The 71,466-nt window shown below is 46.6% G+C and overlaps 1 protein-coding gene, 1 long non-coding RNA gene and 1 other non-coding gene across 5 annotated transcripts; 2 read left to right on the top strand and 1 right to left on the bottom strand.

The window, feature by feature from the left end:
* Positions 1 to 36,738: 36,738 nt before the first annotated feature.
* On the bottom strand, positions 36,739 to 50,273 carry LOC121164895. Its single transcript, XR_005885176.1, has 2 exons — positions 48,949 to 50,273; positions 36,739 to 36,955 (listed from the first exon to the last, which is right to left on the bottom strand). It is a non-coding gene; the product is annotated as an uncharacterized LOC121164895 (long non-coding RNA).
* Positions 50,274 to 50,850: 577 nt separating this feature from the next.
* On the top strand, positions 50,851 to 52,564 carry PCBP1 (poly(rC) binding protein 1). 3 transcript variants are annotated; one of them, XM_040993271.1, is made up of 2 exons: positions 50,851 to 51,655; positions 51,812 to 52,564. In XM_040993271.1, exons 1-2 carry the CDS (start codon positions 51,152 to 51,154, stop codon positions 52,220 to 52,222), a joined length of 915 nt encoding a protein of 304 aa, XP_040849205.1. In that variant the 5' UTR covers positions 50,851 to 51,151; the 3' UTR covers positions 52,223 to 52,564. The 3 variants fall into 3 exon arrangements, with proteins under 3 accessions (XP_040849205.1, XP_040849204.1, XP_040849203.1); XM_040993270.1 differs by having other exon boundaries at positions 50,851 to 51,682; positions 51,746 to 52,564; XM_040993269.1 differs by having other exon boundaries at positions 50,851 to 52,564.
* Positions 52,565 to 55,999: 3,435 nt separating this feature from the next.
* Positions 56,000 to 56,102, top strand: LOC121165459. The gene has a single exon (XR_005885249.1). It is a non-coding gene; the product is annotated as a U6 spliceosomal RNA (small nuclear RNA).
* Positions 56,103 to 71,466: the final 15,364 nt, after the last annotated feature.

Genomic DNA, 71,466 nt, shown 5'->3' with positions numbered 1-71,466 from the left:
GAAGCAGTCTTGGCACCAGTATCCAGGGGCCAGCACTGTGGACTCCTGGAATCCACCAAGGTCAACTGGCTGCTGAGAGCAGCGTTCTAAAGGAGCTGACCGATTGGGAGAGGCCGTGGCTAGTGGGCCTCACATTATGACCCCTGTACTCCTGACATTCCCATAACCCTTCCCTCGGTGCCCATGAGGTCAGGACATAGTCATTGAGCCATCACATTGGACCTGGAAAACAGATTTTAAAAGCCATTCAAAACATATAGAGAAATCTGGGCCTGGCAGCGTGGCCTAGCAGCTAAAGTCCTCACCCTGAACGCGCCAGGATTCCATATGGATGCTGGTTCTACTTCCCATCCAGCTCCCTGCTTGTGACCTGGGAAAGCAGTTGAGGACGGCCCAATGCCTTGGGACCCTGCACCTGTGTGGGAGACCTGGAGGAGGTTCCTGGCTCCTGGCTTCAGATCAGCACAGCACCAGCCATTGTGCTCATCATCAGATGGAAGATCTTCCTCCTATCTCTCCCCCTCTCTGTATATCTGACTTTGTAATAAAAATAAATAAACCTTTTAAAAAAACATATAGAGAAATCTGAGAAAATTCAGCAACAAAACTGCCATTCAAAAAAAACAAAGAACCTGAATAGACATTTCTCCAGAGCAGATATATAAATGGACAACAAGCTTAGGAAAATATGCTTGTAATTATCAAAATCACAGGCAAGAATAAGCAAAGGCAGGACTATATGCAATAAATATTTCTGTATAACAGAAGATATAACCAATACAATGGCTAGGTAACTTATAGAATAGAATGGAAAAAATGCAAATAAAGTATCTAAAACAGGTTAGTCTGTTAGCATATTTAAATGTTTAAATTAATTTATAATATTTAATATTTAAATCTATAGTTAAACATATATATCCAGAATATATAAGAGTATTTCTATAATTCAGCAACTATTATATAATACATATATGAACATATGGAATACTATATTCTCCATTGTGTATACCACAATGTTTACCACATCATCCATTCTTCTGTTGCAAGATGACTAAAGTAATACGGTATGTGAGCGGCAGGCACTGTGGCACAGGAGGCTAAGCTGCCTATTGGGAAGCCAAATTCAATAAGTAAGTGCTACTTCATGTCTCCGCTGTTCTGCTTCCACTCCGCATCCTGGGAGGCAGCTGATGAGAGCTCAAGTGTCTGGGTCCCTGCCACACATGTACGAGACCCAGATGAAATTCCAGACTACTGGCTTCAGCCTGGCTCAGCCCCAACTGCTGTATTTGGGGAGTGAACCAGCAGATGGAGGTATGCCTGTTTTGTCAGTCTCTCACTCCCTCTTGTTCTTCAAGTAGATAAAAATAATTTTTAGTGAACTTTAAAATATTGTAAGAAGATACAGATAACAATATGTTTCTTACCATAAACAAACAAAAAAAGCCACATACATACATGTATTTCAGAAGTGATGAGTATGTTTACCATTTCAGCTGTGGAGAAAGCATCCCAGGTGCATGCACATGTCCAAACCCATGAAGATGTGTATGCTAACTGTGTTAAATGTATGCTCAGCTTTGTATATCAATTGCATCTCAATTACAATGTTAAAAGGAGGAAAGCAGGGCCCAGTGCAATGACTCAATTGGCTGATCCCCTTGCAAGCGCCAGGATCCCATTTAGGCAATAGTTTGTATCCCCGCTGCCCCACTTCCCATCCAGCTCCCTGCTTGTGGCCTGGTAAAGCACTAGAGGACGGCCCAAAGCCTAAGAACACTGTGCCCATGGGGGAAGAAGCTCCTGGATACTGTCTTTAGATCAGCTCAGCTCCAACCATTGCAGTCATTTGGGGAGTAAACCAGCAGAAAGAGGATCTTTCTCTGTCTCTCCTTCTCTCTGTAAACCTGCCTTTCCAACAGAAACAGAAACAAATGAATCTTAAAATTAAAAAAAAAAAAAAGAGGAAAAGCAATGGGGAAGTGTCCTAAGATGCCCATTTCCATCTGTCTCCTGTTCCTGAGCCGTTTCAATTTTTAACTCTTCAGAGAAGAAAAAAAAAAAAAGAGAGACGTTAGGCAAAGGTCTATAAAAACAGCAGGCACCACAATCAGAAGAGAGTAATGCCCCCTTTTTCCTTTCGAAATAACTTTAGTGGCAGGTCAAGTCAGGAATTCTGCCAGACTAGGCTGGGCTCAGCCACAACTTTCCCTTTTGCCACCGTGGAAGAAGCTTGGAGCAGGGCCTGGGAGAGCTAAGGTGTCGTATCTCCTCCAAAGCCAGTATCTGATGAGATACCACAGCCACAGAGTCGAGACTGGCAGGGTCATTTTTAATTAGTCACAACTTGCAACAGAAGAAACAGAAGTCTTACCTCATACCAGTAGGTACAAAACAGGGCTGCATGCTGGAAGGCCTCTTGGCAGACACTGGCTTAAAGAGGCCTCAAGGCTTCTCCCCGCTCAAGCCCCCAGGTAAACCAGCAATGTGAGGCTGCAGGGGAAAAGTCATAAGCCATGCCAATGTCTTTTTAATCTTTCCACCCTTTTAGGCTGTTTTTTTAATTATTGTTAACAGAAAGTGACTCTCTGTTACTTCACAACTACAGTATGAGTTTTTAAGTGATTAGAAAAATCAAGGCCTGGCACAATGGCTCAGCAGCTAAATCCTCACCTTGCACGTGCCAGGATCCCATACAGGTATCAGTTCGTGTCCTAGCTACTCCACTTCCCTTCCAGGTCTCTGCTTGTGGCCTGGGAAAGCAGTGGAGGAATGGCCAAGGCCTTGGGATCCTGCACCTGCATGGCAGACACAGAGCAATCTCCTGGCTCTTAGTTCCAGATCAGTTCAGTTCTGGCTGTTTCAGCCACTTGGAGAGTGAACCAGTGGATGGAAGATCTTTCTCTCTCTCCTTCCTTGAGTAAATCTATCTTTCCAATAAAATTAAATAAATACCTTTTAAAAATAAAACTGATTAAGAAAATGAAAAGGGGAAGATGAAGGAGACATTTGAAATATGACATGAAAATCATACTAATGGGCTCAGCACAACAGCCTAGTGACTAAAGTCCTTGCTTTGTTTGTGCTGAGATCCCATATGGGTACTGGTTCAAGTCCTGGCTGCTCCACTTTCCTTCCAGTTCCCTTCTTGTGGTCTGGGAAAGCAGCTGAGGACAGCCCAAGGCTTTGAGACCCTGCACCCACATGGGAGACCCGCAAGACTTTCCAATAAGTAAATCACACACAATTATATATATCTTTTTAGGGGAAAAAGTAAAATTACTGAAGTCCAACAGAAAAAGAAGTAATAGTTCTAGTAATAATGTAAAGTAGTAGAACTAAAACAGCTCTGGGCTCTCTCCTGCAGATGCTAACCCATCAAGGCAGTCAGTTAGTAGGCTACACCCCAATTGATCTTCCGTGTTAAAACAGAGAGCTTCGGCCTGGTGCATGGCATAGTGGTTTAAGTCCTCGCCTTGCATGCACCAGGATCCAATATGTGTACCGGTTCTAGTCCCAGCAACCCTGCTTCCCATACAGCTCTCTGCTTGTGCCCTGGGAAAGCAGTCAAGGACTGCTTGGGACCCTGTACCCATGTGGGAGACCCAGAAGAGCTCCAGGCTCCTGGCTTCGGATTGGCTCAGCTCCAGTCATTGCGGCCGCTTGGGGCGTGAACCATCAGACGGAAGATCTTCCTCTCTGTCTCTTCTCCTCTCTGTATATCTGCCTTTCCAATAAAAAAGTAATAAATCTTAAAAACAAAACAAAACAGAACAAAACAAAACCAGAGAGCTCACTGGAGCCTGGGCCTTTCGGTCTGCTTTAGAAGGAAAGAGGATCCTAGTGTATAGTATATGAAGGGGTTGGTTCTGTCCTGAGGAGTCAGAGTACCACAAGGTTGGACCAGGTTGGCAACACATCCTGTAGTTGTTCCTCAACAGATGGCATCCCTTGCTCAACCCATGCCATGCCCATAATCCCTTCTTCACTAACCTTCTTACTCCTCCTGTCTCCTCCTCTTTCCCATCTTCCATCTTCTGTAGACAGCAGAGTAGCTTCAGCAGGTGTGGCTGAAGTCTACAAGTGCTGTACCATCTCCCCTGCATCTTGCCTTCTCCCCATTCCTACCTCCTTGACATTCTGAACCAGAAGAGGTATAACAAACAGGCAGAGTACTAAAATCTGACTCCTCAGCCTGTCTTGGTGTATTCCCCAAACTTATTCCTAAAGGGTAGCAGTTGCCCAGTACTGAGCAACTGTAATAGTAATGGAATATAAAAGATTCACCACTTCTACTTTGTACCACATAATTGTCTCATACATGTAAATGTCCTATATCTCAATTTGTCAGTGTGGCTGGATAAAATGTGTTTGTTATTCTTCAAATACCAGTTTGTGGCTACTTATTTTGAGAAACACACAGAGAAGTTGCTACTGCAGTATGTGTATGTGCATGCACATGTATGTGTGGTGGAGTAGGAATTCATTAACATTGTAATGATAGAAAAGAACCCATCTCCTTTGGAAAACTATAGGGATGATTTAATGTGCCTGACACTGTTGCCATCAAGTTGTGATGACTCCTTATGGTCCTATCCATGGAGTAAGTGGGGAGGAGCTATAAGCATGAGTTAAGTTTAGGGAAACAGGGCTCCTTCATGGACCTTTCTAAGGAGTCAGTACTCCATCAACCCTAAGCAACTTTTAAGACAGATGTTATTGGCTGATTCCCCACCTTGCTCAGTGAGGGGTGGGAGCAGACATGGAAGGCAAATACAACCTGTGATGTTCAGTGCTGACATGAAAGGTATAGAGCTACATGCCTGTTGAGATATAGAGATGCTGGGGTCCATGCAGTGGGTGTGGAGGACATGAAGGTGTGTGGAAAACTGTTTTGTTGCATGGCAGGGCCCTGCAGATGTCTCTACAAACCACCTGAAGGCAGTTCCACCTTCCTTTGCATGGACACTGGACCACCCTGCTGAAGAATTCTGTAATCCATTCAGGCACTGTTGCCTGCTGCAGAGTTGGTTTTTTACTATCAGTGTGAGCTTGGAGGTTAATGTCGCTGATAAGTGCAAAAGGGCCTTTTTTTTATCCATGCTGTCTCTGTCTCTGCTGCCCCCATTTGACCATCCTTGATCTTTAGGTTCCCCTTTTTTTGTGATTCATTTTCCTTCCAGTTTAACTGACTCAAGATTAACTTGTGGAATGAGGATTGTAGTAGGAATGTGTTACTGACTGATACACACCATCTATTGAGAACTTTCTATTCAGAGTTTTTAAGAGAAACAAATGGCAGAATTATTCTTGGATACACCCACTTGACCATGATGTCAAAGGTCTGTGCCAGAGCTCTTGAGGGTTTCTGTATAAATAAAGGAAACAACTTTCTTCCATTTCTCCATTATGATCACGAAATCATAGTGGTTCATTTTTTTCCTCTTTACACCTAATCCACGCACCCTTCTCGAGTTCCCAACTTGGCTGGAGCTGGACTCTGGCAGAGACTGATACTGTAATGATAATAACCATATTCAAGGCTAGGACACTTGGTCAGACATGTTCAAATGTTAATGGACATGGTTGGTAGCATTAAAATATGGACCATACCAGCAGGCGTTTGGCCTAGCTGTTAACATGTTGGTTAAGACGCTTGCATTCCATTTCAGAGCTGGGTTTCACCCCCAGCTCTGGCTATGACTCTAGTTTCCTGCTAATACAGACCCTGGGAAGCAGTGCTGATGGCTTGAGAAGCTATGTTTTTTCCACCCTCTTCAAAGATCTAGATTGAGCTCTTAGGTGCCAGCCTTGGCCCATTGCAGTCTCAGCTATTGTAGGCATTTAGGAAGTGAACTGGCACCCAAGAGCTCTTTCCTTCTTTAAAAAAAAAAAAAAGTATATACCAGTTGTATAGCATTCCTTATGAAAGCCAGGTTCTTGGTGACAGTTTGATGGTATAGCTAGAAATAAAAAACTAAAAAACATACAAAAGTTAAAAAAAAAATGCCTTGGGGGCTGACATTGTGTTGTAGTGGGTTAAGCAACTACTGCAATAATCTATCAACCCAATCCCAGCTGCATTTGATCCAAGTCCCTGTTGACACACCAGGCAATGGCCCAAGTACCTTAGACTGCCACCCAGGTTGAAGACCCTGTGGCTTCTTATTTTCAGCCTCCTTCCCTCTGCCCTCTACCACTCTGACTTCCAAAAAAATCTTGAGAGAACATTACAGCATGAGTACTTCGCAGTCCAGGGTATGGTGACTAAATGTCCCCAGGTCCTCCTCCCTCTGGTGAAATGATGCCTAAAATCCCTAATTAGAGCTGTCTTCCTTTCACTTCAATTTGACCAGGCTGGGCGTTCTGCATGAAGCTAAAGGGAGCCAGGGTGGAGCTGGGATTGAGCTGTTGTCATTGTTCTTCTCCAGCACAAATGAAGACTCTCAGGGCAGTGTGATGGTGTAGCTACAGGAGTGGATATAAGAAATGATGAAAACACAACTTTCTAATACTTCCTGTGACCAAGTCTGTTGACCATTTAGACTTTCTGGTTCCCTAGCGCTGCTGACCCTATCTGAATTCAGTCTTTGTAAGTTAGTAGGCTGCTTCCTTAATACCGCCACTACTCCCTACAATCCAAATACTAGGAAGGAGGGCTCCAGACAGGCTCAAGAACTGTTAGCAAGTGATTAACTCAAAACCTCTCCCCCTCTCGTGGACCACCGCTGACTCCCCGTGGATGCCTCTAGAGGTGACACAATAAGCTTTAAACTTGGTGCTTTAATGCCATCTGTGACACCCTCACAAGTTTTCCTTTCAAGGATATACTCCCTGCCCCAGATCCAATTGGCACCTAACATTTCACAATTAGTCTTTAAAGTTACTCAATAGCTCTCCAGAAAAATACAAACACCCCTTAACTCTGGGTAGGAGAAAGAACTGGTGCCAAGTTCTACAAGAACAAACTTGTGGCAATCCTGGAATTCCTCCATTAGGGGTAATCCAGGATGGGGAGATATGAGGGTTAAGAAGTTAGAGGGTCAGGGGTATGTATTCTAAAGCTATGCTCTCATAGTGGATACATGGTTTTTACTTACACTAAATATTTATTTTGAATGTCTTTGGTCAAGGAGGTGACAAAGATTTGAAAAAGACTCCACCCATGGAGCCAGTATTGTGCTGCAATGGCTTAGGTTGCCTACAATGCCTGCATCCCATTAAATTAGAGCCCAAGTTCAAGCCCTGGCTACTTTGCTTCTAATCCAACTTCCTACTACTAAAATGCCTGGAAAGATAGCAGAAGATGGCCTAAGTGCTTGGGCCTCTTTCACCAACAAAGGAGACCTGAACAGAATTCCTGGCTCCTAGCCTTGGTCTGGCTCAGCACCATCCACTGCAGCCATTTGTAAAACGAATTAGCAGAAGATTTTTCTCTTTTTCACCCTGCCTTTCAAATAAATTGGAAAAAAAAAAAAAAAAGACACTCCCACCCTCTACCACAACAGTAGAAACAAGCTGAGTGGGAAGGCCCTGGAAAGCAAGATAGGAGTACTGGAGGTGCTAAGGAGGACATCAGGTTCAACTTCCTCCCTTCAGCCACTTTCATTGTCAGAAGCAGGTAAATACACCAAGATTGTGCTAGGAACACCCACAGTGGTGGGTGTTAGCTGCAGAATTCTCAGCAGAACCCTTTCCCCAGAGGAGGACAAGGAAGGGAGCGCAGGCCCACCAGCCAAATGGCAGAATAAAGGCACCGTCAACTGTGGGCTGTTATCCAGTCACATGATGTGACCTCCCTGCTTGTCACATGACCACTTTTTTCCCCTCCTCCTCGGCTCTCTTCCTCTCCTCCCCTACTCTCCATTTGCTCTGTTTTGATGTGGTTAAAACAGATGCAAACTCTGGTCTTTTCTATTTTAATACTCAGTCATTACATAATCTACACCGTAAGTGCTGACTTGAAAAACTATTGGCAACAGTAGAAAATCCCCGGAGTTTCAAACAGGAAAAGGATTATTACGGCACAAAAGCCTCTAGCCGCTTTACTGACTGGTAAACTGCCTGTAACCGTCACTTGCCAATGGAAGTCACATGGGCCCTGGGAAACACTGCCCCCACCTCAGGGAAACCAGGCTGGGGGAAGGGATGAAATGCCTGAGACGAAGCCCACTGGTGAGTGGGGAGCTGAGCCTTGAAGGCTGCTCCAACCAAAAGCACTCACAGAGTGAGCTTCCAGTTACCCCCAAGGGCCACCTTTTCTTGTTTCTCAGTAGGCAGTGAAGTCCCCAGCAGCCAGGATCTTTTCAGCAACTTCTGGCCTCCCTAAGGCTTCTGATGCATTCCTACAGGAGCCTGAGGGAGGTGATTTTATAAAGACACCAGAGCTTCTATGAATATACTGCGCCACAGTCCATTCATTCTTCATTAAAATGATCCAACAGAAACTAAACTACCTCAAGGAGCCTCTGTGTTGGGAGTAGAGATGGTACAGGAGATCTAGAGGGAACAGGGACTTCCCCTGACTTTTGCCACTTCTATCATAATCCTAACCATAACAAGGAAGCATCGGTCCAAATGGGATAACAATGCAGGAGACTCACTGGAATGGATGCTGGGGATGAAGCAGTGGGCCAAACCACTGCTCTGCAGACCTGCATGGTCAGGAAAGGAGACAGACACTGATCAAAATACGACAGATACTCCCACGGCAACTATGAGGCATTCAATGGAGTAGCAGAGTCTGAGAGTTCTCGGGATTGCAGAGTGGACCTCTCTTTCCTTCTCCCCTCCCTTTGCCATCTGCTTTGCATCCCTAAGTTAAGATGTATTGTTTGTCATCATTGTTGTTTGCTATGCAGAGGATAATGGCAGCTTCTTTACATATATAGTCTCATTTGAATTTTATTAACAAACTTGGAATTCAGCAAAACTTTAAAGATTTACTTATTTATGTATTTATTTATTTATTGGAAAGTCAGATATACAAACGGGAGGAAACACAGAGAGGAAGATCTTCTGTCCGTTGATTCATTCCCCAAGTGGCCTCAACAGCTGGAGCTGAGCCAATCTGAAGTCAGGAGCCTGGAACCTCTTCTGGGTCGCCCATGGAGATGCAGCGTCCCAAGGCTTTGAACTGTCCTTGACCGCTTTCCCAGGCCACAAGCAGGGAGCTGGATGGGATGTGGGGCCACTGGGACATAAACCAGCACCCATATGGAATCCCGGCACGTGCAAGGCGAGGACTTTAGCTGCTAGGCTACCACGCTGGGCCCCAGGATTTAGCAATTTAAAAGATCTACTGAGAAAAACTGATCAGTACTTTAAAACAAGACCTACATACATTCTTTATTGCATGGCTCAGTTAAAACATTTGTGACAGCAGGTAAAAAAAAATCCTAATCAAAGTTCAGATGGAAAATGTTAAAAAAAAAAACAAAACTTGGACCCATATAAACAAAACGTAAACCCATATAAACAGCCACTTTTTGGAACTGGTATGCATTTGGGCAGCTGGGAGGCCCAGCAAGGGCCAGGGCTGCCCCAGACCGGGTCTTTTGGAACTGGCAGGCATGTGGGAAGTTGGGTGACTTAACCCTGGAAGTGAGGAAGCCTGGGCAATGTGGCCAGGGCACTGATGGCGCTGGGCGAGGCCCTCGGGTTACCCAGTGTCATGCTTTGGGAACTTAGGGGTGTTGATTTGCCAGGGACCTGGGGTACAGTACAGAGTGTGCATGCAGATCTTGAGAGTTCACGTCCAGGTGAGGAATAAATTCTGAAGGACTTCCATTGACAAGGCCACTGTACTTGCAGGTAAGTTAGGGGGCTGAGACTGAGCAGTTTGGATGCAGTAATGGGAGCACCTTCAAGGGTCAGACCAAAGCACCAGCACATGTGGGGTCCTGAGCTGGGCTACTAAACATCAACCACCACCAAATAACACTCACTGGCACAAACTAAAGCTAGGGCTGGGGACCTACCTGACAGGGCCACATCACAGTATCCACCAGTGAGTGCAGGGGTAGATGGTCCCAACCCTGTGAAACTGCAATTTCTGCTTATTTACTTAAGAGCTGGGGGTGGCAACAGGCTGGGTGGGCTAGGTATGACCATGGAACCCTCTAACACTCATGGGTACTGGGGTTGGGTACAAGCCAGGCTGTAGCACCTGCAGGCACACCTAAGAATGAGGTGAGGGGTGGGCCAGACTATAACATCCACCATCTCATACAAAGGCCAGACCGGAGGAGCCAGACTATGCCTTGTAAGGACCTGGCATCTGCTGGCATGCATGAGATCTAGCAACCACTGGCACATAGATCTGTGGCTGGGAAGAGGCCTGGTTAGGGAGCTAAGGGGATTCCCCAGCTGTAATGTGGTTCCTCCTGGTGAATGTGAGGGCCAGAGTGGGGACAGCGATCTGTGATATAAATGGCTGCAGTCTCTCTTGGCATGGGTGTGGACTCAATCTTGCGTGTGCTAGGCTGGGCTTGATTCTGGCACCCATTGATGCTTGTGAGAGCTAGGGTGGGTGTAGAACAGGCTAGACTAGGTCTCAGACCCTGCTCAACCACAAAAGAGCTGTTTCAGGGTGTGGACCAGGTATGGCTAGGCTGTAACACCCTACAGCAAGGAATGGGTGTTGGCCAACTGGGCAAGACCACTGTCCCTGCCAAGACAAGAGGTAGACTAAGTCAGCTTGGGCCAAGGACCCACCAGTGCGTGCAAGATCTGCCACTGGGAAGAGGCCTGATAGAGGAGCTTAGGGAACTCCTTTGCCAGGATGCAGTCTCTGCAGATGAGCACAGGAATCAAGACAAGGAGCAGTCCAGACCAGGCCAGGTTATAGTACCCACCAGGATACAAGTAGCTCAGATATGGGGGGCCAGTTCATTACACCCATTGGCAAATCTGAGAACCAGTTCACAGTGCAGGATGGGATGGGTCAGGCTGTAGCACCAGCCAGTTCACATTAGGGCCAGCACTGGGGGCAGCTGAGTCAGGCTGGGTGGCAGCACCTGCCAGCCCAAGCTGGAAATGGAGGTAGACCGGGTTTGGCCAGGCTACAGCACCTGCCAGTGAATGCCAAAGTGAGGCAGGCCATGCCAGACTGGGCCGCAGCACCCAACAGCACACATGTGATCTGGGAGGCAGGGGACTGTGAGCCCAGTAGAGAAGATGGCTTCCCTGCTGGGCCACTGTTCCTGCTGGTGAATGTGAGAGCTAGGACTGGGGGCAGACCAAGCCCAACAGGGCTACAACTCCTGCTGGCCTATATGTGAGCTGGGTTGGGGGAGAGTCTGGCTGGGCTAACTATATCCACCGGAGTAGGCATGAGCCACAGTAAGGGCAGGCTGGTTTAGCTTTGCCACAACACCAGCTGGCAAGTGCTAGGAATGGGGGAGGAGGGAGTCCTGTTGAGCTAGACCGCAAAACTACCTGGAGAGTGTGAGATCCAGGGCAGGGAATGGGTTCAGTGGGAAATTGTGGGCACTTTTCTGGTGGGCTACAGCTCCCACTGGTGAGCACAAGAACCAGGACTAGGGAGCGGGCCTAGTTAGACAGGAGGTGGCACTCACCATCATGAGTGTGGAGGGTGGATTCAATTGAGTTGAGTTAGGCTTCAATGCCTAATGATATGTATGAGAGCAGAATGGGATGTGGGACAGATCAAACCAGTCTACTGCACATGCTGGTAGGCACAAGAAACAGAGCTGGGGAATGGCCCAGTGGGAGTTACTGGGAATACCTCTGACTGGGCTGCAGCTCTTGATGGTGCAATGTGGGCCAAGTGGGGTTGGACTAGGCTCTAGCACCCACTGATTTGCTAAGAAACTGGGCTGGAGATAGATCTGCAATTGTAACTATCAGTGTGTGTGTGGGCTGAGGTGAGTGACAGAATGAGCCAGACTCCATACCGGCAGGCACACATAGGAGACAAATCTGGGATTACCTCAGACAAGATTTCTTTGAGGATTCCCTCAGCTGAACTGCTAGACTCAGAACTTCAACTGTTGGGAGAGTGACAGGACTTGTGATCTGACAATGGAGTGCATGTGTCTGAACAGGGCCTTCTCAGTTACTGAAGGTGGTGCAGCAAAAAGCATACCTAGATGCACATAGAGGATTAGGCAGTCCATTGGAGCCTATGGAGGATAGCTGACACCATATCAGAGTAAGCACAGCAGAACAAATCGGTCAGCTACCCCAGAGAAGCTTGACAGTAAATTTTTTGGCAAATAGAGACTCTGAGGTGGACTGTGTCAGCTAATGGACCTTGAAAAGATTTCCTCATCCTTGGATCTGTGAGATAAATACCATGTCAGAACTATTGAAACCACTTGAAACGAACCTCCAGAACATGCTCCACACCAGAGATTCTGGAATCGTAACAGGTGGCCACTTCCCATCCCAGGGTAATGAGGTGGTTGGGACGCTGGGTGTGGCTTCTTCCCTTGTCTCCCTTCTCTCCCTAGATACAGGAAGAAGGAAGGTGCAGAAATAGTGATCTTACCCGCTTTCCCCTAGTCCGCAACCCTTCCCATCCTCATCAGCTGTGTAAACACCACTATAAACTGTGGGCAACCACCCCTGTATCCCTATGTTCTAAACTGTCCAAAAGGGTGGGAGAAAAGGTATAGTTTTTTTTTAAAGATTCATTTATTTATTTGAAAGGCATATTTACTGGGACAGAAAGATAGAGTTCTTCCATCGTTGGCTCACTCTCCAAATGGCTGCAGGACCACAGCTGAGCCAGTCTGAAGCCAGGAGTAGGTGCTTTTTTTCAAGTCTCCCACATGAATCCAGAGGGCTAAGTATCTGGACCATTTTCCATTGCTTTCCCAGGTACATTAACAGGGAGCTGGATAGGAAGTAGAGCAGCCAGGACTCAAACTAGCCTCCATATAGAACGCTGCCACTGCAGGCAAAGGCTTAATCTACATGGCACAGCACTAGCCTCAGAAGTTTCTCATTTATATGTACCAAACTCTATTATTGGTGCTTCTCTCTCTCTACTTTCAGGAGGCACCCCAATTCCTGGATCCTTCCTGGAAGGTGCTTTCCCCTTCCTTCTTCTTTTCCCATTTACCTGTTCATTTCCACAAATAAAAAGTCTACAACTAAAGGAAATTAAAAACTTATTACAAACTACTCAGAAACCACTGAAACAGGCTAGCACTGCAGTGTGTTTGAGGTTAAGCCTTACTTGTGATGTCAGCATCTAACTGATTCAGAGAGCTGGCTCAAGTAACAGCTGGGAACTGTCACTCATGTGGAAGATGTGATGGAGTGCCTGGCTTCAGCTGGGCCCAGTCCTGGCTGTTGCAGACATTCAGAGAAAACCAATGGATGCAATCTCTCTCCGGGCACCTTACTTCTTCTCCATCACTCTATCTTTCAAATAATCAAATTGTTAAAAAAAGAGGGCAGGGCAGCATTGTGGCATATTGGGTAAAGCATCCCCATCCACAATGCACCCTCATGTCAGTTTGTGTCCTGGTTGCTCTACTCTCCATCCAGCTCCCTGACAATGGCCTGGGAAAAACAGAGAAAGATGGCCCAAGAGTCTGGACCTCTGCCACCCACATGCAAGACACAAATGAAGCTCCGGGCTTCAGCTTAACCTAACTCTGGCAATTGCAGCCATCTGGGAAGTGAATCTACATATGGAAGAACTCTTTGAGTTTCTCCCTCTAACTCTTTCAAATAAATAAATAGATCTTAAAAACAAACACTGCAACAAGAAAAGTATACACTAAGATCTGGGCCATGCAGCCTCTCCCACTTAGGCAACTGTTTTCTGAGTTGTTCACATCTGGTTTTATAGCAAAAGTGGTTGTGAAAATGGATCAAGTTAAGAAAGAAAAAAGAATTGCGAAGATTTTTTTTTTCTGAACTATTTGGAGGTTTCTTTTTTAAATGTTTGGAGTCATGGACTAACAACATTGAAAGAATCCTGAACCACTGAAAATTCAAAAACATCTTCATGAACAATGATCTGAGTATTTCCAGACTCTTTCAAACCATGTGGGCCTCAGGGCATTATTTGCTGTCACTGTGAACAGAATGACTGAACACAGCCCAGGAAAAATAAATTTCAGATCCCCTAGGACTAGAAAAGCTCAAGAGTCCACTGACTCCTGGAGTTTTATGCAAGTGAAACCTTTTAAAAAGTTTCCATTCAACTTCTCACAGAAGATTAGCTTTGGCCCAATTTGATCCTGAACAGTCAAAAAAAAAATTACTGAGCAAATGTAATTTTTCCTGCAAGAGAATGGTGAGCTTTACCCCTCAAGCATACTTTCTCCTGTACCTGCAAAGTGTCAGCCCTTCAGGCCCGCAGTGAAGATCACCCTACAGAGCTCACACCCTGCCCCATAGAAAACTCCACATTATTTAGGCAGGCAATGAAAAATCCAAGTCTAAAAAATGGTTGGAGCCAAGTTCCCTCTAGTTGAAACTTGACACTCCTTTAGGAACTTGCATTCTGGGCAACCCATATTACACCATAAAATCAGTCTTCAAGTACCTGGCAGTATTAGAAGGAGAAGCAGACTTTGTGTCTCAATGCTGTTTCAAAGTCATTGTTTCTACAACCTTACAACAACTCTTTCCTTTGCTGAGGCTCCTGCCAAACAACTCTACTTGTCACTGATCTGTCATCTTCACCTTACTCCTGGTATTCACAGGCTTTGGCATCTTGGTCAAGGTCTGCCTTTTCTCCTCAAGACAGCCTCTACCTGTTCATGACCTCCTGTAGTTCTACCTCACCTCTCTTACCTTTACAACCTCTATGCTTACCTTCACTGAGAATTCCAACCTGACAAACCCTCCTCCCTATGATTTTGCAGTCTATCAGTCTTTTCCTGGATTTACTTCTCTAGCCAGCCAGACAGTCCCTTATTAATCCCCTACACCCTCTTCCTGTTCCTTGTCTTCCATTTGCCTCACAAAACCTAGGATCCAAATGGAACACAAATATCTCTCTCTGTAACTCCCAAGTTCTTTTTTTTTTTTAGAGCTATTTATTTTTGCAACCTTCCTTATATCTTACATCCTCTTCTCACTAACTTTTCTCCTTAGCAGTCAAGCTTCTGGAAGACTGGCTGCCCTAACCAGGAAAACACTCTTGCATCCTTTTCACCAGCTCCAGTTACTGTGAATCCCCACAACATTAGTCTGCATCAGCCATACCATATCATTTTACCTGTAATTAAAATTACTTAAATAGTAAGCCTAGGTTCTCCAAGGCAGGCTCAGTTCTAGGTATCCAGAACTCTCTGCAGTTAATATTTGAAAAAATGAATCAATCCAATCAACCTATTAAATCAGGTCCTCTGAGCTTGGCGCAGTAGCCTAGCGGCTAAATCCTCACTTTGCATGCACTGAGATCCTATTTGTGGCCGGTTCATATCCCAGCTGCTCCACTTTCCTTCCAGCACCCTGATTATAATCTCAGAGGGTGCTTTTGGGTCATCCAAAAGGATGACCCAAAGCCTTGGGACCCTGCACCCGCATGGGAGACCTGCAAGAAGCTCCTGGACCCAGCAGTTGTGGGCACTTGGAGAGTGAACCAGTGGATGGAAGATCTTTCTGCTTCACCTTCTCTCTGTAAAATCTGACTTTCCAATAAAAATAGATAATTTTGAAATGTTTAAATCAGGTCCTCTGAACACCCTCCAGAGACATTTTGCTAATTTAATATTAATTTTCCTTACATATTGAATATAATAAAGCTACATTTATTTATCATATCCTGCAATTGAGGCTTTCATTCATTTAAATGTGGCTTGAAAAGTCATGACACTGTGACGTTCCGAGTTTAATCTGGAAGGACTAAGCTATCTCTGGGGCAGGACTGATGCAGTCTGAAGGGGACAGACATGGTAGTCTTGGGGAAAAAATGCACTTCCCCATCTCTAGGAAAGTGACAATGGGAATAGGAAGATCCTGACCGAGGACTTAGGATTTCATCTCAATACATCTTCAAATTCTACCACCCCTTCAAACTCCTCAATAAGGTATTTTGAGCAAAAATAATATATATTTTTTAAATTCCCTCTTCCTTCACTTAAAAAAAACCTCCAAGGAAACAGGCGTGCTTCTGGCACTGAGACATTCTGCTCCTGTCTGCTCTCTCCTTCATACGAGCGGCATGTCAGCTTTTCACCAGCGGCAGGCCTTTGCCCTGGCTTCTCAGTTCTAAAACAAGGAAGACATTCTAGAAAATCTCAAAAACAAAAAAATTATTGAAATTGAGATTTTATTTTGAAAAACAGGTTTGATGCTCACAAAAGCCCAGTGGCAAATCTTTTTCTGACAAGAATATAGTCCATGTCCTCCAAACTCTCCATATAATTGTTAGCGCTCTGATAAGAAACCAGCAATCCTTCAAGGCACAGTGTTGAGTCTGCTGTCAGAGGCTTCCTCAGCACTGGCATTCCTACCTCACCATCACCACCACTCAGTCCCTCCGAAGAAACAAGTCTGTAATCCACAACCAGGATTACAGAATTACAGGCTTGGAGGAAGTGTGCTAAGGGTAAAAAGGTGGCCAGGAGTGCATGCCAGGAAACACAGGGCAGGGTCAGGTGACAGGCTCAGTCCCTCTGGAGCCAGAACCAGCACCTCCCAAGTTTGTTTTACACTAGTAGAGGGTATAATTTCTAGCAAGGCTAAAAACTGCCAGTGTCACGTGGGCAAGGGGCAGGGCCGGGCTGGATAAGGAACAGCCAGAGATGAGCCGAAGAATCTCCTGATTCACACCCAGGCAATAAGGAGCAAAGAGAAAAAGAGTCTTATACAGAAGGCACATTGCACAGATGGGGAAGATCCAAGTCACTAGTGAGCAGCCTCCTACCTCTGTGAGTCTCCTCATTGCCTCCAGTGACTCTCAGCAACCTGATCTTTCAGGAGGAGAGATCATGTGACTGGGACACAAGTGACACCAGCCCAGGGTAGGGGAGGTCCTGGTGGGGGTTATTGTGGGTCGCTCCAACTAGGCTGCAGCTCCCACTGGTTTATGTGAGGGCCAAATATGTGCGGGGCAGAACCAGGCTGGACTGCAACACCCATTGGTTCCAGTGGAAGTCGGGAGTGAAAACAGAACCAACCCAGCAATTACAACCACCAGCTGATTGGAGCGATGGACGGTGCCTGGCCCTGTACTTGTTAGCACATACAAGAAGTTTCTTTGGAGATCTTCCTAATCTAAATGCTGGACTCAGAACCCTAACGAAGAAAAGAGAGAAGACAGAACAGGTCAACCAACCATCTCAGCTATGATGGACTATGTCAATCAGTGGATTTTTCAAAGACCTCATAGTGCTTGGAGTGGCGAGATTGACAGCGATTCATAACTGTTGCAACATCAAAACCACTCGAGCAAGAACCTCAGAGCATGCCCTACACCCGGGACTTGGGGAGGGTGGGAAATTGGGTTGGCCTTCTCCCTTAATACCCCCCTTTTAAACATGAAGGTAACAATATGGAAAACATACTAGTATTATCCACTTTCCTGTAGCCCTTGAACCTTCTTACTCTAACTAAGTATGTAAAGAATATAAAAATAAATTATATTTAAAAAAATAAATTAAAAAAAAAAAAAAAAAAAAAACAAGTGACACCAGTGTGCCAGTTTTGGAAACATCCCTTCTCTGTGAAGTCATCAGCTCACGGAGCAGAAATCTCCCAGAGTGCCGTCATTCTGCCTCCTTCCCACTATGAAATCCAAGACTTGTCTCAAAACAGCTGGGCAAAGCTTTAGTGTGAAGTCACAGGAAGACCACCCTACAGAGCTCACTGTGTCTCAGGAAAGAGTCTGCAGTTCTTTAATTAAACATTAACCCACCCATTTGACCACCACTTTCTGACTGCCCATACACTCCAAGTACTAGACAACAAAGATGCCTCATAGATTCCAGTCTAACAACCACAGGGAAATGTGACACTGTTGTTTCAGATCTGTGACAGGAGATAACTGTATTTTCTATTTATGCTATCCAAACAGGTTAAGTAATTTAATCTCATAATAATTTTTCAGTTTGAAAATTCAAGCTTGGGCCAGGTGCGGTGGCGCAGTGGTTAAGGACCTCGCCTTGCACGCCCGGGATCCCATATGGGCGCCGGTTCTAATCCCGGCGGCCCCGCTTCCCTTCCAGCTCCCTGCCTGTGGCCCGGGAAGGCAGTCGAGGATGGCCCAAAGTCTTGGGACCCTGCACCCGCGTGGGAGACCTGGAGGAGGTTCCTGGTTCCTGGCTTTGGATCAGCGCAGCACCAGCCATTGCAGCCACTTGGGGATTGAATCATCAGACGGAAGATCTTCAGCTCTGTCTCTCTTCCTCTCTGTATAACTGAGTTTCCAATTTAAAAAAAAAAAAATCTTAAAAAAAAAGTGGAGCAATTGGAACATAAACAGGCACCTATATGGGATGCAGGGGCCACAAGTAGAGGCTTAACTCACTCTACCATGGTGCCAGCCCTTGTATTTATTCTTTCATAGATTTGGGTCATTTCCTTTTTTAGTACTTGATTTTGTCCCCACTGGGTTTTTTTTAAAGATTTTTTTTTTCACAAAGTAGATATACAGAGAGGAGGAGAGACATAGAAGATCTTCCATCCAATGATTCACTCCTCAAGCAGACGCAGTGGCCGGAGCTAAGCTGATTCAAAGCCAGGAACCTGGAGCCCCTTCTGGGTCTCCCACACGGGTGCAGGGTCCCAGGCCACCAGCAGGGAGCTGGATAGGAAGTGGGTCCACGAGGATTAGAACTGGTGACCATAAGGGATCCTGGCACATTCAAGGTGAGAAATTTAGCTGCTTGACCATCATGCTGGGCCCCGTTTTTTGTTTTTAAGATTTATTTTATTTTTATTGCAAAGTAAGATACACAGAGAGGAGAAGAGACAGAGAGGAAGATAAAAGCTTTTTTTAAAAAAGATTTATTTTTATTTATTTATTTTTTTTATTGGAAAGGCGGATATACAGAGAGGAGAGACAAAGAGGAAGATCTTCCATCCGATGATTCACTCCCTAAGTGAGCGCAACGGCCGATGCTATGCCAATCCGAAGCCAGGAGCCTCTTCCAGGTCTCCCACGCAGGTGCAGGGTCCTAAAGCCTTGGGCCATCCTCGACTGCTTTCCTAGGCCACAGGCAGGGAGCTGGAAGGGAAGCAGGGCTGCCGGGATAGAACCGGCGCCCATATGGGATCCCGGGTGTGCAAGGCGAGGCCCTTAAGCACTTGTGCCACCGCGCCGGGCCCGATAAAAGCTTTTTACATAAGAAATATAATCAGGGTCCGGTGCAGTGGCCTAGCAGCTGGGGTCCTCGCCTGGAACACACCAGGATCCCATATGGGCGCCGGTTGGTATCCTAGCAGCCCTGATTTCTTTCCAGCTCCCTGCTTGTAGCCTGGGAGGGAAGCTGAGGACAACACAAGACCTTGGGACTCTGTACCCAAGTAGGAGACCTGGAACAGGCTCCTGGCTCCTGGCTTCAGATCAGCGCAGCACCAACCACTGTAGCCACTTGGGGAGTGAGTCAGTGGATGGAAGATCTTTCTGTCTCTCCTGCTCTCTGTGTATCTGACTTTCCAATAAAAATAAATATATCTTTAAAAAGAGAGAGAGATGTGTGTTCAAAGTTCTTTCTAACTAGTTTGTCACCTTTTATTATTTATCTGCATCCATAAAGAGATTCTTCCACCCTCTGCTTCACTTTCTCAATGGCCCAAGAACCAGAGTTGGACCCAAGCTGACGCCAGGAGCCCCACGCAGGCCTCCAATGTGGGAAGAAGGGCCCAAGACCTTGGTTCTTCTTCCACCGTCCCAGGTACAAGAAGCTGGGTCAGAAGCAGAGTGGCTAGGACTCAAAGCAGCACTCCAGTAAGGGACGCCAGTATCCAACATCATGAGCCGGAGCCTAACCTGTGGCACCGCCACACCAGCATCGTGTTATTTTCCCTATTATGATTTTTGCCTTCCTAACAATAAAGCTAACTAACTTGAAGTATATTTATTCTTCTGGTTTTAAAACTGTGTTTTTCTATATGGTAGCAACATGGTTTTTTTTTTTTTCCGTGAGGAGCCAGTTGTCCTGAGCACTTGTTCTAATGTTATTCCTCCCTGGACAAACCCAGGACTGTTTCTGGACTTTCTAACCTATTCTGAGCTCTGCTCCTCAACAAGAACTTTTTTCCCCCATTAAACTAGTTTTCAATACCTACAACAAGTTTTATGAAGGCTGCTGTCTGCATTCATATTTTCCCCTTGCATGGATAATCCTTCTATATCTCTTCCATAAATCCTTCAATATAAAACACTATGAAATAAGTAGTAGTAAATGCTATTTAAAAGAAGAAATGACTGAGGGTCGACCAGGCTAGGCAGGGCTACAACACATGTTGGCCTACATGTGAAAGTGTTAGGGGGAGAGCCAGGCTGGGTAGCCTATCGTATCCATTGATACAGGCATGAGTCAGAATAATGGCAGGCAACTTGGGCTTTTGCCTCGGCATCAGCTGGCATGTGCTGGGACTGGGGGTAAGCCCTGTCAAGCTAGACCGCAAAACCACCAAGAGAGTGTGAGATCCAAGGTAAGAAATGGGTCCAGTGGCGGGGTTGTGGACACTTCTCTGATGGGCTGCAACTCCCACTGGTGAGTATGAGAACCAGAACTGGGGCGGGCCTGGCTGGACAGGCAGTGACACCCACTGGCATGAGTATGTGCTTGAGGGTGGAGTCAGATGGGTTAAGTTATGCTTCAATGCCCAATGAAATATACGAGCTCTCAATGGGATGTGGGGCAGACCAAGCGAGTCCACTGCACATGCTGGCAGGAACAGGAACCAGAACTGGGGGACCGGTCCAGTGGGAGCTATTAGGGGTCACTCTGATTGGGATGCAGCTTTCCCTGTGGTACACGAGGGCCGAGCGTGTGTTGGACAGGGCTAGGTTAGGCCGCAGAACCCACTGGTGTGCTGAGGATGGAGGGCAGAACAAATCGATCAACTACTCTAATGAAACTTGACAGCAAATTTTTGAGCCAATGGAGACTCAGAGGCAGACCGTGACAGCCAATCAACCTCGGAAAGATTTCTTCTTTAGTGGAGCAGGCAGTATCAGCAGTATCTCAGAACTATCAAAAACACATGGACAGAACACTCAGAAAATGCTCCATAATGGGGAACTTGGGATGACAAAGGGTGGCAGTTCCCCAGTCCCCAGGGTGATGCAGCGGTTGGGAAGCAGGGCATGGTTTCTCCTCTTGTATCCCTCTCTCCTCCATATATAGGAAGAAAGAAAATGTGTAAACAAGGGTCTCACTCACTATCTCCTGATCCCTGACCCTTTCCACCATGATCAACTATATAAACATAATCACTAATAAAATTAAAAAAAAAAACATACAATGAGATTTCACCTCACTCTATCAGAATGACTATTATCCAAAAGACAGACAGCATCAAATACTGGTAAGGATGTGGAGAAAGAAAAACCCCTATACACTCTTGGTGGAAAAATAAATTAATGCAGCCACCTTGCAAAAACAGTATTGCAATTTCTTCCTTTCTTTTTTCCATTGTAGTTATTTTTTCTTATTGAATTTCAGGAATTATTTGTATAGTCTAGATAATTTATTTCATACATTGCATATATTTCTCCCAGTCTATTACTAACTTTTATTTTTTTTAAGATTTACTTATTTATTTGAAACAGTACACCCACACAGGTAATCTTTATCTGTGGATTCATGCCTCAAATGGTTGTAAAGGCCAAGGCTGGGACCAGCTGAAACCAGGAGTTTCACCCTGGTCTCCTACATAGATGACAAGAGCCCAAGTATGTGGGACAACTTCCATTGCTTTTCCCAGATCATTAGCAGGAAATTGGATCAGGGAAATGGAGCAGCAGGGTTTGTCCCGTGACACAGAAGGCTAAGCTTCTGCGTATGGCACCAGCATCCCATAGAGGCACCGATTCTAGTTCCAGCTGCTCCACCCCACATCCAACTCCTTCTTTGCAGCCTGGGAACGCAGTGGAGTATTGCTCAAGTCCTTGGGCCCCTGCACCCGCATGGAGAACTAGAAAAAGCTCCTGGCTCCTGGCATGAGATCAGCTTAGCTCCAACCACCATGGCCATTTGGGGAGTGAACCAGCAGTTGGATGATTCATTCTCTCTCTCTCTCTCTCTCTCTAATTCCACCTTTCAAATAAAACTAAATCTTAAAAATAAATAACTAAATAAAGAGCTGGAACATGAACTGGTACAAAATAGAAATAGAGCTCCACATGCCCCAACAATCCCACTTCCTAGTATATACCCAAAGACATGAACTCACTATATTAAAGAGATACCTGCTCTACCATGTTTATGTGATTCACAATGGCCAAAATAGGGAATTAACAAAGGTAGCCATCATCAGATGAACAGATACACATTAGACGACAGATACTATACACTCTTTCCTCTATGTGGGAGCTAAAATGAAGGGAGAAGAATAAATACATATTTAGATTTAAAATAAATCTAAATACAAAATTTGATTATTAGAGGCTGGGAGGGGTGCAAGGATCTAATGAGTTTGAATTTTAAAATATTTTTTAAAAATTCAAATGCTTTTAAAACAGAAAAAAAAAAGAACTCAGAGATTCTGTAAGTGATCCTTTGTGTGGCTGAAGAACGGATGAAGCTGTTTATTCAGCTGAGCTCCTGGGTAGAATTTGCACACACAGAAGTGAAACTAGAGTTCAGCTAATGAGTGTTCAACTGTTTTGCAAACACAAAGTGAGAAGTTCTTTGAGTTCTTAATGGTAACATGGCAGGTTAGGGTTTGCAGAAGAGAAAAAGATAAAATTTTAAGACAGCAGGGCCATGTACATGGGTGCTATGAACAGTGATGAATCTCTAGCAGGGGAGAGTGAAAGAATTTTAAAGGAGGATGCAGGATTAAAATACAAGTTCTGGAAGTCTGCATTGTGATATAGAAGGTAAAGAGACTGCCTGCAATGCCAATGTGACACCAGCATCCCATATGGATGCCAGTTCATGTCCTAACTTTTTCACTTCTCATCTAACTCCCTGCTAATGCAACTGAGAAAGCAGCAGAGGATGGCTCAAATACTTGGGCCCCTGAAAACACATGGAGAACCCAGAAAAAGCTCCAGGCTCTTGGGTCAAGCCTGGCACAGCTTAAGCTATTTCAGGAGTGAACTAGCAAATGGAAAATTCTCTCTGTACCACTCCTTCCTAACTCTGCCTTTCAAACAAATTTGAAGAAAGGAAGGAAGCAAGCAAGAAAGCATGCAGGCACACATCCTGGGAGATAACAGGTAATACTTCAAATATTTTAGTACCAGTTACCCACATGGTGGGCCCAGATTGAGTTCCAGATTCCTTCCTTCAGCTTGACCCAACACTAACTGCTACAGGTATTTGGGAAGTGAACCAGTAGAGAGAAACATTCTATCTCTGTCTCTCTTAGCTTTTCAAGTAAGTCAAAATTATTATATATATATATATATACACACATACACACATGCATGTATATAGCTATATACTTACACACATGTAAGTGTGTGTTGTATTTTTTTCTGTGGGGAAACAATGGAAGACAGTGAGCCAAAGACAAGTTAACCAATGATTCCAAAGGGTGATGCTCCTAAGTCAAGGAACAAAGGAGGAAGGCTGGAATACGGGAAAGGGAATGGGTTGAAAATATGGCTCAGAAATTGTTCATGTCAATGCCTAATAATCACCCATGTGAATACAGGAGAGAGATCTGAATTGGAAAGAGGGATCTGAGAGTATCTGATCCATCAGTAGATGCTGAAACCATGGCCAGGAATGGTGTCACCAGGGACAGCATACAGCAGGAAGAGGAAGGAGACCAAGGACAGAATCTTAGAAAATGGTTCCACTTTAAGAATCTGTTAGAGAATAGCATGCTTTCTTTGGTACAGGCCAAATAATACTTAGAAAACACCTATAGTCTGAACAAATAACTGATTGGTTGTATTTAAGCTTTCTCAAGACCCATTTCAAAGCCTCTTTTACACTTTCCCATAAGTGAAAGGACCTGATTCCGTGATCTTCACATTAAAATTCATGTTCTTACAAGGGATGTATCAGAAACGGGCAAGCATCACAGGTAGAGGCTCCAAAGGTGGGACTGTGGGTGCAGGATGTGGCTATGGATATTGAAATACTACCACATCTCAGGGCAAGGTCCAAGCCAAGCCAAGTTCTGAGTCAATGACATTGGCTCCAGTTAGTGGACAAGGGGAACTGCACCTCTGTGTGGACACCACAAGAGTCACTGCTTTTGACATGGCTTATTTCACTTTCCAGAGAAGTCCCATATCAGCAGTTCACCGGGAAATAGAAACCAGAAAGTGTCCGTGACCACTAGTCACTGAGGAAGCACCTTGCTGTTGTCAGTGACTGCATCTTTTGCAAAACCATTTTGCATCATTTCTGGGAAGCTACATCTTTCCCTTTCTAAACTCTGCGACAGTCCTGTGTGAGGACATCACAACAAGCCACAAACCACAAAATCCTACACTCTGGGTTACATTCTGGCTGCCAGCTGCTCTCCAGACTACACTGGGCCTGTACCCCAGCACATTGGCCAGAATCTGCTGTATCTAGAACTTCTTCTGGAGTCAAGAACCTCTATCCTCAGCACACTAGCTACTGTTTTTTGGTTTTGTTGTTTTGGTTTTTAAACATAAAACCATTAAGGAAACAAATGTTTTTTAGAGACTCAATTTTCTTTTCAAAATCTTTATCTCAAATTCACTGGTGACTCCTTTGCTGTCCCTACAAACATGGGCACAGAGCCCCTTCCTCTCTATCCCCTGTTTACTCTTGTCCTCAGAAATCAATCTCACAGGTCACCATTACAGTACAGTGGGCTAAGGCACTGCTTGTGGTGCTGGCATCACAAGGGAAAGTAGCAGAAGATGGACCAGGTGTTTGGGCCCTGCCATCCATGTGGGAAGCCAGGATGGAGTTCTAGGCTCCTGGCTTCAGCTTGCCCCAACCCTGGCCACTGAGGCATCTGGAGAGTGAACCAGCAGATCAAGATCTGTCTCCCCCTCTGTAATTCTACCTTGAAAAAAATAACTTTTTTTCTTAACTATCTCAACAGCACAATTATTCTTTCATTTGAATGAGCAAGGTGTCTCACATGTTCATTCCTTCAGTCAGCATGGTCACAAAGATTTAAATCAAGGGGAACAAAGGAAGAATGTTTCATTTGTAGGTGCCCAAGCAACAGAAAACAGCTGAGTGAGTCCTTAATGAGCAGGGCATAGTCCTAGTGCCCCTGAAATTACATCACTTGACAGCCCAGGCCTCATCTGATTTTATTGCTATTGCCTCTGTTAGCTCAGAAGCCAAGATCTCCTGAACTTGTGTCAGCACTCTTGCCATTTGGTCAGTCTTGGGAGGACAAGAGAGATACCTCTTGTTTGTTCAAAGACTGACTGATTTATTTGGAAGTCAAGCAAAGAGGGAAACAAGACAGAGACGTTCCATCCACTGATTCATTCCTTAAATTGCTACAATGCCAGAGTTGGGTTCATCCAAAGCTAGGAGCCAGGAGCTTCTTCCAGGTCTCTTATCGAGTGCAAGAGCCCAAGCATTTCAGCCATCTTCCACTGCTTTCCCAGGCACATTGACAGGAAGCTGGATGGGAAGAACAACAGCCAGGACTCAAACTAGCACGTATTGCGGATGCCAGCGCTATAGGCTGCAGCTTTACCCGCCATGCCATGATGCCAGCCCCAGAGACACCTCTTGTTTATTCACTAATAAACAGTGTAACAATCACATGGTAGATGCCACCAGCTCTAATTCATGCAGTGAGAGCATGGCATGCCCTCACTACGCCCCCCATGGTTTATTCCTTAGGACACATCAGATTTTACATGGATGATAGGACAGAGATACTTCATCACTAAACCACTTAACCAGTGTTCTACTACAGTGTTAAACCACTGAACCACTTAATCAATGTTGGCTACACTGGGCTGAAGAACCACAGGTAATTAACAAAAGTTTTTCTTAATTCTCCCCTACAGCCAACTAGCATGTTTTCTACATGTCGTGGCAACATCTCTTTATACAGAACCTCATAAACAGAATTACTATAAATGCTTCACAACACACAAAGCAGAAGCAGAGAAAGATGGCAACTATCTGCCTCCCGTTTTTTCACCTACCACCCTAAAATTTCCCAAAACAGAAGAAATGTGTAAAAACTATATACACTTGGAAATAAGTACTAACTAAACCTTTTATTAGCTGTGCAACCTTAGTGAGGTTACATAACATCTTTGACTTTCAGCTTGCCCAAGCTTGGCTCTCCAGGGACCAGAATTCTGTTCTTACCCATTAAGCTCCTCCTGCACCTGCTGGCACATCTCCAAGTTATCCTCTGATTGTCCTCAATTCTCAGCGTGTGCCCCACACAAGCCTTCTTTTGTTCCCTAGACTCCATCAAAGCTTTTCCTACCTCTGTAAGACTGATCTAATCACACCAGCAAGAAAGGACTGTGACTAGATTAGTTCATAACTGGGAAAGTGGAGGGAAAAAAAGAGAGGGAAAACCCACGGATGACAAGGTTCATGTATTATCTCTAAGGGTGTTACTGTTTCTAAGGGGGCCTGGAGGGGAGGTGTGGATTTTGGTATCACAGTTGGAATGCTACTTTGGATGCCCATATCCCATACTGGAGGCTGAGTCCTAGCTCCACTGATTCCAGCTTGCTGCTACGTACCTTCTAGGAGGTAGCAGATGATAACTCAAATAGCTGGGGCCCTGCCACTCACATGGGAAATGTGGATCCCAAGTTCCCAGTTCCTAGTTTTTGCTTCGGCTGTTAGTGACATTTGGGAAGCAGAGTGGCAAATGGGAAATCTCTTTCTCTTCTGATTTTCAAACAAATTCAAAAACATACGTTTTGAAAATAAATTTAAAAGGAACCCCGCAATTCAAGTGAAAGGAAGAACATTTCATGGCCAGGCTCATCTAGAGGACAGGAGCCCTGAGTGTCACTGCTTTCCCTATGAGTACACCTTTACTGCTCTCTGCACTGGAGACAAGAAATCAATCAGAGCTACAGAACATCAGCTTCAACTACTCAACATCACACCTTGCATCAACAGCAGTCCAGAAAAAAATTTGGAAGCCTTGGGCCCAGCAAAGTAGCCTAATGGCTAAAGATCTCACCTTGCACGTGCTGGGATCCAATATGGGCACCGGTTCGTGTCCCAGCAGTCCTGCTTCTCTTCCAACTCCCTACTTGTGGCCTGGGAAAACAGTCGAGGATGGACCAAGACCTTGGGACCCTTCACCTGCGTGGGAGACCCAGAAGAGGCTTCTGACTCCTGGCTTCAGATGGCTCAGCTCCGGCCGTTGTGGCCATGTGGGGAGTGAATCAACAGACAGAAGAACCTCTTTTATTTTTTTTTCTTTTCCATTTTTTTTTATTATATTTTTGACAATCTTTTTATAGTTAATTAGGGTAAGAAGGTTCAAGGGCTACAGGAAAGTGGGTAAAACTATTTCTTCCATATTGCTTCCTTCATGTACCTGAGGTAAAGGAGGATATTAGGGAGAAGCCCCACCCAGTCTCACACCCACCCAGAAGAGCTTCTTGTCTTTCCTCTCTGTATATCTGACGTTCCAATACAAATAAATAAATCCTAAGAAAAAAGAAGTGTACATATTCTATCTACCTTTGGTGGCAAGCTCCAAGAAGCCAGGAATTCCAGCCAAGGCTGCAGTCTCAAGGGCCAGACACCTTTGGGGGTATGAAAAAGGCCCCTTCAGCAGGTAGTATAAAGAGAAACTGATGGTGAAGTCTAGATGAGGGAGAGACTGGTCTAGGCAAGATTACCCAACAGCATGTATTTAGGAAAGTGGCTAAGCAGAAACATATCCACTGGGGTATGTATGAGCTCTGGTTGGGCTCTGCCATAACATCGGTCAGCAGATGCTGGGAGTGGGCTCAAGTCCTGTCAAACCAGTCTTCAGAATCACTTAGAAAGTACAAGATCTGGGGCTGGGAGTGAGCCTAGCAGTGAGTGAGCCTAGAGTGAGCCCATCTGATAGGCTATAGCTCCCATTGATGCACATGAAAACCAAGACTGGGGTTGGGCCTGGCTGGATAGCCAGTGGCACCCACCAGCACCAGTTTGGGCTGGATAGTGGGGCTAGTTGGACTGAGCTAGGATCCAAAGCCCACTGATGTGTTTGAGAGCTGACTCAGGTGTGAACAGACTGGACCAGTCTACTGCACATACTGGCACGTGTAGGAACCAGAGCTGAACACAGGCCTAGCATGGGTTATTGGGAGTCGCTTCGACTAGGTTGCAGTTCCCGCTAGTGTGCATGAGGGCAGGGTTAGGCTGGGTTGCAGCATCCATTGGTTTGTGTAAGAAATGGGACTGGATGGGACTGGAATGGAAGCCTAGCCTAGAGGCTAAAGTCCTTGCCTTGCACACCAGGATCCCATATGGGCACCAGTTCTAATCCCAGCAGACCCACTTACCATCCAGCTCCCTGCTTGTGGCCTGGGAAAGCAGTCAAGGAAGGGCCAAAGACTTGGAACCCTGCACCCATGTGGGAGACCCAGAGGAGGCTCCCCACTCCTGGCTTCGGATTGGCTCTCCTCTGTCTCTCCTCCTCTTTGTAAATCTGACTTTCCAAATAAAAAAATAATAATAAATCTTTAAAAAAGAAAAAATAATAGGGCTGGAGACAGACCTGACCTAGCAACTGCAACAACCAGCGCGTGTAGGCTGATATAGGTGACCTACTAAACCGGACCCTATACTGGCTGGCACACACATGAGTCAGGTTGAGGCCACCTCTGGCAAGGTTTCACTGCATCGCTGGACTCAGAATTCCAACTATAACGAAAATCACAGGATCTATGGTCTGACCGTGAAGTCCATGTGTCAGAACTGGGCCTCCTCAGGTGTTGAAGATGGTACAGTGGACAGCATGCCCAGATGCTCATGGGGGACATGACAAGCAGTTCATTGAGGCCTGCAAGAGAACAGTTAGTATCATGGAAGGCAGAACAAACTGGACAGCTCTCTTGGTCAATAGTTGACGGCTACTGTCTGCACAAATCTAGACTCTAAATTGGACAATATCAACCAATGGGTATTGGAAAGGTTTCCTCAACCTTCGAGCAACAAAATCAACAGCATCTCAGAACAATCAAAACCACTTCAGCAGTATCTTCAAAACATGCTCCACATCAAGGACCTTGTGATGACATTGGGTAGCCGCACCCCATTCATGAGCACTGATGTGGTTGGACTGCTCCCCTCTTTCCCCAGATACAGGAAAAAAAATAATATTGGAGGCAGTTGTCTCATCTACTTTCCTCCATTCCTCAAGCCTCTGCACCTCAGTCCACATTGGCATGCATCCGTCTCAACAATGTGAACATCATCAAAAATAAAATGAATTTATCATTTAAAAAAAAGCAAGAAAAACCCCAAGAGTTTGAAAGCTTCAAAATCAACATTCATTTGTTTATTCAACATGTATTTCTAGAGGAGCTCATAATTGCCAGGCCTGAGACAGAGAAGGAAGCAAAACAGACACAGTTCCTATTTTGCTGGACCTCACAGTCTAGTAAGAGCAGCTGAGAGTAAGAGTGGGATCCAAAGCCATAGGTCTACCTGAGAAAGTAGGCATGCTTCACTAGCCAGTGACGGGGCGTCAGGGCAGGCAAGGCGCTGATTGGGGAGATCTCTACTTTTGTCACAGGAAAGCCCCTGCGCAGGGCTAACCCCATCAATAACATGATGACCAGCACCTTCATAGTCAGTGTTGCCAGGAAGCTCTCCTACTCTGATCAAAGCCATGAATTGTGCTCTAAGTGCAAGATCCTGAAAAACTGAAAGAAAAGCCCAAGATGGGCCTGGCAGCATGGCCTAGCAGCTAAAGTCCTCACCTTGAATGCCCTGGGATCCCATATGGGTGCCAGTTCTAATCCCAGCAGCTCCACTTCCCATCCAGCTCCCTGCCTGTGGCCTGGGAAAGCAGTTGAGGACAGCCCGAAGCTTTGGGACCCTGCACCCGTGTGGGAGACCCGGAAGAGCTTCCTGGTTCCCAGCTTTGGATTGGCGCAGCACCGGCCGTTGCGCTCACTTGGGGAGTGAATCATCGGATGGAAGATATTCCTCTCTGTCTCTCCTCCTGTCTGTATATCTGACTTTGTAATGAAAATAAATCATTGAAAAAAAAAGAAAGAAAAACCCAAGACTTGAACTGTTTTCTAAAAGGAATTCTAGCTGGCAAAAATAAGTGGGAAGCATAAAAACAGCTACCTCGGGCCCGATGTGGTAGCCTTGTGGCTAAAGTCTTCACCTTGCATGCACTGGGATCCCATAAAGACACTGGTTCATATCCCAGCTGCTCCAATTCCCTTTCAGGTCTCTGCTTGTGGCCTGATAAGGTAGTGGAAGATGGCCCAAAGCCTAGAGGCCCTGTACACACATGGAAGACCTAGAAGAGGCTCCTGGTTCCTGGCTTCAGCCACTGTGGCTACTTAAGGAGTGAACCAGGAGACACAAGATCTTTTTCTCTGTATCTTCTTCTGTTTGCATATCTGCTTTTCCAATTTAAAATAATAATGATTAAAAAAAACTTTACCAAAAAATTTATTTATTCTACGTGGAAACAGATTTAGAGAGAGAAGGAAAAACAGAAAGATCTTTCTTCTGCTGGTTCACTTTCAAAATGACCACAACAGCCAGAGCTGAGCTGATCCAAAGCCAGGAGCCAGGAGCTTCTTCCACACGTGTGCCATCCTCCACTGCTTTCCCAAACCATAAGCAGGGAGCTAGACGGGAAGTTGAACAGCTGGAACACAAATTGACACCTATATGGGGTGCCAGCACTTAGAGGTGAAGGATTAGTCAACTGAGCCAACACACCTGCTCCAGAAATTCATATTCTTTTTTTTTCCAGAAGTTCATATTCTTAAGGGTGGTTTGACTTTATCAGTTTACATTGTAAATGTAAATATCTTGACTCATTCCATTTCTTGGGATTTATCTTAAAATGATAGTGGGAAAGTATGGAAAAATAGGGTCTGGCACAATGGCTTAATGCTAAATCCTCACCTTGCTTGCACTGGGATCCCATATGGGAACCAGTCTGTGCCCCAGCTGTTCTACTTCCCATCTAGCTCCCTGATTATGGCCTGGAAAAGTAGTAGAGAATGTGGCCCAAAGCCTTGGGACCCTGTACCCACGTGGGAGACCTGGAGGAAGTTCCGGGCTCCTGGCTTCAGATCTGCGTAGCACCAGCTGATGAGGTCGCTTGGGGAGTGAATCAGCAGATGGAAGATCTTCCTCTGTCTTTCCTCCTCTCTTAATATCTGACTTTGCAGTAAAAATAAAAATAAATCTTTTTAGAAATATAAAAGAAAGAAAAACACAGAGAATAAACACCTCTAAAGGTTAATGACTAGCACTATTCACCAAGACTCAACTTGGCGTGTCAGAGCCCCTAACCCTGCCTGAACTCAAAGACCAATCCAGGTCAGAAGTCTGGAAGCCACCCCTACATACCACCTAGCCAGTCCTCTATTTCCAATCACGATTTAAAGAATCAATCTTCCCTAAAATTCAAAAAGAAATTCCACAGATTCAACTCAACAGACTCCTCAGCTCTAGAGGTTGCTAAGACCAGTCCTTTCCATGCCTGGTTCAGTGGGAATAGCAAGAGAGAAAAGGGAGTCCTCCGTCCCTCCACCCCGCCTGAAGGAGTTCCAAGACTGCTTCAGGCTTCTGACCAGGAAACTTGCTTGAAAGATAATTTACCTGACCTTGATATATTTTAAAACACAAAGGGCAGAATCTTAGCAGAAATTGGGATAGGAAGCAGTGGAATAAGGTGCGATTTCTGGGGATTTGATTTTAAAGTAAATAGCATTCAAAACACAAAGAAAGTAGTAAGCAACTCACTTAAACCCTTTTATGTCAAGTAGCTAATCCATCCTATAACCCAAAAACTGGTTGCAGACTAAAGAGGTAAGAATAATAAAGGTGAATGAAGTAATCCCCAAGATTATTTGTGATGATCCTGAATTGCTTGTCTTGTTCCTTTTTACTACTCCACCCACGATCCTAATTCTTTAGGTTTCTAACCTAATGAATCAACTTCCTGTTTCAGTTTTGCCTCACCCTATCCCTCAGGCCTTTCACTTCTTTCCTTGTTTAGGATTGCACTCCACTCTCAATTACCCTACCTTCAGCCACCTGGAGTAGACAGACTGCCTACCTAGTTCCTCAGCACACACATCCTCTCAATAAATCTCTAGGTTTACCCTGTTTCCATGAATGTGACTTGGAGACAGACATGCATGTTAGATGGCACACCCCAGTAAATCCTGGAATTAACAAAGATGACTGGGTAAGCGAAGGAGGAGCCAAGAACCAAATTCTGAATGCAAGAGACTATAATATGCAAAAAAAAAAAAAAAACAGGAAAAAAATCATAGATTGATAAGTGCTATGCAAAGAATTAAAATAAGCTGTAGCACAGTGGATTAAGCCACCACTTAGGAGATTATTGCATCTCATCTGAAGTACCAGCTCTACTCCTAACGACTTTGCACTTCTGGCAATATTCATGGGAAGAGGCAGATGATGCCACTCATGTGGGAGACCTGCATAGAAGTCCCGGTTTCTGGCTTCAGGCTGGTCCAGCTCAGGCTGTTATAGCCAGTAGGGGAGTAAACCAGAAAACAGAAGATCATACTTGTCAATCTGTCCATCTCCATCTGTCTCTCTTCTGTCATTATACCTTTCAAAAAAATAAATCCTCTTCCTTTACCTCTCTTTCTCCCTTAACTCTCTTTCAAATAAGTAAATCTTAGAAAAAGGCAGTGGGGAAATCAGGGATCCGGTGACTGTGCTAATCAACACAAACCTCTGAGAAAAGCTGGCTGAAGTTATAGGAAAAGCTGGAGTGAGGGAATAGGGGTGGGGTCAGAGAGGCAAAGTCAGGGGGAAGGGGTAAACTCAAGAAATAGCTACTTGCATTGGTAAAGATTCCAAGTACGTTGCATTAATATGGTATAAACCAGGCTTCCAGCAAAAGATGGGTAATCTGCATTCTGTGAAGAGCGGGTTTGTGGTGGGGTGGGGATGTGTCACAAAAAGCTAGAGGAACCCCATCATAAAGCACCAATTCCAGGAGGCACAGCACAAAGGATGAGCAGCTGAAGAGCAGGAGGAAGCTAGAAAGGAGATTGTACAAACAAGGAGAGAAGAAGCTGAGATAAAGCCTTTCCTGCTTCAGCAACACGATCACGAGCAACTCTGATGACTGTGTTCCTAACTTTCAACTTCATGCAGATGGAAAACAATGTATTTGGTTGTGTTTTCCTGGTAACCCAAAGCGATGACTGTCCAGACCTTACCCAACAGCTGATTCACCATCAATTAGTCTCTATGACAGCCTGCTGGGCCTCACACCTCACGTAGTCACATGCCACACAACTCTGGAAAGAAAACAATCCAATGTGAGCTGTCAAAGTCCTCTCCACACCTGACCTCACCCTCTGCAGCAGGTTTCATATCAAAACTGAAAGGAACTACAGGCAGGGAAAATCCAAAGATCAACAAATCCAGAACAGGTGGTTCCCAGCAGAAAAGGGTCCCAGTTTGGAACATAAAACAGAAACCAGACCACTGATAAGACATAGCTTATGATATCTGTCTCCAAGCTTTCAGATGCTATTCACCTTGTTTATGGTTTCCAATATTAACAACAGGGCATGACCAAACTTAACCATATCCAGCCCTATTAAACACCTAGTTTTCCAAGTACTCAAACAACTTTCTTGTTATCAAACTCCGATCAGAGGTGGAGACCTTCTTCTGTCAGTGGCCCTGTGTATATTTAGAATATCATTCCTGAACAACTCAAAATTATCAACATGAAAATCAGCCTGGAGTAGATTTACTGAACTTTGACTCCTGCCAGTGGTTGCTTTGGCAGTGCCAGACCAAATGATTTCACAAAGCTGGTAGTCTACAGGTCAGGTGTTCACCACCATTTAATAATTTTGGGGTAGATTTAGTAAGTTAAAACCTTAAGGGCCCAGGCCCAGCACAGTGGCGTAGCGGCTAAGGTCCTTCCCTTGCATGCACTGGGGTCCCATGTGGACACTGGTTCTAATTCTGGCAGCCCCATGTCCTATCCAGCTCCCTGCTTGTGGCGTGGGAAAGCAGTCGAGGATGTTCCAAGGCTTTGGGACCTTGCACCCAAATGGGAGACCCAGAAGGGGCTCTGGGCTCCTGGCTTCAGATCAGCGGAGCAGTGGCTATTGTGGCCACTTGGGGAGTGAATTAATGGATGGGAGATCTTCCTCTGTCTCTCCTCCTCTCTGTATATCTGACTTTCCAATAAAAATAAATCATTAAAAAGAAAGAAAAAAAAACTTAAGGGCCTAACGTGGTAATCTAGTGGCTAAAACTACTCACGTTGCATATGCCAGGATCCCATATGAACAGCAGTTTGTGTCTTGGCTGCTCCACTTTCATTCATCCAGCTCCCTGCTTGTGGCCTGGAAAAGCAGTAGAAGCTGGCCCAAAGCCTTGGGACCCTGCATCTTCATGGGAGACCCAGAAGCAGCTTCTGGCATGTTGGCTACAGATTGGCTCAGTTCCAACCATTGTGGCCACTTGGGGAGTGAACCAGTGGATGGAAAATTTTCTCTGTCTCTCCTTCTCTCTGTAAATCTTCCTTTCCAATAGAAATAAATAAATCTTACCAAAAAAATGTAAAGACTAGGAATTAACTAAGGTTAATACTTTAGTTCTTTGAATAAGGCCACATTTTATTTGTAATGAATATAGCAACTCCTCATTTTCAACTCCCTATAAACTCTTGGCAAAAAAAAAAAAATAACTAATTTTTTATAACTTCATTTGGGTCTCACATACAGGTGATGGGCCCAGTGACTTGGGGCATCCACTGCTGCTTTCTCAGTTGCCTCAGCAGAACAGCCGGGACGTGGCTCTCAGGGGAAGCTGGCATCACAAGCAGCAGCTTAGCTGCTGCAACATAACACTGCCTTTGGCAAAACTGCTTTTAAAAATATCTAACTTGGGGCCCGGCAGCGTGGCCTAGCAGCTAAAGTCCTCACCTTGAACGCGCTGGGATCCCATATGGTGTCGGTTCTAATCCCGGCAGCTCCGCATCCCATCCAGCTCCCTGCTTGTGGCCTGGGAAAGCAGTCGAGGATGGCCCAAAGCCTTGGGACCCCGTACACATGTGGGAGACCCGGAAGAGCTCCAAGCTCCCAATTTGGATCAGCATCGGATGGAAGATCTTTCTCTGTGTCTCTCCTCCTCTCTGTATATCTGACTTTGCAATAAAAATAAAATAAATCTTTAAAAAAAAATTCCAAGCTTGAGGCCAATTCTGTGGCATAGCAGTAAAACCGCCACCTGCGATACCAGTATTCCATATGGGTGCTGGTTTAAGTCCCAGCTGCTCCACTTTTTTTTAAAGATTTAGTTTGTTTTTATTGCAAAGTCAGATATACAGAGAGGAGATCCCATATGGGCACTGGTTCATGTCCCAGCAGCTCCACTTCCCATTCAGCTCCCTGCTTGTGGCCTGGGAAAGCAGTCAAGGATGGCCCAAAGCTTTGGTTCCCTGAACCCGCATGGGAGACCCGGAGGAAGCTCCTGGCTCCTGGCTATGGATCTGCTCAGCTCCAGCCGTTAGAGTCACTTGGGTGTGAATCGGCAGACAGAAGATCTTCCTCCATCTCTTCTCCTCTCTGTGTATCTCATTCTCCAATAAAAATAAATCAATCTTTTTTTAAAAATCCTAAATGGAACCAAGACATTAATACATGGATATTTTATTAAAATTGGACCAATAGACAGGAAGTATTACTCATTCCAATTCTTCCAGGAAAGCAACTCAAAAACAAAAACAAAAAAATTCCCCAGCAAAATGACTAATTAAAATTGGGGCATAGTGAGCCTGGCGCAATTGCCTACCAGCTAAAGTCCTTGTCTTGCACATACTGGAATTCCATATGGGTGCCAGTTCTAATCCTGGGAATCCCATTTCCCATTCAGCTTCCTGCTTGTGGCCTAGAAAAAGCAGCCGAGTTTGGGCCCGACGTCATGGTCTAGCGGCTAAAATCCTCGCCTTGAACGCACCAGAATCCCATATGGACACCGGTTCTAATCCCAGTAGCCCCAAATCCCATCCAGCTCCCTGCTTGTGACCTGGAAAAGCAGTTGAGGACGGCCCAAAGCTTTGGGATCCTACACCCACGTGGGAGACCTGGAAGAGGTTCCTGGTTCCTGGCTTCAGATTTGTGCAGCACCGGCCACTGTAGTCACTTGGGGAGCGAATCATCAGACGGAAGATCTTCCTGTCTCTCCTCCTCTCTGTATATCTGACTTTCCAATAAATAAATAAATCTTAAAAAAAAAAACAGTCGAAGTTGGCCCAAAGCCTTGGGACCCTCACCCGTGTCGGAAACCTGGAAGAAGCTCCTGGCTCCTGGCTTTGGATCAGCTAAGCTCTAGCCAATATGACCACTTGGAGAGTGAATCATCGGATGGAAGAATTTCCTCTCTGTATTGTACTTTGCAGTAACAATAAATAAGTCTTTTTTAAAAATTTGAAGTATGGAAACAAAATATACAAGAAACACATGCTTTCCTTTCCATTAAAAAAAAGAAAAACTTTTAATGAAGTTGGACCAGATGACTTCTGATGGCCTTTTCAAACAATTCTGTATATAAGTCTCTGGACGTCTGAGTTCATGAGTTGGTACATCACCTAGTGGTGTAATGAGGAAAATGCAGTTCTTCAAGTTCCCGGATAATCTTCCAGCCATTTTGTAAGCTCTGACAATGTGCAGGCCAGAAGTCCCCCTCTAAGAAATTACAAGTATAAGAGACTGCAACTCCAGTTCCACATTCACATGCAATTGTACACCCATTCATTCTCAAAGTATGTGGGAAAGATCCACTTCGTGCCTTAATAATCCTAACAACTGAAGCACAGTTTTGTTACTGTGTATTTTTTTTTAAAGATTTATTTTTATTATTTTTTATTGGAAAGGCGGATATACAGAGAGGAAGATCTTCCGTCCGATGATTCACTCCCCAAGTGAGCGCAACGGCCGATGCTATGCCGATCCGAAGCCAGGAGCCTCTTCCGGGTCTCCCATGTGGGGTACAGGTTCCCAAAGCTTTGGGCCGTCCTCAACTGCTTTCCCGGGCCACAGGCAGGGAGCTGGAAGGGAAGCAGGGCTGCCAGGATTAGAATCGGCGCCCATATGGGATCCCGGGCGTGCAAGGCGAGGACCTTAACCACTGCGCCACCGCGCCGGGCCCGTTACTGTGTATTTGTAAAACACTGAGAAGCGAAGAATGTTTCTGTACACAAATTGGAATGGAAAGCAGGTTCAGATATTATGACAAAATTGCAAATACAGCTTATAAATAGGAAGGCTCACAAGACTGGTATACAGAAAATGGATTATATTTACACTGTGTGATTTTGAGAGACTGGCTTAATAAGATGTTTCAACTAGATTTCAATTAAAAACAGAGGTAACTTTCTATCACTAAGGGCTATCAAACAATAAAATAATGTTCTCAAGATGTGATGAACATGTCATCAATGGAAATACTCAGATAGAACTTGAATGATCCCTTGTCAGGGGAACAACAAAACATTTCTTAACAGGATGGCAGAATGAAGGCCAGGAAGACTATTAAATCAGCTCACTGGCTTTTTCCAGCTCTAACAGTCAAACATTCAGAGGTCAGCACTGCGGCATACCAAGGTAAAGCTGCTGCCTATAGTGTTGGCATCCCATATGGGCATCAATTTGAGTCCTGGCTATTCTACTTCTGCTCCAACTCTCTGCTAATGAGTCTGGGAAAGCAGTAAAAGATGCCCCAGTCCTTGGGCTCCTGCTCCCATGTAGAGGACCCAAAGGAAGCTCCTGGCTCCCAGCTTTGAATCAGCTCTGCTCTAGCTATTGTAGCCATTCAGGAAGTGAACCAGTGGGTGGAAGATCTTTCTGCCTCTCCTTTTTTCTGTAACACTGCCTTTCAAGTAAATAAATGAATCTTTATTTTTTTAAAAAAAGGGGCAGGCACTGTAGGAGAATGTTAAACTCAGAAGTTAAAACTTCTCTGTCCAGGGCTGGCAGGGTAGCCTAGCAGCTAAAGTCCTTGTCTTCAATGCAGTAGGATCCAATACGGTCACCAGTTCTAATCCCAGCAGCCCCGCTTCCCATCTAGCTCCCTGCTTATGACATGGGCAAGCACTCAAGGATGGTCCAAGAGCTTTTTTTTTATTTAATTTTTTTTTAAATATGTTTATCTTTAATGATTCAAGGTTCTGCAAGACACACTGATAGACCCAGAATTGGGTGGAACACAGCATCTCAGTGGTGCTGCTGCCAGCCTAGGGGCCAGATGCTGCCGGAAGGACCCCATGGTGCCAATCCCCTAGGAACATCAGCACCCTATTTAATTATTATAAACATTATTATTATAATAATTTTAATATATTATAATTATATTATAATAAATATTATATTATAATAAATATTTATATTATTATAAATATTATATATATTATATATCATATTATATAATAATTTTAATATATTATAATAAACATTATTATTATTTTATTTTAGAGAAAATATTTTCAAAGATTTATTTTTTATTATTTTTTTATTGGAAAGGCGGATATACAGAGAGGAGAGACAGAGAGGAAGATCTTCCGTCCGATGATTCACTCCCCAAGTGAGCGCAACGGGCCGATACTATGCCGATCCAAAGCCAGGAACCTCTTCCGGGTCTCCCACGCGGGTGCAGGGTCCCAAAGCCTTGGGCCGTCCTCGACTGCCCTCCCAGGCCACAGGCAGGGAGCTGGAAGGGAAGCGGGGCTGCCGGGACCAGAACCGGCGCCCATATGGGATCCCGGGCATGCAAGGCGAGGACCTTAACCACTGCGCCACCGCGCCAGGCCCGGTCCAAGAGCTTTGGACCCTGTACCTGCAAGGGAGACCCAGAAGTTATTCCAGGCTCCTGGCTTCAGATCGGCTCAGCTCCAGCCATTGCGATCACTTGAGGAATGAATCATCAGACGGAAGATCTTCGTCTCCATCTCTCTTCCTCTGTGTATAACTGACTTTCCAATAAAAATAAATAAATCTTTAAAACAAAATCAATCATAAAATTAAATACAAAATACAAGGAATAAAAAGAGCTGGGTTTGAGGTTCAGCTCTAGCTCCTGAAGACAGCGTTCCACCTTTGAAAAGCAGACAGTGGCAATGATTTAAATGATGGGCTCCTGCTGCCTTATGGCTGATCCTAGCTTCAGCAAACCAAATCCTGGCTGCTGCTATAGAGTGAACCAACAGACAGGAACTCTTTCCCTGTTTCAAATAAATAAATAAAAACAAAACATAACAATAAAAGAAAGAGTGTATCATCATCCTAAGTAAAACACAAACAATAGTACTTAAAGGATCTTCCTCCTATTTTCACCCAGAAAGAACAACCTAGTAGCCAAAAGTATGTTTGACAGTACATTCTACTTGAGTATACATGCACAAGTTATTTGTTTCAATTTACCTCAAGCTCATTATTTGTAAATTTACAATTAGCTATCTCATCTCAAAAAATTACAGTGGGGCCTGGTGTGGTAGCCTAGCAGCTAAAGTCTCGCTTTGCATGCACTGGGATCCCATATGGGTGCTGGTTCTAATCCCGGCAGACCCGCTTCTCATTCAGCTGCCTGCTTGTGGCCTAGGAAAGCAGTCGAGAAAGGCCCAAAGTCTTGTGACGCTGCACCCGTGTGGAAGACCCAGAGGAGGCTCCTGGCTTCTGGCTTCAGATTGGCTCAGCTCTGGCCATTTTGGCCACTTTGGGAGTGAATCACCAGACAAAAGATCTTCCTACCTGTCTCTCCTCCTCTCTGTATACTTTACTTTCCAATAAAAATAAATCTCAAAAAAAAAAAAAAGATGACACTGCATGCTAAATGGTAAATGAGTTTGCTAAGTACTAAAACAGGACATGGTATATAAAAGTGTTCAAGTGGGAAGGGAACGGAGAGGTGTGGAGGGCAAGGAGGAGGTAGAAAATAAGCCCTAAGCGGGCTGTCTGCTTTGGTCACTGTACTGAAGTCTCAACCAAAGCATTCCTGTCTGTTGCTGGTCAGAGACTGAGTTCCCTTGACAACCAGCATCAAGAGCAAGCCCAACTCGGCCTTCTCCAGGAAGCAGCTCAGCCCTGACTCTGGGATTGGGCAGCCTGCACAAAGCACACACCTGTATATCTTACAAACACCACTGCCTCAAGTGAAGGAGCTGAGGAGGTGTCACTTTCCTTAGTCTCTATGAGCAATCACAGAACATCAGAGTTTGACAGGAACTCAGAACAATCTAGAACAATCCCTTTGTTTAATGACTGAGGACTAAAAAGCTAAGAAAGGCCCTGGCACAATGGCCTAGTGGCTAAATTCTCACCTTGCATGCGCCAGGATCCCATAGGGCACCAATTTGTGTTCCAGCTGCTCTACTTCCCATCCAGCTCCCTGTTTGTAGACTGGGAAACAGTTGCGGTCGGCCCAAAGCCTTGAGATCCTGCACCTGCGTGGGAGACCAGGAAGAAGTATCTGGCTCCTGGCTTCAGATGAGATCAGCTCTGGTCATTCCAACCATTTGTGGAGTGAACCAGCAGCTGGAAGATCTTTCTATCTGTCTTTCTCTCTGTAAATCGGATCTCCTTTTCCAATAAAATAAATGTTTTTTAAAATCTTATAAAAGAAAAGATCAAGAAACAAGAAATGCAGGATCTAACAAGTTAGTGACAGGATCAAGACAAGCTCATAAGCCTCCTTATCTCTAGCCCATTATTCGATAATTCTTCACATCTTTCAGGTAGGAAAAATAAAACTGACCCTACTAACCTCTTTTTTTAATATTTAATTATTTTTATTACAAAGTCATATATAGAGAGAGGAGGAGAGACAGAGAGGGAGATCTTCCATCCGCTGACTCATTCCCCAAGTAACTGTAACAGATGGAGCTGCACCAATCTGAAGCCAGGAGCCCAGAACTTCTTCCGCAGGCACAGGGTCCCAAGGCTTTCGGTCATCCTTGACCGCTTTCCCAGGCCTCAAGCAGGGAGCTGGATGGGAAGTGGAGCCATCAGAACCAGAACCAGCGCCTATATGGGCTCCTGGCGCATTCAAGGCAAGAACTTTAGCCACTAGGCCACTGCGCTGGGGCCCTCTACTATTCTCTTAAGACAATTTAGGATCTGGCAAAACAACCTAGTGATTAAATCCTCACCTTGCATGTCCTGCAATCCCACATGAACACCAGCTTGTGTCCTGGCTGCTCCACTTCAGATTGGCTTCAGATTGGCCCACCTCCAGTCATTGCGGCCACCTGGCAAGTGGATCACTCCATGGAAACCTGTCTGTCCTCTGTAAATCTGATTTGTCTTTCCAATAAAAACAAATAAATATTTTAAAAATAAAAGATACTTTAAGTATTAAAGAAACCATGTAAAGTACATGACAATATAAAAGGTTCTCAACGGATACTACCCTGTTTCTCTCTCCTTCTCTGTATTTCTAACTTTACAATAAACAAAACAAAACTTAAAAAAAAATATTCCAACTATTATGAAATCCATATTCTGAGGGGTAAAAATAATAAACTATAGTAGAGAGTCCCTACAAAAATGCCTAGCACAAATTAGGCACAACTCAGCAAGCAGCAGCTAAATAACAAATAAATCAACAAATAATACATCAAGTAGAAGTGTCATGGGGAGGAGTAGGGAAATAAAGCAGAGATGAAAAACAGGAAATACAGAGACAAGCCTTTATTTTAAAGAAAATGGATGGGACCCAGGCCAGTAGCACAGTGGCTAAAGTCCTTTGTCTTATAGGCACTGGTTCATGTCCCAGTAGCCCTCACTTCCCATCCAGCACCCTGCTTGTAGACTGGGAAAGCAGTAGAAGATGGCCTAAGGCCTTGGGACCCTGCACCCACAGAGGAGACCAGGAAGAAGCTCCTGGCTCCTGATCACCTCAGCTCCAGCTGTTGCAGCCACTAGGGGAGATCTTCCTCTCTGTCTCACCTCTTCTTTGTATATCTGCCTTTCCAATAAAAATGAATAAAGAGAGAGAATGGATGGTCAAGGAATATATAATTTACTAGGACAAAGCTAAACAGAACCTGAAGAAGGGAGGGAAGGCAACCATACTATCAAGACGACTGGTGTTTCATGTAGGGGTAAAAAACTGCATGGGCCCCAACTTCTGGATTCCAAAGCAAATGAAAAAACCAGCACGGCCAGAGCACAAGGAAAAGCGGCAGGAAACGAAGTCAGTACAGCTGGAAGGGCAGCTCTGCAGATCCAAACACCTTGCAGATTATGGCAAAGACACCATCTTTAATTCAGGGAAGACAGATTCCAGAAGAAAGGTGGCATGATTTGACACACACTCAGAGGATTACGATCACAAGCATAAATCCAGGTGAAAAGGACCAACAGAGGAAGCCCATTTACAAGGGTATTGCAACAGCACCTGGACAGGTGGTGAGACGCACTCAGATTCAGGACATACTCTGAGGGGACACTCTCAGGACCTGCAGGGGACTAGGTGGAGACAAGAAGGGCAGAGGCCAGGAGACTCTTTTCACTAGTCAATACACCTGAAGCTGAGATGGGAGAAACCACCGGGAAAACAGATTTGAAAGAAGTTCCAGAATTAGTCTGTTTAACTCAAAAAGCTATTTAACATACCCAAGCAGAAGAATCCACTGGACAGCCAATTTAACAATCTCGGGTTCCACTTTCAATAATTTGCAAATGAGGTAGAACAATAATCACTAAAAATTAGGTAATGAAAATATTCTTTAAACTCTCTGAAATTGTTTTTGTTTGTTTTGTTTTTAAGATTACTTGAAGCACCCAATGCACTAGCCTAGTGGCTACAGTCCTTGCCTTGTGTGCACTGGGATCCATATGTGTGTCAGTTTGTATTCCAGCTGCTCCAGTTTCCTTCCAGTTCCCTGCTTGTGGCTGAACAAGGCAGTAGAGAATGGCCCAAAGCCTTGAGACCCTGCACCTGTGAGGGAGACTCAGCAAAAGCTCCTGGCTCCGGTCTTCAGATCGGCTCAGCTCTGGCCACTGAGGCCACCCCAGGAGTAAACCAACAAATCAAAGACCTCTTTCTCCTTTTCCTCTTCCTCTGTGTAAATCTGACTTTCCAATAAAAATAAATATTTAAAATAACAAATTACTTGAAGAAGAGAAGGAGGAGAGATCTATTGGTTCACTCCCCAAACAGGCCACCATTTGTCACAAATTGCCAGGACTGAGCCAGGCAAAAGCCAGGAACCTGGAACTGTAACTGAGGCTCCCATATGGGTGGCAGGGACCCATGGACACAGGCCATCTCCTTCCCTTCTGAGCTGAATTAGCAGGAATCGGAATGGAAAGCAGGACAGCAGAGCCGGTGAGACAGCCTAGTGGCTAAAGTCCATGCCTTGCATGCACCGGGATCCCATATGGATGCTGGTTCATGTCCTGGCTGCTCCACTTGTCATCCAGCTCCCTGCTTGTGGCCTGGGAAAGAAGTCAAAGACGGCCCAAGGCCATGGGACCCTGCACCCACATGGAAGAAGATAAGAAGCTCCTGACTCCTAGCTTTGGATCAGCTCAGCTCTCACCACTGGCAGCTACTTAGGGAGCAAACCAGCAGTTGGATCATCTTTCCATCTCTCTTCTTCTCTGTAAATCTGACTTTCCAAATAAAAATAAATCTTAACACATACAAAAAAAAAAAAAAAAAACCAACAACAAAGGATAAGGGGCAGCCAGTAGATAGCGCTCACACAGATGCTAGGGTCACGAGAAGTGTCATAGTGCTGGCCCCAAACAGCTACAACTTGTGAGCAGATTGTGATCTATCTCTGAGCCTTTGCTCCCTTTGCCTGGAATACCCTTCAATGCCCTCCGCCTTATATTCTGCCCATCTGACACTGACAGAGACTGCCTATTAGCAGGAAGCTGGATCAAAAGTATAACAGCAGGGCCCGGCGCGGTGGCGCAAGTGGTTAAAGGTCCTCGCCTTGCACGCCCGGGATCCCATATGGGCGCCGGTTCTAATCCTGGCAGCCCCGCTTCCCTTCCAGCTCCCTGCCTGTTGCCTGGGAAAGCAGTCGAGGACAGCCCAAAGCTTTGGGACCCTGCACCCGTGCGGGAGACCCGGAAGAGGCTCCTGGCTTCGGATCGGCATAGTATCGGCCCGTTGCGGCTCACTTGGGGAGTGAATCATCGGATGGAAGATCTTCCTCTCTGTCTCTCCTCTCTGTATATCCACCTTTCCAATGAAAAAAATAAATAAATAAATCTTTAAAAAAAAAAAAAAAAAGTATAACAGCAGGTAGCACCTAATATAAAACATAAAACACTATTTGGAAATGAGATGGTCACTTCGGGATATGACCGCGGTTTCCAGCCTGTAGCTGTACTCCAGTGGAAATGTGCTCTTCCTACTTTGTACTTACTGACTATGATTACTGGTGAAATAAGCCTGTGCGAGTATTACAGAGTAGGTTAAAATCATGTCTACAAAAACGTATGAAGAGGGGCCCGGCGCGGTGGCGCAAGTGGTTAAAGGTCCTCACCTTGCCGCCCGGGATCCCATATGGGCGCCGGTTCTAATCCCGGCAGCCCCGCTTCCCTTCCAGCTCCCTGCCTGTGGCCTGGGAAAGCAGCAGAGGACGGCCCAAAGCTTTGGGAACCTGCACCCGCGTGGGAGACCCGGAAGAGGCTCCTGGCTTCGGATCGGCATAGTATCGGCCCGTTGCGCTCACTTGGGGAGTGAATCATCGGACGGAAGATCTTCCTCTCTGTCTCTCCTCTCTGTATATCTGCCTTTCCAATGAAAAAAAAATAATAAAAAAAAAAAAAAAAAAAAAAACGTATGAAGAAAGGGAAGGAGCGGTACGGGGTGGGGGGCAGAAGAATGAGGCAAACATGGTTGTCTTCTTGGAGCTATCCCTGTGGAACACACAAAATCTTCTATGTTTATCTTAATAAAAACTTTTTTAAAAAAGGAATTAGTAGCAGGAACGTAAACCAGGCACTCAATGTGAGATGTGACCATGCTAACAGCTTAATCCTCTTCTATCACTTTTATAATTTTTAAATTTTTTTCATTTATTTGTAAAACAGAGACCATGCCCCCACCCGCCGGCTTACTCCTCAGTGGCCTGCAGCGGCCGGCGCTGGGCCAGGCCACAGCCAGGAGCTCAGTCCAGGGTTTCTCATACGGGAAATGTTAAAACTTGCTAGATCATTGGGACACATGCAGTTCACTCCAAAACCCTGGTAAGAAACCGCACAAATATCTAATAGGAAACCTGACAACTTATTTTTTTTTAAGATTTATTTCTTTTTATTGAAAAGTCAGACACACAAAGAAGAAAGGAGACAGAGAGGAAGATGTTCCGTCTGTTGGTTCACTCATCAGGACTGTAACTGGTGCACATATATGATCCTGGTTCATGGAAGGTGAGACTTTAACCACTAGGCTACTGTGCCGGGTCCAAAACAATTTAATCATCCTGTCAGAATAGTTCCAAATGCCTTCAGTGCCTCTCCCAGTTTGTACCACATCAGCACGCTCATACACTGTAACCAGAGGTTTTCTGCACAAAGTCACCTTATCAAAATAGACATGAGTCTTCGCACATCGGCAAGGTCCATCCCAACAAACAGTATAAACAAGTTGTTCCCCACGCCTAATGGGCCAAATCTTTTCTCTGACCCATGCTCACTTTTTGAGTATAACCCTTACTATCCTCTTACTATGCTGTCCTGTCTTCAATAAAAGCCTTTTCTACTTTTAGGGCCCAGCACAGTAGCCTAGTGGCTAAAGTCCTTGCTGGTTCTAATCCCAGCTCCACTTCCCGTCCAGCTCCCTGCTTGTGGCCTGGGAAAGCAGTCAAGGACAGCCCAAAGCCTTGGGACTTCTGCACCTGCATGGGAGAGCTAGAAGAGGTTCCAAGCTCCTAGCTTCAGATCAGTGTAGCTCTGGCCGTTGAGGACACTTTGGGAGTGATTCAGCAGACAAAAGATCTTCCTCTCTGTATGTGACATTCCAATAAAAATAAATAAATCTTTACAAAAAATAGCAAATTTGGAAGCAATGAGTACACTCAATTTATCCTAAACCTCAATCCTTCCAACCCTGATCTACCATGCATCATTATAAAAAATAAAACTTATAAAAGAAAAAAGGGGCCCAGCCCAGTAGCCTAGTAGCTAGTCCTCGCCTTGCACGTTCCAGGACCCCCTATATGCACCAGTTCTAATCCTCGCTGCTCCACTTCCCATCCAGCTCCCTGCTTGTGGCTTGGGAAACATTTGAGGACAGCCCAAAGCCTTGGGACCCTGAGCCCACATGGGAGACCAAGAGGAAGCTCCTGGCTTTTGGCTTGGGATGGATCAGTGCAGCTCCAGCCATTACAGTCACTTGGGCAGTGAATCAACAGACGGAAGATCTTCTCTGTCTCTCCTCCTCTCTGTAAATCTGACTTTGCAATGAAAATAAAGTAAATCTTAAAAAAAAAAAGCTTTAGCTGGATTCCTGGCTCCTGACTTCAGCCCTGCCTTTGTGGTATCTGGGAGTGAACTGTGGGCCAGAAGAGCTCTGCATTTCCCCCTCTGTTACTTGGCCTTTGAAAGAACCATCTTTAACAACAAAAAAAACAAACCTGGGCTAAGATTGCTCAGATTCAAATCCTAAACCACTTGTAGGATGTGGAATTAAAAAATAGGTTTTTTTCATTCCAAAAACAATGTTTTCAAATACATATTTATTTTTATTGGTAAGACACATCAGATTTACACAAAAAGGAGAAACTTCTATGCACTGGTTCACTCCCCAAATGGCCCCAACAGCTAGGGCAAGCTGATCGGAAACCAGGCACCAGAGCTACTTCTGGGTCTTCCGGGTAGGTACAGGGCCAAAGACTTGAGCCATCCTCTACTGCTTTTCCAGGCCAGAAGCGGGTGTTCCATCACAAAAAGAGCAACCAGAACACAAAGCACTGACAAAATGGGCTCGCATTCCTTCAGGGGTAAGAATTTAACCATTGAGCTATCATGCCAAATCCCTGGTGCAAAAATTTAAATCCATTCATCCCCATCTATGATCATGGGCAAATCCCTTCACATCTCTGTGCTTCTGTAAAACAAAAATAACACCACTGCCCATTTCAGGAAGTTCTGTAAGAACTAAATCTATACAATGCTCACAACCTACAAATGGGTTTTAATCACTCTAATTATAATGTGTCCTTTTTTTAATTAAAAAAATTGCCCAATTGTATTACACACACGTACTACCTTAAAAACATTCTGTTTCCAGGCCCGTCGCAGCAGCCTAGTGGCTAAAGTCCTGGCTTTGCATGGGATCCCATATGGGTTCCAGTTCTAATCCTGATGGCACTGCTTCCCATCCAGCTCCCTGTTTGTGGCCTGGAAAACAGTCAAGGAGAGCTCACACCCTTGGGACCATGCACCCATGTGGGAGACCCAGAAGAAGCTCCTCTCTCCTGGCTCCCAGCTTCAGCTCAACTCCACTCCAGCTGTTAAGGCCATTTGCAGAATGAATCAGCAGATGGAAGATTTCCCTGTCTCTCCTTCTTTTTCCAATAAAAATAAATAAATCTTAACAAATATATAAATAAAATAAACATTCTGTTTCTGGGTGTGTGTGTGTGTTCACTCCCAAAGTGGCCACAATGGCCAGAGCTGAGTCAATCCAAAGCCAGGAGTCCAGAGTCTCTTCTAAGTCTCTCACATGGGTGCAGGGTCCCAGGGCTTTGGGCCATCCTCGACTGCTTTCCCAGGCCACAAGCAGGGAGCTGGATGGGAAGCAGGGCAGCCAGGATTAGAACTAGTGCCATAAGGGATCCCAGAATGTGCAAGGCAAGGACTTTAGCTGCTAGGCTACTGTGCCAGGCCCTAGCTGCTCCACTTTCAATCCAACTCCTTGATAATACTCCTGGGAAAACAACAGCAGCTGGGCCTCTGCATCCACCTGGGAGATCCAGACGCTCCTCCTGGCTCCAAGCTTAGCACTGGGCCAACTCCAACTATTATGGTCATCTGGGGAAGGAACAATCCAACGAAAGACCTGTCTTTCCATCCGTCTTTGAACTGCCTTTCAAATAAACGCATCATAAATCTAAAACTAAAATTCAGAAAATGTGCTACTGAACTAATGTGAAGGAAGCTTACAACGTTGCATAAAACAATGTGAAAACACTTTTTTAGCCTCAAAGACAAGAAAGGTTCCATGTCTGCCACCCACAGAAGCAGAGGCCTGTCGGAGACACTGAAGGGTCCACAGGCTATTAAGACCCCGAAATGGTCACACACTGTCAATATTTGCAGAAAAAATGGCAGCTTGGCGCCAGGGTGCAGTATTTTTACCTTGTTAGGTTACAGCGGTGGGGAAGACAGGAGTATCTGCGGAAAGCAAGTGACTTATACAGAACTAAGTGCTTCCCCAAAGCCAGGGAAACGCAAGTGTGCCGCAGGCAAGGCCAGACCAACACCTCGGACTGCGGCCACGGCTGAATCATTCCACTCCCCAGCCCTCTCCCAGACACCGTGCAAAACCCATGGGAGCCCCTGACAGGTGTCATTCACAAAAAGCCCCTGAACAGATACAAACACTGCAGGCTACATCTGAAGATCACCTAACAGCTTTCCTCAAGTTTGTCCTTTACGCTGAAAATAGCATTTAAACTCTAAAAAGCCTGATTTGCAGCAAAATCTAGAAATGTGCTCACCAGGAAGAAATTCAGGTCTGGATTCCATGTACGACACGTGTGACCTTGACTTAAACCCTTCATGTTTGTTATCTTCCTCTGCTTTAAAAAAGAAAGAGAGAAACAGATGATACCACCTACCTCAGAAGATCACAGTTAAAAACATGGTATCAGCCAAATGCCTAAGATCACAGTAAACACGTTAATTTTCTAGACTCACAGTGAATACCAACCGTAGTAAACTGAGGTACATGGGCCAGTTGGGCTGTGAATAAAAGCCCAAATGCCCTACACACTTTACAAAGCTTAACCTTCATAAAAATCCTCTCTGGGAACCTCCTGTACATCAATCTATAAAATGCCAGGAAAACTAGGAAAGTAAGAAATTCCCGTATTATTTCTTAAAAGCAGTGATTTCTAAATGCTTTCCTGCTGGAGTGGTCAGCGGCTCCCAAATTACTCCCTGGTACTGCATCCCATTATTCACCACCAAATTTTAACAGAGCTTGAGAACCAATACTATGTCCCATTTCAGTTACTGGCATTCCCGTTTCAAATGAAAGGGGCTGGAGAACGGATTAAAATCGATCCAGCGGGCTTTGGACCAAACTGTAGGACTCCATCCCGAGTGATCATAAAACCTGTGGTGCGGGGAGGGACCAGGGCGGGGGTGTGCATTCTAGAGCTTTCGGGCCCACCCCAACTTCTCGTTAGGAACAGATCGAGGCCACGTGTCGCCATTTTGTGATCAGAAAACATGGCGGCCGCCCGCGTGGGTTAAAGCGGGGGGTGGGGGAAACGGGGACGCGCCACGTTAGCCTTTCCCCGAGGAAGCTTGACGAACGTCGAGCACAAGCTCCGTTCTCGTCTGACTTAGCCGGAGGAAGAAATGCGGGGGATGGGGAGGGTAAAAAAACCGTTAACTCGAACGCGCCGGCGTCTCGAGCGACATTTCCTCTGCGCGAGCAACGCGGCAGGGAAGGTGCTGCAAGATGGCGGACGCCGCCAAGGGCCGCCCCCGGAGACGCGGGGCGCGGAGGCGGAAAGGCTGAGAGGGCTTCCCGGCCGCGCTCCAACGGCGCCGCAAGCCCCTCCACACGCGGGGCCCGCACACCCCCCACACCGCTGCCCCCAACTCTAACGAGTCAGCCGTGGGGTGGCGGGGGGGACCCCAAACAGTCAAAGGCAGGAGGTGGGGGTGCTGTGGGTCTAACCGAAAGCAGAGTTGCAAAACGCAAACAAAGCATTATGTAAATGGACGCCATTCTTTGGATGGCCAAGTTTGCAGCAAGGCCCGGAGCCGAGACTCGGCCGCGGCAGGGGCCTGGGTCTCGGGGCGCAGCGGCCGCCGCCGGGGCCGCGGGTGGGGGTGGGGGATGGGGCCAGGCGGGCGCCCGGACGCCGGGGACGAAGGGCCCCCCACGTGCCCGCCGCCCGCGCGCGCGCCCGCCGGCCGCCCCTCCCCCCCGGAAGCCGGCCGCGGCCCCGCCCGGCGCCCTCCACCCTCGCGCACGCGCGCTGGCCGCCTCACGCGCACGTTTTAAACCCGCGGCGTCCCGGCTACCGCCTGCAGTGACGGCCGGGGCTGCCCGCGTCGCTCCTGATAGAAACTCTGCAGCCAAGACCGGAAAGAGAATACGTGTCTGTCCTCCCCCACACGGCAGCGTTCGCTCCTCCGCCCGCGCCCGTTCACCGCTTCAATCCTTGGTCCCTTTAAAACGCTGCCGGACTCCCAGCTTCTGCAGCCCCGTGTGCTTTCTCATCACGACCAGAGCGTTCAAAGCTTTATTTATTTTTTTTTTTTTTGCAAGTTGGCGCAATCTTGTGACCTAAAAAAAAAAAAAGACGGGTCCTCATCTTTTTTTTTTTTGCCAGGGGTCCTCCGCAGCAAGCACTTCCGGGGTCAGAGGGTGCGCGGGGTTGAAAGCGGGCTTCCCGCCCCGCCCAGAGCGCCGAGGCTGCCGCCGGAGTCGCCAGCGCCGCGCCCTCGCCCACCCGCCCGCCCGCCGCTCCCGGCCCCGCTCGCCCCCTCGGCCGCCGCCGCCCGCGCCCGCGACGCCGCCGCGGCCTCCCCGCTCAGCCCCGCGGCCCTCGCTCGCCTCGCGCCGGCAGTTTCGGGCCTACCCTTCCCCTCCCCCCGCCGCCGCCGCCCGCCCGCCCGCCCGCCGCCCCAGAGACTTGACCACGTAACGAGCCCAACTCCCCCGAACGCCCGCCGCTCGCCATGGATGCCGGGGTGACTGAAAGCGGACTCAACGTGACTCTCACCATTCGGCTGCTGATGCACGGCAAGGAAGTGGGGAGCATCATCGGCAAGAAAGGGGAGTCGGTGAAGAGGATCCGCGAGGAGAGCGGCGCGCGGATCAACATCTCGGAGGGCAACTGCCCGGAGAGGATCATCACCCTCACGGGCCCCACCAATGCCATCTTCAAGGCCTTCGCCATGATCATCGACAAGCTGGAGGAAGATATCAACAGCTCCATGACCAACAGCACGGCGGCCAGCCGGCCCCCAGTCACCCTGCGCCTGGTGGTGCCGGCCACCCAGTGCGGCTCCCTCATCGGCAAGGGCGGCTGTAAGATCAAAGAGATCCGCGAGAGCACGGGGGCCCAGGTGCAGGTGGCGGGGGACATGTTGCCCAACTCGACCGAGCGCGCCATCACCATCGCCGGCGTGCCGCAGTCGGTGACCGAGTGCGTCAAGCAGATCTGCCTGGTCATGCTGGAGACGCTCTCGCAGTCCCCGCAGGCCCGGGTCATGACCATCCCGTACCAGCCCATGCCGGCCAGCTCCCCGGTCATCTGCGCCGGCGGCCAGGAGCGCTGCAGCGACGCCGCGGGCTACCCGCACGCCACCCACGACCTGGAGGGACCCCCGCTCGACGCCTACTCGATCCAGGGACAACACACCATTTCGCCGCTCGACCTGGCCAAGCTCAACCAGGTGGCCAGACAACAGTCTCACTTTGCCATGATGCACGGCGGGACCGGATTCGCGGGAATTGACTCCAGCTCTCCCGAGGTGAAAGGCTATTGGGCAAGTTTGGATGCATCTACTCAAACCACCCATGAACTCACCATTCCAAATAACTTAATCGGCTGCATCATCGGGCGCCAGGGCGCCAACATTAATGAGATCCGCCAGATGTCGGGGGCCCAGATCAAAATTGCCAACCCGGTGGAGGGCTCCTCTGGCCGGCAGGTCACTATCACTGGCTCTGCCGCCAGCATTAGTCTGGCCCAGTATCTAATCAATGCCAGGCTTTCCTCTGAGAAGGGCATGGGCTGCAGCTAGAACGGAGTAGGTTCCCGCATAACCCCCTTCTGCTGTTTTCCCATGATCCAACTGTGTAATTTCTGGTCAGTGATTCCAGGTTTTAAGATAATTTGTAAGTGTTCAGTTTCTACACTTTATCATCCGCTAAGAATTTAAAAATCACATTCTCTGTTCAGCTGTTAATGCTGGGATCCATATTTAGTTTTGTAAGCTTTTCCCTGTTTTTAGTTTTGTTTTGGGTTTTTTGGCTCATGAATTTCATTTCTGTTTGTCGATAAGAAATGTAAGAGTGGAATGTTAAATTTACAGTTTAGTTCTGTAATGTCAAGAATTTAAGAATTAAAAATGGATTGGTTAAAATATGCTTCATATTTGAAAAAGCTGGGAATTGCTATCTTCAACTCTTTGTTGGTGCTTTTTTTCTTCCTCCTCTTTTAGCCGTAGGTGTTGGGAGGGACGGGGAGGGCGGCGCGGCCGGTCGGCGGCGTTCTCCGGCTCTTCTCACCTTGTGGGTAAGATTCCGTCCCCTCAACAAAGAAAGCCCAGGCCGGTCGGGCCTGCTTGGGGCTCTGGCCCCACCCCCACTCCCCTCCCAGTGACATCCTGCCCGAGTTCCAGAGAGAGGCCTCTGCCCGTCTCTCTGTTAGGAAGCACGGTTTTCTCAGCTGGAAAACGTGCCCATTCAGTAGGACCTCCCGGTGAATGGCGGAGCGTCCTTTCCCTCTAACCAGTCCTCCCTACCCCCACCTCGCAAGAAAAACTTAGCCAGGAACAACCCCCCCCCAAAAAAAACCCGGGGGGAGGAGCCTGAGGAAGGGGCTGGGGGAGGGTAAGGAAGAACCTGGGGGCGGGGGAGGAGAGGCTGGGGCCTGGGAGGGACGGGGAGGTAGTGGCCTGGGGGGTGCGAAGGGGTGGGATGGAGGCAACAGCTGCCGGAGGGTGGGGGCACAGAGGGGTCTGTGGTTGCCGGTCAAGAGTGTGTGGGCCCCACGTGGCACGCAGCCTTCTGGATGTTATTACACCTGCCAATTGGTGTATCCAGAAACAAAAGAGGCCTAGTTTCTAATTCTTCGGCCGTGTGCGGTGTTGGAGAATCACACCGGGAATTAATCTTGCCTATTACGCGGGGCAGGCCTCACGGCGAGAACATAGACATCAGCTGAGCACAACCTAAAACTGCTGTGGGTGCCAGAAATGCAGCTTCTCAGGCAGGCCCAAAACTAACCTGAAAACTTGGCCGTTTGTCCCTGCGGTCCCCGAGGGGTGTGGGGTTAGAAGCTGCTGGCTCATACAAAATGGATGAGGAAGATCCTGCTTAAGACTAGGCTGGACCTGAAGAAGGAAAATTCTGCCAGGCAGAGCCAAAAGTAGAAACACCAAAAGACAATAGACAATTAGGTGGGAAGTTAAACTGGGAGATCATTAAGAAGGCGGTGGAATTCCTGACGGCAGGAGCTCAATCCCCTGTTACTGTTGGAGGCTTCTGCAAAGGACTGCTGCTCCGTCGTCCTGGAGGTGAGATGGGGCCTGCCATCACTACAAGTGCACTCTGGGATCAGGCAGGCAGTGGCTGACCAGGCCCCAAATTGCGCACGTTTCCCCTTTCTGTGGGCACAGTTGGTGGTAAGCAGGGAGTTGAGGCACAGCTAGGTGGGAAGGCCCATAGAAGATAATCAAGTGGGCAGTGGACAAAAGCAGGGCAAGAGTGAACAATGAGCTTGAGCTCTCCAACACCAAGAATTCCTGAAGCTTAGCAGGTCAGGGGGCCTGTTCCCTCACCACCTCCCAGCAGCACCCCTTAAGGGGCAAAGGTGGCCGTAACTTGTGAAATAATTTAGGCTGCAGCTTGGAGAAATGACAGGCAGGGGCAGTAATTAGAACACTGCTTTAATTCCCAACGCAAAGAAAGTGAGGTGATGACTACGCTTATCCCCTGATCTGATCATTATGATGTGCAGTGTCACCCGACCCTATGAATGTGTACAATTATGTGTTACCTTAAAGCTACCTCGAGAAAGCTGCAAATGTTAAGATGGATTGGGATGTGGAATTATTAAGAATAGAGTGCAAAGGGGCCAATGACAGCAGGAGAGCAAGTGAGTACAGTACTGTAAGAAAAAACATCTGAATGGGGCCTACACTGGGGTGTAGCACATTAATTGAATGCTGGCAGTTCTGACATCCTATATGGGATGGCTGCTCCACTTTGATCCAACCCCCTAGTGCAACCTGAGAAAGCAGCGAACGGCCCTGCACCCACATGAAAGACCCAAAAGAAACTCCAGGCTCCTGGCTTGTGCCTGGCACAGCCCTAGCCATTGCTGCTATTTGTGAACCGGCATATAGAAGACCTCTGTCTCTTCTCATAAATAAGATCTTCTAAGATCTGTTCATTTTCACTGGAGAGGCAATTTGCAGAGAGAAGAGAAAGATCTTCCGTCCGCTGCTTCATTCCTCAAATGGCTGCAAACGCCTGGAGCTAAGCAGATTTGATCCAAAACCAGAGGCTTCTTCCAGGTCTGCCATGCAGGTGCAGGGTCCTAAGGCCTTGAGTCATCCCCTACTGCTTTTCCAGGCCATAAGCAGGAAACTGGAAGGGAAGTGGAGCAGCCAAGACATGAACTAGTGCCCACATGCGATCCCAGCGTTTGCAAGGTGAGGGTTTAGCCACTGAGCCATTGCACCATGGCCCATAAATAAAATCTTGAGGGGAAAAAGAGCAACGAATTCAGGCATGGGTACAGAAACCTAAGGAAATAGAATGTGACCAGTAGCAAGAAATGGAAGAGAAACGAGGGGAGTGAGTGGTGCACACAGAGGAGTTAGAGGGAAAGGGGGCTGAATTTGGGAATATCTTTTTGGGGGTCAGAGGCCTAGTTGCATTTGTCACTATCTCTCTACTGCCCACCACAAACAGGCCCAGTAAATATTTGGAGGGAGAACCTAGGAGGGACAGGCAGCAAAGCCCCAGGGGAAAGTGACGGGGCTGAGGGAGTGGCAGTAATGCTACCAGCTGGAGCACCTATCAGGTGCAAAATAAATTACAAGGATGCATATTAATATGCTTATTTATAAATGGTGCACAATTAGAATTCTAAACATTCACACTGTAAAACAAAACATGAAATGTTATTTAAAATAGTCTCAATTCCAGTAGTTCTATTTTTTGCCTCTAGTCATTTTAGGGACCAAAGGAACACTGGAAAACACCAGTGAAGACAGGAAGGCCATTTCAATGGAATGGGTATGCTTAAGGAACAGATTATTATTATTATTATTATTATTATTATTATTATTATTATTTATCTGAAAGAGTTAAAGGAAGTGACAGAGAGGCAGAGGAAGAGAGCCATCCTCCATCTGCTGGTTCATTCCCCAAATTACTACAACAACAAGTTGGGCCAGGCCGAAGCCAGGAGCCAGGTGTTTCTTGCAGGTCTCCCGTGTGAGTGCAGTGGCCCAAGCGCTTGGGCCATCCTCCGCTGCTTTCCCAAACACTTTAGCAGGGAACTGGATCAAAAGTGGAGCAGCCAGGACTCACCCCGATGGGGCCTGGCACTGCAGGTGGCAGATTTACCAACTACAGTGCTGGCCCCTGGAGCAGAATTTTCTAGTAGCATTGGGGAAAGCCAGATTACCGGGAAAGGAGGAGGACCCAGGAACTAAGGAAATGGAAACTGGAGTGTAGATGGTGCAGATATTTCGTGAAAACTTGAAGAGAATCAGAGAAAGGATTTTTGTTTTGGAAAAGAACCTTGCCTTCCCAGTAAGGAAGGTGAAGGTGAAGGTACTAGCACTCATTTGGCGCATATTCACTAAACTTGGAATGATCCAGAGAAGATCAGCATGGCCCCTCAGCAAGCAAGACATGCAAATTTGTGAAGTGTTCCATATTTCTTGGTAATAATAGGGGGAAAATGGTGTTTGGGGGAGAAGAGGTAGCAAAGAAAGGGAGGTGGGGGGTATCCCTATACCTACAAAACCATGAAATGGAAAATAATAAGAATTTTTAAAAATAAAAAAAAATGTTAAAAAGGCACAATTTAGAGAGCAGTGGATGGAGGAAGGTCCTACCCCTGTGACTACCACACGAGGCAATGTGGTGCCTAGGGCGTTTCTCCCTTTGCGTCTTTTGCCTATGGGCACCTGCATTCAGGGCTCCTCCCTTTGCCTTCTGTCTTTGGGGCAGTTTGAGCATGTCCTGTTCCCTTCTGGGTTGGAGACCTAGAAATCAATAAGACGCCCCCGCAGCTGCTTGCAGCCCCATACCTGCTGCCAGCTGTTAGGCCACAGCCACTGGCCACAGTCAGGAGGAGCTTGGGCAGGTCAACAGTCAGGGGAGTTGTGTTGTGAGGTTAGAAGGCGGGCCTCCCCCCAGCTCCACCCACTCCCTTGTCCCACGCAGCGTGTGTGCGCACACGTGTGCACCACCTCTATGCCGCCTTCCAGTCCGAGCTCACTGGGTGGGCTCCACAAGCGGGTCCCTCCATCTGAAAGCACCGCTGGGGTGATCCCCACGATCATCCCCGCCCCTGCCACGGGCCTGGTTTCTGATACACAGACATCTCTGAGTGCCCGTGAGAAAAAGCGGAAGTAAATCAAAACCCTGCAGGAACCCTGGGTTCTATTGCTGCTTTGTTGGTTGGGGCAACGCAGGAAGGAACTCCCACAGATCTGCTCTGAACATCTCCCATGGCAGAAGAGAAAAGGAAGTGAACTGGCCCCCAATACCCTAGCCCCCGACCCCAGGGCGCACGGCTGCGGCACCTGTGTCCTCAGGATGAGGGCCAAGTGCAAGCGGCCTCCTGCCTTCTGTCGCCTGCGCCCAGGCTGGCTGAGGGAGCCGTGGCTGGGGATGAGGGCCCTGTGAGAGCGAGCCCGGCCCTAAACCTGACCAGCTTGGGCCAGCCCGTGGGGTGTCCTGAGTTCGTGGGGCTCCTCGCGGACCAGGTCATTGGGAAGCCGCGTTACAGGTGAGACAGCCGAGGTGGCAGCCATGAGGTCGCATGTCCTGGGTTAGGGCTCCTGGCAGCCAAGCCGTTTGGCTGCCTGCAATGGGGCTGTCAAGTGGCTCTTACCCACTCTTCGGACTGTTTAAGCCGGGAAAATTGCCCTGGGAGAGTCTAAACGAACTGTCTGGCCATTGTTTTCTCTTTAGTAACTTTTCTTACCTCATTCTTCTTTTAAGACAGCAATACACGGTTTTCTAGAACACACCTGAATGTCCCTTGCTAACTACAATTTCACTAGATATGATGCTGGTTGTGTGTGTTGTTGTTGTTTCATTTATTTATTTGTCAGGAAGAGTTTAACAGAGAAACCTTCCACTTGCTATTTCATTCCTCAAATGGTCACAAAAGCCAGGGCTAAGCCAGACCAAATAAGATGCTTTTTTGCTTTTCTTTTTTTAAACTTTTTTGTTTAATGTATTTATTTTCATTGGAAACACAGACTTACAGAGAGAAGGAGAGATGGAGAGAAAGATCTTCCATTTGGTTCTCTCCCTAAATAGCCACAACAGACGAGCTGAGCCAATCTGAAGCCAGGAACCTCTTCCTGGGTCCCACATGGGTGCAGGGTCCCAAGGCTCTACTGCCTTCCCAGGCCCCAGGCAGGGAGCTGGATGGGAAGTGGAGCAGCCAGGACATGAACTAGTGCCCACATGCGATCCTAGTGCTTGAAGGGAGAAGATTAGTCAGTTGAGCCATTGCACCAGCCCCTTTTTCTGTCTTTTCTACAGTAGCCAACTTGGTGGATGTAAAATGGTACCTCGATAAAGTTATAACTTTCACTCCATATGCTTATTGGTCATTAATCTCTTCTTTTAGAAAAATCACTTCCAACCTGTTGTCCATTGAGAAATGTTGTCCATTGGGTTGTCTGTTATTATTATTATTAAGTTCTAAGAGTGCTTCATTTAGTCTGTGTTCTGGGGATTTTGTCTGATTTATAATTTGCAAATATTCTCTCCTGTTCTTGTGGATTGTCTTTTTCTTCATAATGTCTTTGAAGTTTTTCATTTCCATGAAATCCAATTTATTTTTTTTTTCCTGCTTGTGCCTTGGTCATATTTCAGGAATATTTACTTAACCCAAGATCATGAAGAATTATTCTCATTTTTATCATCAAAGATTGCTATAGGCCCAACTGTAACACTATAAAAGTTCAGGAGCCGGGCGCCAAGCCTAAAGTCCTCGCCTTACATGTGCCAGGATCCCATAGGGGCGCCGGTTCGTATCCAGCTGCTGCACTTCCCTTCCAGCTCCTGCTTGCTCCCTGGGAAAGCAGTGGATGGCCCAAAGCCTTGAGTCTCTGCACCCACATGGGAGACCCGGAAGAAGCCCCTGGCTGTAGATCAGGTCAGCTCCGGCTGTGCGGCCACTCGGGAAGGGAAGCAGCGGACAGATCTTTCTCTCTGTCTCTCCTCTTCTCTGTAAGTCTGATTTTCTAACAAAAAATAAATAAACAAACAAATAAATAAAATACTAAAAAAAAAAAACCTTCAGAAAAAAATATAACTCTTGGTGACTTTGGGTTTAGATCTTTGATCCATTTTGAATTAATTTTAGTATATGTTGGGCCCAGGCGCGATAGTGTAGCACTTAAAGTCCTCACCTTGAACACTCCGGGATCCCATACGGGCGCCGGTTCTAATCCCAGTGGCCCTGCTTCCCATCCAGTTCCCTGCTTGTGGCCTGGGAAAGCAGTCGAGGACGGCCCAAAGCCTTGGGACCCTGCACCCGCATGGGAGACCCGGAGGAGGTTCCTGCTCCTGACTTCAGATTGGCTCAGCTCCAGCTGTTGCAGCTGCTTGGGGAATGAATCATCAGACGGAAGACCTTCCTCTGTGTCTCTCCTTCTCTGTATATCCACCTTTCCAATAAAAACAAATCTTCAAAAAAATTTTAGTATATGTTAAACAAGTCCAGGTTTATTCTTTGGCATTTGTCTATCCAGTTGTACTGATACCATTTGTTGCAAAAAAGTTAATATATTCTCTGTATTCATTTTCACTTATTTTCATGTGAGAGACAAAGGTCTTCCATCTGTTGGTTCCTCTGAAGTGCCACTAGAGCGAGGATTTCCCATCTGGGTGACAGCGACCCAAGTGCAGGCAGGGGTCAGCATTTGCTGTCTCCAGGGTGCTGATTGGCAGGACATTGGAATCTAAACCAGGCCCTCCAGCATGGGGCATCCCACCCAGCCTGCTACCAGCTACACCACACAAGAGCCTCCAAGAGCCAGTCTGAAGCCAGGAGCCCAGAGACTCTTCCGGATCTCCCACGTGGGTACAGAGTCCCAAGGCTTTGGGCTGTCCTCGACTGCTTTCTTTTAAGATCTATATTTTTTATTGGAAAGTCAGATATACAGAGAGGAAGAGAGACAGAGAGGAAGATCTTCCATCCAATAATTCACTCCCCAAGTTACTGCAAGTTACTGAGCCAATCCAAAGCCAGGAGCCCAGAGCTTCCTCTGGGTCTGCCATGCTTCTTCTGGGCCGTCCTCGACTGCTTTCCCAGGCCACAAGCAGGGAGCTGGATGGGAAGCAGGGCCGCCAGGATTAGAGCCAGTGCCCATATGGGATCTCCATCTGTCAAGGTGAGGACTTTAGCCACTATGCTATCATGCCGGGCCCTCTTTCTTTCTTTTTTTTTTTTTTTTTTTAAGATTCAACTGGTTCACTCAACAAGTGCCTGGAATGCAGCTGAGCTGATCTGAAGCCAGGAGCCAAGAGTTTCTCCAGTCTCACACATAGGTGCAGGATCCCAAGGGTTTGGACCATCCTCGACTGCTTTCCTAGGCCACAAGCAGGGAGCTGGATGGGAAGCGGGGCTGCGGCCATATGGGATCCTGGTGCATGCAAGGAGAGGATGTCAGCCACTAGGCTATGGTGCTGGGCCCAGCAGATCTGTTTCTGAGGAATCTCCATGCTGTCTTCCATGATGGTTATACTGGCATATTTTGCAACCAATACTGTATTAGGGGGTCTTTTCCCCCTCATTTTCTCTAATATTTTGTGTATTTTTAAAAAATTTTTTGGGTGATAACCATTCTTCTTGCTGGTTTTATTTAAAAATTCTGATTTACATTAATGTAAAATCTTTTCTCATGACTTCTGCATATATATGTTATCTTTTATTGCTTCATATAATTTATATATTGTCTTCCAGAAGCTGTGTGTTTTATCTTACCAATGATAAACATGCTTTTTATATTTAGCATATTAGTCCTTTGTGATTAATATTATAAAGGACCCGGCTTGATAGCCTGGTGGTTAAATGTTCACGTTGCATATACCAGGATCCCATATGGGCACCAGTTCCTATCCTGGCTGCTCTGCTTCCCATCCAGCTCCCTGTTTGTGGACTGGGAAAGCAGTCAGGGATGGCTGTGGGACCCTGCACCCACGTGGGAAACCCAGAGGAAACTCCTGACTCCTGGCTTCAGATCAGCTCAGCTCTGGTCATTGTGGCCACTTGAGGAGTGAACCAGCAGTCAGAAGATAGTTCTTTTTCCTTCCCTCTGTAAAAATACCTTTCTGATAAAAACAAGTAAGTCTTTAAAATATATATGTATGTATATTAAAAACATTTGGGGGGTGCTCCAGCATGGTAGCCTAGCAACCAAAGTTCTCGCCTTGCACACACCAAATCCCGTATGGGCACCGGTTCCCATCCAGCTCCCTGCTTGTGATCTGGGAAAGCAGTCGAGGAAGGTCCAAAACCTTGGAATCCTGCACCTGTGTGGGAAAACCTGGAAGAGGCTCTGAGCTCTTGGCTTCAGATTGGCTCAGCTCCGACCGTTGCGGCTGCTTGGGGAATTGTTCATTTGATGGGGGATTTTCCTCTCTGTCTCTCCTCCTCTCTGTATATCTGACTTTTCAATAATAATAATATTAAATATTTTTTAAAATTTATTTTTGTGCCTGGTGCAATTTCTCAGTGGCCATCCTCCTGCAGGCACCAAGGTCCCATTTGCATACGTGTCACGGCTTACATAGTTGGGTCCCTGATATTCCCGTTCCGAATGTTGCTGTAGCGAGTGTGTAAAATGAAGGACTCATGCAGGAGTCCCCTCTCTGTCCCCTCTCTTTGTCTCTCCCTCTCTGTCCCCTCTCTTTCAAGTAAACAAAATAAATAAACATTTGCAAATAAACATGTGCACAGAATCTAGATCTTTATTCCAGGAGATGACCTCAGCACTCAGGAGCAGCCTCTTCGCATTCCTTTGTAGAAAAGGAAAAGGAAACCAGAACTTAGCAAGAGGACAGGATATTCTCGCTCACCACAAACTGACAGCATTACAGTGGAGCCGCGCAGATCCTGTCCTTTCGCAGCTTGTGCCGATGGCTCTGGTGAATGCCCTTCTGCCCGACTGCTCCCCGGACGGCGTGGTCAGAAGCCGTTACAAAAAAGTGGATTCCGTGTCCAAGGTGACCAGGCCCGGGAAAGGGCTTTTCTCCCTTTCTGTGATTTTCCACATCCTTAACAACACTCAAGATTGTTCTTTGTTTCCTGGGAGGTAAAGAGGAAAGGAGGAAGGGCACAGCAATGTTTTACTTTTCATTCCTTAGATAACTAGTGGGTAGACATGTTGCAGAGCCAGGCATCTGGCCTCGTGTTCCCAGTGCCAGTTCGAAGGCTTTGTTCCCGTCGTGAAGCACCTGAGTTCAGCTCGTGCTGCTGTGTGCTGGGCTCCAGCTTCCGGGAAATGCGGGTGGCGGGAGGCAGCAGGGATGTTCCTGCCACTCACACAGGGCACTCGAGCTCATGGCTCCTGGCCTTAGCTTCGCCTCAGCTGGGCTTCCTGGGTGCTTCGGGCCAGTGAGCCAGAGGGTAAACTAGAATCTGGGAGACTGCCCTCTCTCTTGCCCTGTCTGTGTCACAAATAACTTTTTAATCTAAAAATACTGTGCCTCTGCAGTTTGCTTCTCTCCTTCAGTAAATTACTTGTTCATGCATGTAGTTTGCACCTTTTTGTACGGAGGTGTTGATGGTTTTCTTATTGATTGAAGAGCTCATTATACAGTAAAACATTAACCATCATATGTATACTACGTTTTTTTTCCTTAGTTTGTCAGTTTCCTTTTAACTTCTGCTCTACAGAAGTTTCTAATGATTAAGTAGCTCAATCTTTCAATCATTACCTTTACTGTCATGTTTGGGAATAACTTCCCAAACTACAATAACTTTTGTAATTCAATTTTTTAAATACTGGTATTTTATGTATCTGTTTTTCAAATATTTAAATTTAACCCACCTGCAATTTATTTTAGTTTTTTTCTTTTCTTTATTTTTATTATTAATTACATTGCATTATGTGACACAGTTTTATAGGTACTGGGATTCCCCCTGCCCTTTCCCGTGCCCTCCCCCCATGGTGGATTCCTCCACCTTGTTGCATTACCACAGTTCAAGTTCAGTTGAGATTCTTTCATTGCAAGCATATACCAAGCATAGAGTCCAGTATCTTATTATCCCGATAAGTTCAACGGCTACTTGGGGAGACCATCTCTGGTCTGAAGGTAGAGCCGGCAGAGTATCATCCCGATCAATTAAAAGCCCCAACATAACATCAGCAACAATTTACAATGTTATGAAGTTAATCAACATAGTATTGAGTAACCAATATGTTAAAAAAATGCAAGTTCTTAATCACATCCTGTGACTTCTTCACTGACATTTCAATTTTAGTTTATATACAACCAGGTTCTATGCACCTTAAAATGGCTATAGATTACTAGTCAGTTGTCTTGTGACTATTTTCGTTATAGTATTTAGCATTTTATAGCGTTGAAACATAATTTGGCTGAACCTGGCTTTTTTTCGGGTAGTCTAGACTGGCTTATAACTCTAACAAGATGTATGTCAACAGTTTAGGTGCAGAACAGTTTTAGGAGGGGTGTGCAGAGAAATCTTCAATACCCTAGTGAGGAGTAACCAATCTTTGTGTCCTACCTAGTAAGGTATAAGTGAATCCATGCTGACCGTTTTCCTGTCTGATTCTAAGCGTTCCTCATTGTTCTCTGTCTATTGTAGATTTTTTGTTTGTTTGTTTGTTTTGAGAGGTTTCCGGAGCAATCCCACCTGCAATTTATTTTATATGTGAGGGTAAGTGCTAACACCTTTTTTGTTCCAGTGATATTTATTGAATAATCCTGGAATGGCAAGCACATGACCCAAGTGAAATCAGTCCAGTCCTTTTGAGACACTGGAAGACATCTATAATCAAATGCAGAATTCTGGTTAAATCTAGGCTAGGGCCTCAAGGCTCCCTTCCAGCTGTGAGATTTGGCATCCAGTAAACCTTTTTGCATTCCCTATATTGACCCATCCTTTGCCCTCTTGATGTGTGATGCCTTTATTAGATAATATATTATTATTATTATTATTATTATTATTCTAGACTCTTCTTTCTCTTTTATTTCTGGAACTGTCTTTTTCTGTGCCAGCTTACATGTGCGTGTATATAGATATACACCCTGCGACTGTAGCTTCTATGCACCATTCTATGCACACATTGTTGATTATTTTCTTTCACCTTAAAATTCAGGTTATATGTATCACATATAAATGCTTCCAGAATAAGTCCTTAAACTTGAAAATTCATATTAGACTTTCCAATCTAGGTGTGCAATATTTAATTTTTAAAGATGACCTTAGGGCCTGGCACGGTAGCTTAGTGGCTAAAGTCCTCACCTTGCACACGCTGGGATCCCATATGGGCACCGATTCTTATCCCGGCAGCCCCGCTTCCCATCCAGCTCCCTGCCTGTGGCCTGGGAAAGCAGTCGAGGACGGCCCAAAGCCTTGGCACCCTGCACCCATGTGGGAGACCCGGAAGAGGTTCCTGGTTGCCGGCTTCGGATTGGCGCAGCACCGGCCGTTGCGCTCACTTGAGGAGTGAATCATCGGAGGGAAGATCTTCCTTTCTGTCTCTCCTCTCTGTATATCTGCCTTTCCAATAAAAAATAAATAAATCTTAAAAAAATAAAAGGCAAAAAGAGAGCAAGAGACAGGGAGCTCCCATCTGCTGTTTCATCCCAAGTACACACAATGGCAGGGCCAGTGCAAGGACCAAAACCAAAAGGTAGGAACTCAGTCAGGCTCTCCCACGTGGGGAGCAGGGCCCAGTTACTTGAGCCATCCCTTCTGGCTCCCAGGGGGTACCTTAGGAGGAAGCTGGAGTTTGGAGCCAGAGCCACGAGCTAGCCCAGGCCCCCCAATATGGGGTGTCTAACTGGTTTATTCCTACCTATTTTGTAATTGTGATGACTAATAATATTCCTACCTGTTTTGTATTGTGATAACATTTTTCAGCATCTAATCTCTTCTTTTTTTTAAAAAAAAAAGATTTATTTGTATTTTTATTGGAAAGGTAGATAAACAGAGAGAAGGAGAGACAGAGAGGAAGATCTTCCATCCAATAATTCACTCCCCAAGTGAGGGCAATGGCCATAGCTAAGCCAATCTGAGGCCAGGAGCCAGGAGCTTCCTCCAGGTCTCCCACACAGCTGCAGGGTGCCAAGGCTTTGGGCCATTCTTGACTGTTTTCCCAGGCCACAAGCAGGTCGCTGGATGGGAAGTAGAGCTGCTGGGATAAGAATCGGCGCCCATATGGGATCCTGGCAAGTTCAAGGGGAGGACTTTAGCTGCTAGGCTGCCACGCTGGACCCTCTAATCTCTTCTCTTTCCTGCTGAGCTCTTGAAGGCGCACCCTGTCTTCATCCCACTGAAGGTGTCTTTTGGCTCATTACAACACTCACCAGGACCTTCCAGCTACTAAATCCCTGGCCCAGTTGGCAGCAATTTGGAGAGTGAAGGAGCAAACAAAAGATTCTCTCTGTCTCTTTTCTCCCCCCAAGTCTGGAGATCACAAAGCCTCCGGTCCAAAAGTGAAGGCTTTCAGAAGTTACCATTTCATTGGCCTGATCTTCGGTCTAACCTTCAGGAATTTGAAAAGCCCCCTCGCTTGTCCTAACGTGCAGCCATGGAAAATCTTTGGGATTGGAAGTCAATTGGTGGCAGGGGCGTCAGGGTGCTGTGGGTTACCGTGTCTGGGGACACTCGCGTCCTGTGTTGGAGTGCCTGCATTCCTCCAGCTTGCCATGTAGCTGTCTACTACTGCGCATCCGGGAGGCTCAGCAGGTATTGGCTCAGCGACTTAAGGGCTTGGCCACCCACACAGGTGTCCCAATAGCTTCAGCCTTGACTGTTGCAGGCATTTGAGGAGTGAACCAGAAAATGGAGGCTCTCTCCCCATATATTCCCTGTGCCTTTGAAATAGTTCAACATTTGTTGATGTAAGAGGGGTATATGGGGAGAGTGAACCCCCACCCAGGGTGTGGACACAAAGACCAGTTTGCAGGGCTGGCTGGAGCAGGGAGCCACAGGCATCCCCCACTCCTACAAGGATGAATTCCTGAGGCGGGGATGAATTCCTCCATCGGAGCTGAATTCCACCCCAGCCTCTGCCCCAGGTTAAACCCTAAAAACTTTGTATGACAGAGACCACCAGCCCACGTTCAGGAATACAGCAGCTACAGCAGTGAATGATATGTTGGCCACACTTGCAGCCAAGCCCCCTGGCTTGTCTCACTGAGAGAGAGAGAGAGAGAGAGAGAGAGAGAGAGAGATTCAAGGCTGCCTATTCAACTGGAAAACAAAAGGCGCTCTGAGCCTGGAGCTAAGGGTTAGCTGGTGACCCTGATGACTCATGCTGCTGGGCTGTGAGGGCCCCCTCGGCTGCCGCCCCCAGCTGGGTGGGGCCTGCTGGGGAGAGCCACAGGTACAGAGGTTCCTAGCAACTTGCCGCCCTGTCCCCAGGCAGATTCCTTTTGGAGCCAACCAAATTCTTCTTACGGCAGGAAGTGTAACTTTCCCAGTGTAAGCAAGATAGCTGAAGCAAGGGCAGTGACTCTTGCAAAGGAATGAGAGACTTGCACAGGATCCGGAGACACAAAATTAGATTGAAAATGTGATATGAGCAGGTGTTCAGCCTTGCAGTTGCCACACTGGCATCCCACAACAGAGTCCTGGTTCAATTCCTGGCCCCAGCTCCTGAATCAGGCTTCCCAATAAGGCAAACCTCCGGAGACAGCAGGTGATGGCTCAAGTAATTGGATCTCTGCCACCCCTGTGGGAGACCCTGATAGGGTTCCTGGCTTCATGCCAGCCTCCCCTTGCTTTATTACAGACAGCCCTGGCCTTGCCAGCCACATGGGGAACAGACCAGCAGATGGGAACTGTTTCTCTACCTTTCAAATGAACCTGTGGAGATTCAAGGGACCCAGTGTAGGGGCACCGCGGGCTACTCTGCCCTGCAGCACCACCAACCCATATGGATGCTGGTTCATGTCCTGGATGTTGCACTTCCCATCCAGCTCCCTGCCTGTGGCCTGGGAAAGCAGTCAAGGATGGCCCAAAGCCTTGGGACCCTGCAGCCAGTAGGGAGACTTAGAAGAGGCTCTGGACTCCTGGCTTAGCTCAGGATTGGTTCCACGCTGCTGTTGGGGCTGCTTGGGGAGTGAACCAGCAGACACAGGATCTTTCTCTCTGTGTGGCAGTTGTCTTTGGATCCAGGCCTTCCTGGCCTGTGCTGGAGGTCGTAAAGGCACAGAACACTGTGCCCCAGGGAAACTGGCAGGGGGCTTAGTAAACTGAGATCCCACTTTGACCTGATGCCTGACAGGTGGCCTGGGACCAGATGTACATATCCTGTTTACCTCTGCTTGGAAGGTCCTCACTTTGCAGTGGGGGAAATGAAGGGACCAATTAGAGGCCACTGCGGTCAGGTCAGGCTCATTGATGCTCTCATCAGGAAAGATTGTACCATTAAGTTGATTGGTGGTTTTGAGACCAATTAGATTGCTGTTGCTTGTGCTCTGAGCATACATGACAGTAACTGTACTGTTAGACTCAATAAGAGGATCAGATTGGTTGGCTCGTGGCCTGTTGTCTCCTTTTTCCGGTGGTCTCCGCGGGGCCTCGGTCGCCTCCCCTTGGCATCTTCTGAGAACACAGCAGAGAACAGCCTCATCTTTCTCTCTACTCTATAAATCTGCCTTTCTTATAAGAATAAATAGAGAAAAAGAGCATCTATCTATTTGGAAGGTGGAGATACAGATAGAGAAGGAGAGACAGAGAGAGAGAGGGAGACATCTCACTCTTTCACTCCCCCAGAATGGTTCAAACAAGCTGGGCTGGGCCACACAGGAGACAAGAGCTTCATCTGAGTTTCCCAAGTGGCTACAGGAGCCCATAACTTCAGCCATCTCCTGCTGCCTTCCCCAGCACATGAACAGGGAGCTGGATGCCTCATGCCAGCGGTACAGGCAGCAGTCTAACCCCTGTGCCACAACCACGCCTCAGCTCCACCCCCGTCCCTCGCCCCACGGCAAGTTACCTGCTGCATCAAATGCCTGTGCCTACTTACACTTCCATCTCTGTGCTTTATCCCTTCCCAGATAGCCTGAAGAGCCTTCTAGCCAAGACATGCCAGAATTCAAGGTTAGACTCTGCCCTAGGTTTTGTGTGGGATCCCATAGGCAGAGAGCAGAGCTGGCCCCCTTGCTGCGCAGATGCAGTGTTCACAGCCCAAGTGGAGACTTTACCTTTGGAGCAAAAATCCCATCTGTGTCCCAGCTTCCCCACCTCTGCTCATGTAAATCAGTCTGCAGAATTAGATCTTGGAGAAACTTTGATCTCTTTATCTGGAAGACACAAAGATAGCATTGAGGGCTGCTGCTGGAGTGGAGGTGGTATTTCAGAATGCCTCACATTTTTCTAGCGTCCCCAGGGAGGCAAAGAGGGGAAGAAAGCTAGCAATGAATGCGGGACAGAATACAGGATACCAGAACCAGAGGGAGCCTTTGGAAGAAGGGATTAGCAAATTGTTCGATTGCTAAGCCTTTTTTTTTTTAAAGATTTATTTTTTAATCTTTATTGCAAAAGTCAGATATACAGAGAGAAGAGACAGAGAGGAAGATCTTCCATCCGATGATTCACTTCTCAAATGGCCACAATAGCCGGAGCTGCACCAATCCAAAGCCAGGAGCCAGGAACTCCCCCGCGGGTGCAGGGTCCCAAGGCCTTGGGCCATCCTCTGCTGCTTTCCCAGGCTACAAGCAGGGAGCTGGATGGGAACTGATGCCCAAATGGGATCCCGGCTTGTGCAAGGCAAGGGCTTTAGCCTCTAGGCTACCGCTCTGGGCCATATAGTTAAGTTTGAAGATTCCATCCTATCCCAGTCACTCATAACCTGGGACATAGCTGAGGACGTGGTTCTGTCCTTTGTTGATTTACACAACCCTTCCGGCTTCCAAGCAGGGGAGGATAGTCAGCCTCTCCCATCTCCATTTGCTCCCCCAACTACATCAGAAGGAGTCAAGACCTGACTCTACCTCTCCCCCGACCCCACGCCTCCATCCCCTGCCTTGCAAAACAAAAAACCTCAAGTCTTTTCTGGGACATGTGAGGCTGTCCCAAGTCTGGTCCCAGGCTACAGTCTAAATCTCCTGTAACGAAAGATCTGTGCCTTTCTCCTCTCCAGCCTGCTGAGTCCCCATCCCTAGTCTTGAGTTCGTTTCTGCCCCTGGACAGACAGGAGCTCCCTGAGCCCAGGAACAGTGGCTCAGGACCCTGAGCTGTGTCCTTCCCCCAACCCCCAGGCTCCTGCCCACAGGCCCAGTAAAGGTTTGCTGTGCAATGCTCAACTAAATGGGTAAGCAGGTAAGTGAAGGCCCTTTGGCCTGAGTCACTCCCAAATTCCTTTCCGGCACCAACTTGTGAGAACGGCTCCTCAGGACAAAGTTCAGAAAAGCATAGGACTGGTAACAGTTATTACACTTTCCCAGCCAGAGAAATAGATAGGTCCTTCTGACAAAGAGTTCAAAACTCATTGCTCTTACACTAATTCCCCCTATAGGCATAAATTACAATGCAACTAATATTTAAGTCATATTTTTTAAAAAGATGTATGTATTTTTTATTGGAAAGGCAGATATTACAGAGAAGAGGAGAGACAGAGAAGAAGATCTTCCCTCCATTGATTCACTCCCAAGTAACTGCAATGACCGGTGCTGAGCCAATCTGAAACCAGGAGCCTTCTCCAGGTCTCTCACCCAGGTGCAGGGTCCCGAGGCTTTGGGCTGTCCTTAACTGCTTTCCCAGGCCACAGGTAGGGAGCTGGATGGGAAGCGGGACTGCCAGGATTAGAACCAGCACCCATACAGGATCCCAGCGCATTCAAAGCTAGGACCTTAGCTGCTAGGCTACTGTTCTGGGCCCTTAAGTCATATTTTTTAAAATACCATATTACATTTTTTTAAAGAGAATGTAGTAGGAAGCCAGTGAACTGTACATTTAAAAATGATTAAAGTGGGGGCGTTTTGTTTAGCCTGGCATGTTGTGAGTTGACCAAATCTATTTCAACAGGAGTCCTTATTCACCAGCCAATGCTGACTGGTGGACTGTTCCATTCCACCACAAGTGCTCAAGGGCTTCTAAGTAACAATCGTCCAATCAACTAAAAGCACATTGGTATATGGTAGGAATCACCCAGTCAACTACAGTGGCATGGAACACGGGTACCCAATCACTTTAAACATCATGCAGTCTAAACTCTCCAATGAGTAAGAACTGTATCCCACCTAGTAGGAATGAATCCTGGGACCAACAAACAGGTCCTTTCAATTCTGTTTAGAGAAAACAGTTTGGGTTAATCAGCATACTACCTGAGCTGTAAAAGGTCTCATTCTGGAATGAGATAAGTGCTCTCACTTCTCTTTCAGGACTTTCCAAGAGTCCAAGGTTATGGCAAAGGTCAAGTTATGGACACAGCCTAGGAGTTTCTGAAGACCTAGCCTAACTGTCACCGTTTCTATTGTCTGGGCTGCAACAAGCAGTTAACTCCCCACCGCAGTCTCACATTGGGGTGCCTTGACTCAACCCCTGACTCTAGCTCCAGCTCTTGACTCCAGATTCCTGCTACTAGGGGAGAATGATGGCTCAAGTATTGGGGTTCCTGTCACCTGTATGGGAGACCTGCATTGAGCTCCCAGTACTAAGCTTTGTCCTGGCCTAGCCCTGGTCAGTGCAGGTATTCGGGAAGTGATGTAATCTATGAAACATCTATCCCTGATACTTAAATAAATATAGTTTGCTAAAGAAAAGAATATTGGGGCCCAGCGCAATGGCCTAGCAGCTAAAGTCCTCGCCTTGAAAGTGCCGGGATCCCATATGGGCGCTGGTTCTAATTGCAGCAGCCCCACTTCCCATCCAGCTCCCTGCTTGTGGCCTGGGAAAGCAGTCAAGGACAGCCCATTGACTTGGGACCCTGCACCCATGTGAGAGACCTGGAGGAAGTTCCTAGCTCCTGGCTTCAGATCAGCACAGATCTAGCCATTGTGGCCGCTTGGGGAGTGAATCATCGGATGGAAGATCTTTCTGTCTCTCCTCCTCTCTGTATATCTGACTTTGCAATAAAATAAATCAATATTTTTTAAAAAGGAAAAAAAGAAAAGAATATTGGGCTTAACATGATGGCTGAAAGGCTGAATTCTCACTTTGCAAGTGCCAGGATTTCATATGGGTACGAGTTTGCATCCTGGCTGCTCCTCTTCCCATATAATCTCTTGCTAATGGCCTGGGCCTGGGAAAGCAGTCTAGGACGGCCCAAAGCTTTGGGACCCTGCACCTGTGTGGGAGACCCGGAAGCAGCTCCTGGTTCTTGGCCTAGGATCAGTTCAGCCTTGGCCATTGACACCATTTGGGGAGTGAACCAGTGGACTAAAGATCTCTCTCTCTCTCTATCTCCTCTTTGTAAATCTGTCTTTCCAATAAAAATAAACAAATCTTTAAAAAGAAAAAAGCCCCTTAAGGCAACAAAAGAAGTTAGCTCTTATAGAGAAGACGGAGACAAGATTCTTAGTTTCACAAACTGTTCCAGGATGATCACTAGTTGCAGCAGTTGACATGTCGCTCGGAGGACTGCCATGTGGCACACAGGCTAAGCCACTGTCTGTGATGCAGGCATCCTGGGTCTGAGCCCTGATTTGAGTCCCAGTAACTCTGCTTCTAAACCGGCTCCGTGTGAATGCGTCTGAGAGAGGGGAGGAAGACAGCCTAAGTCTTTGTGTAAGGAGTCAGACAGGACTGTAGGCAGATGGTGTCTCTGGTCCTGGGGAAGTTACCTTTTTATTGTTTGTTAAAGATTTTATTATTTTTTTCAAATTGGAAAGTCAGATCTACAGAGACAAGGAG

This window comes from Ochotona curzoniae, unplaced genomic scaffold (assembly GCF_017591425.1).
Source record: "Ochotona curzoniae isolate NIBS_2020 unplaced genomic scaffold, NIBS_Ocur_1.0 contig_883, whole genome shotgun sequence".
NCBI classification, from domain to species: domain Eukaryota; kingdom Metazoa; phylum Chordata; class Mammalia; order Lagomorpha; family Ochotonidae; genus Ochotona; species Ochotona curzoniae.
Note: the sequence above shows the minus strand (reverse complement) of the source record. Positions and strands in the feature narration are given on the sequence as shown.

What these genes read in the sequence shown, in the direction of transcription:
- PCBP1 (XM_040993269.1), top strand. Translation starts at nt 51,152, where the DNA reads ATGGATGCCGGGGTGACTGAAAGCGGACTCAACGTGACTCTCACCATT.